The 71,862-nt window shown below is 43.9% G+C and overlaps 4 protein-coding genes across 4 annotated transcripts; 1 reads left to right on the plus strand and 3 right to left on the minus strand.

Annotated features, from left to right (window-relative positions):
* Nucleotides 1–24,135: 24,135 nt before the first annotated feature.
* Nucleotides 24,136–27,084, plus strand: LOC123165373 (protein S-acyltransferase 18). Its single transcript, XM_044583005.1, has 9 exons — nt 24,136–24,349; nt 24,451–24,564; nt 24,666–25,013; nt 25,260–25,328; nt 25,429–25,500; nt 25,636–25,764; nt 25,857–25,937; nt 26,037–26,201; nt 26,379–27,084. Exons 1-9 carry the CDS (start codon nt 24,299–24,301, stop codon nt 26,898–26,900), a joined length of 1,551 nt encoding a protein of 516 aa, XP_044438940.1. The 5' UTR covers nt 24,136–24,298; the 3' UTR covers nt 26,901–27,084.
* A 6,794-nt stretch (nt 27,085–33,878) lies between these two features.
* LOC123166163 (enoyl-[acyl-carrier-protein] reductase [NADH] 1, chloroplastic) lies at nt 33,879–38,422 on the minus strand. The gene is made up of 13 exons (XM_044583934.1): nt 38,231–38,422; nt 37,742–38,011; nt 36,823–36,932; nt 36,685–36,740; nt 36,489–36,573; nt 36,362–36,409; nt 35,886–35,960; nt 35,663–35,774; nt 35,111–35,162; nt 34,973–35,024; nt 34,817–34,874; nt 34,445–34,543; nt 33,879–34,324 (listed from the first exon to the last, which is right to left on the minus strand). The coding sequence occupies exons 2-13, from the start codon at nt 37,986–37,988 to the stop codon at nt 34,188–34,190; spliced, it is 1,131 nt and encodes a 376-aa protein (XP_044439869.1). The 5' UTR covers nt 37,989–38,011; nt 38,231–38,422; the 3' UTR covers nt 33,879–34,187.
* Nucleotides 38,423–41,575: 3,153 nt separating this feature from the next.
* Nucleotides 41,576–43,313, minus strand: LOC123167144 (UDP-glycosyltransferase 75C1-like). Its single transcript, XM_044584976.1, has one exon. The coding sequence runs from the start codon at nt 43,243–43,245 to the stop codon at nt 41,797–41,799; it is 1,449 nt and encodes a 482-aa protein (XP_044440911.1). The 5' UTR covers nt 43,246–43,313; the 3' UTR covers nt 41,576–41,796.
* Nucleotides 43,314–44,250: 937 nt separating this feature from the next.
* On the minus strand, nt 44,251–47,924 carry LOC123165248 (UDP-galactose/UDP-glucose transporter 3). The gene is made up of 7 exons (XM_044582881.1): nt 47,647–47,924; nt 47,446–47,543; nt 47,196–47,332; nt 46,187–46,217; nt 45,482–45,585; nt 45,047–45,168; nt 44,251–44,964 (listed from the first exon to the last, which is right to left on the minus strand). The coding sequence occupies exons 1-7, from the start codon at nt 47,808–47,810 to the stop codon at nt 44,544–44,546; spliced, it is 1,077 nt and encodes a 358-aa protein (XP_044438816.1). The 5' UTR covers nt 47,811–47,924; the 3' UTR covers nt 44,251–44,543.
* Nucleotides 47,925–71,862: the final 23,938 nt, after the last annotated feature.

Genomic DNA, 71,862 nt, shown 5'->3' on the forward strand with positions numbered 1-71,862 from the left:
CCCGGGTCTCTTTCTTATTATATTGCATCTCTTTTATTTACATCGCATCTCGTTTACTATTTTGCAATCTTTACTTTTCAATCTATACAACAAAAATACCAAAAATATTTACTTTACTATCTTTATTAGATCTCACTTTTGCGAGTGACCCTGAAGGGATTGACAACCCCTTTATCGCGTTGGTTGCGAGGTTCTTGATTGTTTGTGCAGGTACTAGGTGACTTGTGCATTGTCTCCTACTGGATTGATACCTTGGTTCTCAAAAGTGAGGTAAATACTTACGCTACTTTGCTGCATCACCCTTTCCTCTTCAAGGAAAAACCAACGCATGCTCAAGAGGTAGCAAGAAGGATTTCTGGCGCCGTTGCCGGGGAGATTTATGCCAAGTCAAGACATACCAAGTACCCATCATAAACTCTTCTACCTCGCATTACATTATTTGCCATTCGCCTCTCATTTTCCTCTCCCCCACTTCTAAAACGATTTTCGAAAACCTTTGCCTTTTCTTCACCCCTTTTCCGTTCGTCTCTTCTCGCTTGCTTCTTGTGTGCTTGTGTGTTGGATTGATTGTTTGTCACGATGGCTCAAGATAATACCAAATTGTGTGACTTTTCCAACACCAACAACAACGATTTTATTAGCACTCCGATTGCTCCTACTACCGATGCTGAATCTTGTGAAATTAATACCGCTTTGTTGAATCTTGTTATGAAAGATCAATTTTCTGGCCTTCCTAGTGAAGATGCCGCTACCCATCTAAACAACTTTGTTGACTTGTGTGGTATGCAAAAGAAGAAAGATGTGGATAATGATATTGTTAAATTCAAGCTATTTCCGTTTTCGCTTGGAGATCATGCTAAAACTTGGTTCTCTTCTTTGCCTAAAAATAGTATTGATTCATGGAATAAGTGCAAAGATGCTTTTATCTCTAAGTATTTTCCTCCCGCTAAGATCATCTCTCTTAGGAACGATATTATGAATTTTAAGCAACTTGATCATGAGCATGTTGCACAAGCTTGGGAGAGGATGAAATTAATGATACGTAATTGCCCTACACATGGTTTGGATGATTATACAAAAAATTATGCCGGATTGAATTTTGCTTCTAGAAATCTTTTAGATTCGGCCGCGGGAGGCACTTTTATGGAAATCACTTTAGGAGAAGCTACTAAACTCCTAGACAATATTATGGTTAATTATTCTCAACGGCACACCGAAAGATCCACTAGTAAAAAGGTTCATGTGATTGAAGAGATTAATGTTTTGAGTGGAAAGATGGATGAGCTTATGAAATTGTTTGCTAATAAAAGTGTTTCTTCTAATCCTAATGATATGCCTTTGTCCACTTTGATTGATAATAATAATTAATCTATGGATGTGAATTTTGTTGGTAGGAACAATTTTGGTAACAACGCGTATAGAGGAAACTTTAATTCTAGGCCGTTTCCTAATAATTCCTCTAATAATTATGGTAATTCCTACAACAACTCTTATGGAAATTTTAATAAGATGCCCCTGATTTTGACACTAGTGTTAAAGAATTTATGAATTCGCAAAAGAATTTCAATGCTTTGATTGAAGAAAAATTGCTTAAGATTGATGAGTTGGCTAGGAACGTGGATAGAATTTCTCTTGATGTTGATTCTTTGAAACTTAGATATATTCCACCTAAGCATGACATCAATGAGTCTCTCAAGGCCATGAGAATTTCCATTGATGAGTGCAAAGAAAGAACCGCTAGGATGCGTGCTAAAAAAGATTGCTTTGTGAAAGCGTGTTCTTCTAGTTTTCATGGTATTAATGATGAAGATCTAAAAGTGATTGATGTGACTCCTATTAAATCTTTGTTTTCCAATATTAATCTTTATAAAGATGGGAATGGAGATGAGTCAACTTTAGTTAAAAGGCGTCCCAATGATTCGGAGTTTTTAGATCTTGATGCAAAAATTAATAAAAGTGGGATTGAAGAGGTCAGAACTTTACATAGCAATGAACCCACTATTTTGGATTTCAAGGAATTTAATTATGATAATTGCTCTTTGATAGATTGTATTTCCTTGTTGCAATCCGTGTTAAATTCTCCTCATGCTTATAATCAAAATAAAGCTTTTACTAAACATATCGTTGATGCTTTAATGCAATCCTATGAAGAAAAGCTTGAACTAGAAGTTTCTATCCCTAGAAAACTTTATAATGAGTGGGAACCTACTATTAAAATTAAGATTAAATATTATGAATGCTATGCTTTATGTGATTAGGGTGCTAGTGTTTCCATGATTCCAAAAACTTTGTGTGATGTGCTAGGTTTCCGTGAATTTGATGATTGTTCTTTAAATTTGCATCTTGCGGATTCCACCATTAAGAAACTTATGGGAAGGATTAATGATGTTCTTATTGTTGCAAATAGGAATTATGTGCCCGTAGATTTCATTGTTCTTGATATAGATTGCAATCCTACATGTCCTATTATTCTTGGTAGACCTCTTCCTAGAACGATTGGTGCAACTATTGACATGAAAGAAGGAAATATTAGATTCCAATTTCCATTAAGGAAAGGCATGGAACACTTTCCTAGGAAGAAAATTAAATTTACTTATGAATCTATTATGAAAGCCACTTATGGATTGCATACCAAAGATGGCAATACCTAGATCTATTCTTGCTTTTATGCCTAGCTAGGGGCGTTAAACGATAGCGCTTGTTGGGAGGCAGCCCAATTTTATTTTTGTTCCTTGCTTTTTGTTCCTATTTAGTAATAAATAATTCATTTAGCCTCTGATAATATGTGGTTTTATGTTTTAATTAGTGTTTGTGCCAAGTAGAACCTTTGGGAAGACTTGGGTGAAGTCTTTGCGATCTTGCTGTAAAAAAACAGAAACTTTTGCGCTCACAAGATTACCTGCCATTTTTTAATGGAGAGTGATTTTAGGTTGATTATTTTTGAATATGATTAATAGACAAATTCCTCACGTCCACCAATTTATTTCAGAATTTTTGGAGTTCCAGAAGTATTCGAACAAGTCAGATTACTACAGACTGTTCTGTTTTTGACAGATTCTGTTTTTCGTGTGTTGTTTGTTTATTTCGATGAAACTATGAGTAGTATCGGGGGGTATGAACCATAGATAAGTTGGAATACAGTAGGTTTGACACCAATATAAATAAAGAATGAGTTCATTGCAGTACCTTGAAGTGGTGGTTTATTTTCTTATACTAACGGAGCTCATGAGATTTTCTGTTGAAGTTTTGTGTTGTGAAGTTTTCAAGTTTTTGGGTAAAGATTTGATGGATTTTGGAATAAGGAGTGGCAAGAGCCTAAGCTTGGGTATGCCCAAGGCACCCCAAGGTAAAATTCAAGGACAACCAAAAGACTAAGGTTGGGGATGCCCCGGAAGGCATCCCCTCTTTCGTCTTCGTCTATCGGTAACTTTACTTGAGGCTAATTTTTATTCACCACATGATATGTGTTTTGCTTGGAGTGATTTGAGTCTTTGCTTTTTATTTACCACAATCATCCTTTCTGTACACACCTTTTGGGAGAGACACGCATGAATCGGAATTTATTAGAATACTCTATGTGCTTCACTTATATCTTTTGAGCTAGATAATTTTGCTCTAGTGCTTCACTTATATCTTTTTAGAGCACGGTGGTGGTTTTATTTTATAGAAATTATTGATCTATCATGCTTCACTTATATTATTTTGAGAGTCTTTTAGAACAGCATGGTAATTTGCTTTGGTTATAAAATTAGTCCTAATATGATGGGCATCCAAGATGGGTATAATAAAAACTTTCATATAAAGTGCATTGAATACTATGAGAAGTTTGATTCCTTATGATTGTTTTGAGATATGAAGATGGTGATATTAGAGTCATGCTAGTTGAGTAGTTGTCAATTTGAGAGATACTTGTGTTAAAGTTTGTGATTCCCGTAGCATGCACGTATGGTGAACCGTTATGTGATGAAGTCAGAGCATGATTTATTTTTTGATTGTCTTCCTTATGAGTGGCGGTCGGGGACGAGCGATGGTCTTTTCCTACCAATCTATCTCCCTAGGAGCATGCGCGTAGTACTTCATTTTGATAACTAATAGATTTTTGCAATAAGTATGTGAGTTCTTTATGACTAATGTTGAGTCCATGGATTATACGCACTCTCACCCTTCCATCATTGCTAGCCTCTCTAGTACCATGCAACTTTCGGCGGTACCATAAACCCACCATTTACCTTCCTCAAAACAGCCACCATACCTACCTATTATGGCATTTCCATAGCCATTCCGACATATATTGCCATGCAACTTTCCACCGTTCTGTTTATTATGACACGCTTCATCATTGTCATATTGCTTTGCATGATCATGTAGTTGACATCGTATTTGTGGCAAAGCCACCTTCATAATTCTTTCATACATGTCACTCTTGATTCATTGCACATCCCGGTACACCGACGGAGGCATTCACGTAGAGTCATATTTTGTTCTAAGTATTGAGTTGTAAGTAAATAAAAGTGTGATGATCATCATTATTAAAGCATTGTCCTAGTGAGGAAAGGATGATGGAGACTATGATTCCCCCACAAGTCGGTATGAGACTCCGGACGAAAAAAAAAAGAGAGAAAAAAGGCCATAAAAAAGGCCCAAATAAAAAATAAAAAAATGAGAGAAAAAGACAGAAGGGGCAATGCTACTATCTTTTTTCCACACTTGTGCTTCAAAGTAGCACCATGATCTTCATGATAGAGAGTCTCCTATGTTGTCACTTTCATATACTAGTGGGAATTTTCATTACTAGAACTTGGCTTGTATATTCCAATGATGGGCTTCGTCAAAATGCCCTAGGTCTTCGTGAGCAAGCGAGTTGGATGCACACCCACTTAGTTTCTTTTTGAGCTTTCAGACACTTATAGCTCTAGTGCATCCGTTGCATGGCAATCCCTACTCACTCACATTGATATCTATTGATGGGCATCTCCATAGCCCGTTGATACGCCTAGTTGATGTGAGACTATCTTCTCCTTTTGTCTTCCCCACAACCACCATTCTATTCCACCTATAGTGTTATGTCCATGGCTCACGCTCATGTATTGCGTGAAGATTGAAAAAGTTTGAGAACATCAAAAGTATGAAACAATTGCTTGGCTTGTCATCGGGGTTGTGCATGATTTAAATATTTTGTGTGATGAAGATAGAGCATAGCCAGACTATATGATTTTGTAGGGATAGCTTTCTTTGGCCATGTTATTTTGAGAAGACATGATTGCTTTATTAGTATGCTTGAAGTATTATTATTTTTATGTAAATATTAAACTTTTGTTTTGAATCTTTCGGATCTGAACATTCATGCCACAATAAAGAAAATTACATTGATAATTATGATAGGTAGCATTCCACATCAAAAATTCTGTTTTTATCATTTACCTACTCGAGGACGAGCAGGAATTAAGCTTGGGGATGCTTGATACGTCTCCAACGTATCTATAATTTTTGATTGTTCCATGCTATTATATTATCTGTTTTGGATGTTTAATGGGCTTTAATATGCTCTTTTATATTATTTTTGGGGGTAACCTATTAACCGGAGGCCCAGTGCCAGTTTCTGTTTTTTTGCCTATTTTTGTGTTTCGCAGAAAAGGAATACCAAACGGAGTCCAAACGGAATGAAACCTTCGCGATGATCTTTCTTGGACCGAAAGCAATCCGGAAGACTTGGAGTTGAAGTCTGGAACGCCATGAGTCGGCCACGAGGCAGGAGGGTGCGCCCAGGGGGGGAGGCGTGCCCCCAACCTCGTGGGCCCCTCATAGCTCCACCGACGTACTTCTTTCGCCTATATATACTCTTATACCCTAGATCGATCAGGGAGAGCCACGAAACCACTTTTCCACCGCTGTAACCTTTTGTACCCATGAGATCCCATCTTGGGGCCTTTTCCGGCGATCTGCCAGAGGGGGAATCGATCACGGAGGGTTCTACATCAACACCATGGCCTCTCCGATGAAGCGTGAGTAGTTTACCACAGACCTTCAGGTGCATAGTTATTAGCTAGATGGCTTCTTCTCTCTCTTTGATTCTCAATACAAAGTTCTCCTCGATGTTCTTGGAGATCTACTCGATGTAATACTCTTTTGCGGTGTGTTTGCCGATATCCGATGAATTGTGGATTTATGAACAAGATTATCTATGAATATTATTTGGTTCCTCTCTGAGTTCTTATATGCATGATTTGATATCTTTGCAAGTCTCTTCGAATTATCGATTTAGTTTGGCCTACTAGATTGATCTTTCTTGCAATGGGAGAAGCGCTTAGCTTTGGGTTCAATCTTGTGGTGTCCTTTCCCAGTGACAGTAGGGACAGCAAGGCACGTATTGTATTGTTGCCATCGAGGATAAAAAGATGGGGTTTATATCATATTGCTTGAGTTTATCCCTCTACGTCATGTCATCTTGCTTAATGCGTTACTCTGTTCTTATGAACTTAATACTCTAGATGCATGCTGGATAGCGGTCGATGCGTGGAGTAATAGTAGTAGATGCAGAATCATTTCGGTCTACTTGACACGGACGTGATGCCTATATTCATGATCATTGCCTTAGATATCTTCATAACTATGCGCTTTTCTATCAGTTGCTCGGTAGTAATTTATTCACCCACCATAATACATGCTATCTTGAGAGAAGCCCCTAGTGAAACCTATGGCCCCCAGGTCTCTTTCTTATTATATTGCATCTCTTTTATTTACATCGCATCTCGTTTACTATTTTGCAATCTTTACTTTTCAATCTATACAACAAAAATACCAAAAATATTTACTTTACTATCTTTATTAGATCTCACTTTTGCGAGTGACCGTGAAGGGATTGACAACCCCTTTATCGCGTTGGTTGCAAGGTTCTTGATTGTTTGTGCAGGTACTAGGTGACTTGTGTGTTGTCTCCTACTGGATTGATACCTTGGTTCTCAAAACTGAGGGAAATACTTACGCTACTTTGTTGCATCACCCTTTCCTCTTCAAGGGAAAACAAACGCATGCTCAAGAGGTAGCAGTGGCCCCACAGACCCTAATTCCGATGCTATAAAATACTATTTTTGGAGAAAAATCAAGGAGAAAGTTTCATCACGTTTCACTATACGGAGCCGCTGCCACCTCCTGTTCTTCATCGGGAGGCCAGGCCTGGAGCCCGTTTGGGGCTCCGGAGAGGGGAATCTTCAGTCTTCATCATCACCAACCCTACTTCATCTCCAATTTCATGATGCTTCCCACCGGGAGTGAGTAATTCCTTCGTAGGCTCGGTGGTCGGTGAGGAGTTGGATGATATTCATTATGTAATAGAGTTAGTTTTGTTAGGGCTTGATCCCTAGTATCCACCATGTGCTAAGATTGATGTTCTTATGACTTTGCCATGCTTAATGCTTGTCACTAGGGCCCGAGTGCCATGATTTTAGATATGAACTGTTTATGTTTTCACCATTATATCTATGTTCTAGATCCGATCTTGCAAGTCATATTCACCTATTATGTGTTATGACCGTAGTTTGAGGAGTTCATGTATTCACTATGTGTTAATGCTTTGTTCCGGTTCTCTATTAAAAGGAGGCCTTAATATCCCTTAGTTTCCTTATGGACCCCACTGCCACGGGAGGGTAGGACAAAAGATGTCATGCAAGTTCTTTCCATAAGCACGTATGACTATTTACGGAATACATGCCTACATTATATTTATGAACTAGAGCTAGTTTTGTATCGCCCTAGGTTATGACTGTTATATGATGAATATCATCCGATGAATATACCAATCCAATGCCTACGAATTTTCCACATATTGCTCCTGCTAAGTTACTACTGTTGTTGCTACTGTTACACTTGCTACAATTATTGCTATCACTGTTATCGTTACTGCCACTACTATCAAAACTATCATATTACTGTGCTACTGATCACTTTGCTGCAGATATTTAATCTCCAGGTGTGGTTGAATTGACAACTCAACTGCTAATACTTAATAATATTCTTTGGCTCCCCTTGTGTCGAGTCTATAAACTTGGGTTGAGTACTCTGCCCTCGAAAACGGTTGCAATCCCCTATACATGTGGGTTATCAAGAGTATTCAACCCAAATTTATTGATTCGACACAAGGGGAGCCAAAGAATATTTATTAGCAGTTGATTTGTAAATTCAACCACACCTAGAGATTAAATATCTGCAGCAAAGTGGTCAGTAGCACAGTAATATGGTAATTTGATAGTGATAACAGTGATAGTAGCAACAATAGTAACAGCAGTAGTGATTGTTTTGTAGCAGTTGTAACAGTAGCAACATTAGTAGTACTTAGCAAGAACAATATGTGAAAAGCTCGTAGGCATTGGATCGGTGATAACGTTGGATAATATTCATCATATAAAAGTCATAACCTAGGGCGACACAGAACTTGCTCCAATTCATCAATGTAATGTAGGCATGTATTCCGTATATAGTCATATGTGCTTATGGAAAAGAACTTGCATGACATCTTTTGTCCTACCCTCCCGTGTGAAAAGACCACGGTGTCGCCTAGAGGGGGGTAAATAGGTGTTTTGAAAACTTCTACGGATTTGGCTTATCCTAATGCGGAAATAAACTAAACGTATACTTTTCAAGCACAAATCCTAAATATACTAGGCTCAACTAAGTGCACCAACAACTTAATGTAAATGAGGTGAGCACAACAAGGATACTAACAAGCACAAGTAAGTTACACAAACTTACTTGAGCAATATCACAAGATATGTAAGTGTATTTTTATGCAATTCACACTAAACACAAGATATATCAATAGTAGCAAGTATGAATTGCGGGATATAAAGTGTAGGCCTAAATAATCTCTTTAATAAATTAGGCAACACAATATAATGAGGACAACAATATGTAGTGAATGCAAGGTCAAGAGACCAAAGTAAACCACAAGTAGTGGCTAGGGTTAGAGATAACCGGAGACAAGGAGACGAGGATGTATCCCGATGTTCACTTCCTTGGAGGGAAGCTAGTCACCGTTAGAGAGGTGGATGTTACCACGAAGGCACACCAACGCCATGAAGGCTAACCATATTCTCCCTTTGAGACAACACCACGAAGGCGTTTCTCAACCACTAGTGGTAGACCTTGAGGCGGCCTCCAAACCTTCACAAACTTTCCGAGGGCAAATCACAAGTTGATTCCTCACCGGAGCACTCCTACCGCCTAGGAGTCTCCAACCTCCAATAGTAAGAAGATCAAGGGGAAATGCTCAAGACTTTCTCAAATCACAAATTCCTTTGGTCACAAGAGGGAGAGGGAGTGGATCTATCACTTGATTGGAAAATATCTCAAGAACTCTCACAAATCTCTACGTGATCTAATATTTAGAGTAGGAGAAGTGAGAGGGAGCCTTTTGTGTTCTAGGGTTCATATGAATGTGTTGCTCAACCCTCTACCGGATTGGTAGAGGGGTATATATAGCAAGACTAGAAAACTAGTCGTTTGTGTGTAAGTGGCTATGTCGGGCCGGACATCTGGGCAAGGGCCGGACATCTAGCGGCTGACAAATGTACACACACGCATGTGAAAAACATAGGCCGGCGTATAGGGCCCGGACATCTGGCCAAAGTTGGGCCCCTAGACATCCGGCCAACTACCGGACATCCGGTGGGCACATTCAACATTTCAGCATAGGTACTAGACTAAGCGAGCCGGATTTCTGGAGGATCCCAGACATCTGGGGCGACCCGGCAGCCCGGACATTCGGCCAAGTCACGGATGTCTGGCCATTAAAAAATAATAGGAACCCCTAACTAAAACATGCACAACGTTTTCATACGGACTCCGATTGATGGTCTTGGGCTCGTTTTGAAGATATGGAAAAGCTCTAGGTCCTCACATAGAGAACCACCCAAGATAAACCAAAATGGAGGGAGCAAAGTGTGCAAAGGTTAGATCATATACTTTGGGGAACCTAGTTGGCTATGGATTTATTTGGTATATAGGATAGGAGTGGAATTGTGTATGGAAGATATTGACTTGAGAAAATCCATCATGAACCCCTTTGATCCCCTCTTAATAGTGCGGGATCCCTATAACTCAATAATCATAAAGAGCTACACTACATAGCTATAGAGAATCCATTCTTGAGTGTATATGATTCTTCGGTGGTCATCACTCCATAACACTAACGCAAAAGGAACTAATACCTTTGACTCGAGCCCTTCACTTGAGCTTGATGTTGATGTTTCTTCTTGGCTCAAGTTAAAGGCAAGACATTGGTGAAATCTTCAAGTAGCTCACCCATACACAATGTGGGAAGATTTGGTTTGTATTCATCTTCACTTGTCCATCATGTGATCATCCACAAGCTTCAAACATGTAATCCTTCAGGGTGGTTATCGTGAACTTGCCCTTATCAACCATAATCATGAACACTTGATGTCATCTTCTCATGGACACTTGGAATCTTTCTCTCGATACGAGCCCATGAGAATAACCTAACCCTCATAAACATAGACAACACATAGCATGGGTTAGTACACAAAGTGCAATTGACAATTCTTATCATACCACAAGATCCTATGTGATGCATCATTTGCCTTATGTGTTGACCATTTGGAGTTCGATTCTTTGATCTTTATCTTTGTCAACCTTTATCTTTACTCCATGCTTAATCTTGATGTCTTGAAGGACATGTTGAATTATTCATTGTGCTTCATTTGTTCAAGACAAGATAACCCATATCTCAATTATCATATGACCACATAAAGTTTATCCATGAATACCATATTGGTCATCATTTTTCTTTTTCATGCTCCATCACAATCTCTTGAGAGGCACACCAAAATATTCACATGAATTACTTGCTTCAAGACATAATCATCCATGACTCAACATATGAGCTCATCATGATCCTATCTTCAAGCCATATGTAGAATTGTTCTCTTTAATCATTCTCTCAAGATCATGATCCATCATGGCTCAACCCATAAGCCTAAGCATGATTCATCACATGGAATTCATCTTGATCATATTTTATTCAATCAATGAGCTCAATCTTGATGCACAACTATATGTATATGGCATTCATTCTGAATCCATTCAATCTCCTTCTTGCATCCGCCAAGGAACAAGCCTTCATATGTAATTTGATGCCATTGTTTCTTCATAGTAATTGTCATTCATTATCAAGACTCAATGCATATATTTGTGTTGATGGATTTCATCCTTCAATTCATCCAGTATTCTTCCTGCATTGCAAATGGAAATTTCCTTCACATGTATATCTCAATGCAAAACATTAGTCCATAAGGATTGGCATTAATTACCAAAACCACACATGGGGACTACATGAACTTTCAGTCTCCCCCATTTTGGTAATTGATGACAATCTCAACAAGAGGGTTTATATATTGAATTTTAACACAAGTATGCAATTTACCCGAGGATAAATTGTATACTTGGGATAGTTTTGATAGCATCAAGTGTCACAAAGATACTTGAGTTTACCACACTCGGTGTACTAACATCGAAACACTACTTAAGTATTTGATGTTAGTAGAACCACAATATATAGAGTAAGCTCCCCCACAATATGTGCATGTGTGAATGAACTTTGAATTTCCTTGCATATATTGGTGGACATACACTAGGTGTAGTTTTCTCTATATATTTATTCATGCAACAAACATATATAACCAGGGTAGATAAGCATGAATGACAAAAAGCACTTAAAATACCTATCTTAAACCCTCTAAAATTCTCCCCCATTAGCAACAAATGCCAAAATGGGAAAAAACTAGAAGCCAATATATTATGACACTGGTCCAGAGACGTGCTATACAAATGGTTTTTACCCCCTTTTCGCGACGGAGTTTTAAACCGTTGCCTAGTGAGTGTGTGCGATAGGGGGGTCCTTCCCACACGACCCAGAAACCGTCGGGGATAGGCCCTCCATCCACACAGGCGGGGGCAAAATGAGCTCGTGTGTGACCGGGCGAGGCATCGAAGCCCAATCATTTCCGTTCGTATGTACATCCCACACAGTGAATCCCCGAAAAATGTTTTCGTTCATATGTATATCACACACAGAGTTTTTGTGTGGAAACGTTTGTGCAAGGTGGCCTAACGCAAATTGTTCTTTGCCGGAAGCCGTGTGTGATTGTTAGTTGATCCAACACGCCTACTTTCTAGAAACCGTGTGGGTTGTTTGAGTTCATCACCCACGGTGTTGTTTGAGTAACCGTCTGCAATAGAAAACACTAATAAGCGGGGCAATTAGCCTATTATTGATAATCCATGTCGTAATCAAATTGACATTTCTTATAAAACACACCAGATATTTCATATCTGTATAACGGCAACCAGGATTTCATAATCGAATTACATCAGATAGCTTCAGCACTCAGTTACACCAAAGAGGGATATAGCTAGCTACGCCATTCCACCAAGTTTCACATGCAACATCGAAAACCTTTAGAAAAGTAGCATCATACACGGTAAATAGACAGATGAATCTCATCTAGGAAACTGCAGAAGCGGAAGGCGGATATTGAGCCTTCAGTGATGTTGAACGTCCTTGCAACTTTAGGCCAGTGGCTATGGATAATTGCCCGCCCAACCTTCGTCCTCTTTAGGAAGACTTCAATATTGTACCGTGGGTGTTGAATGAATACCTTCCTCGCCTCTTGACCATGCAGGTGCTTTGAGAGGTAATCATCGGTGAACTGCTTTGAAAAGTACTGAAAACAAAGATATGCATAAATCGCTGTTATAAATTTTGAAATGGCGCAAGGGGCAAAAACAAGGTAAAAGAGTTAGTACCATCCTATAGTTGACTGATGTATTCTTCATTGTGCAAACAAAGATCTTGTTGTTATTCGTTGCAAGTTTCTTCTTACTAACAAGCTTTCTGAGTTTCTTGACTTGACTGATATTCATGGACATCTCATTTCCCCATATGCAAAATGGCACTACTAGGGAAAACCCTAGTAGTAGCGCTGGTTTTATAGCTACTAGTAGCGCTTGTACAAGCACTACCAGTAAGGCACTACAGCTAACTGGTAGCAGTAGCATTGTTTTTCCAGTGCTACTGCTATACCTAGTTATCAGTAGCGCTGGTTGGAGGAAAGCACTGCTAATAATAGTATGTAGCAGTAGCGTTTCTTCTAATAAGCGCTACTGCTAAATTTTCCTGTATTTTTGGAAATGCAGCTTATTATCGCTGTATTTGTATAGGTTTTATATATAGTACTTTCATCATATGATTTTATGACCATGATTAGTTATTATATATAACAGTGGGTGAAATGAACGTGGAATAGATTGAAGTGGAGGCAACATGTGGTGCATGTAGAAAGTACTACTAATCCAAACTTGATCTAGTTTGGATTAGTAGTACTTTTGATGTGCACCACATGTTGCCTCCACTTGAATCTAATCCATGTTCATTTCACCCACTAATATATATAATAACTCATCATGCTCATATAACAACTTAGCATCATGCATCATCATAATAATAAATAACTCATCATTGGTATCATAATAACAAGTCCTAGTCATCATCATCATACAACTTCTACTCGTTATCATAATAGCAAGTCATACTCATCATCATCATAGTCATCTAACCAACCCTACTTAATTGTTCTTAGCACATGATCATGAGTATTATCTAGGACCTAACTACCCTGACTCTCCATTATGGAGAATGGAGACTACCCTGTCTCCAATTCTTGCGCTTCGCACAATGTTGGTTCCAAGTAGCTCCCTACGATTGTCCATACATTTTTTCCATGCTTTGATTGTCATGTCTTCATTGGTTTTAGAAATCCGGTATGAACAGTAGTGAAGCCTAGGCAAACATGGTCGTAAGCTAATAACATCAAGGTGACCTTTCGGAAGCATGAGATGAGGCACACAATCCTTCGGGATTTTCTGTTGAAAAACATAGTAATAACGTCGTAGTTAGCAATGTAGTTTAGCTTTAGAAGAATTTATGCAAAAGATGCGCGGATGTCATAATAGTAAAAAAATCTTACCATGCCATCTCCATAGATTTTACCGTAGTTCAACACGTGCACTAGTGGCACGTATTGAACATAATGTGCAGGAGTATGATAATTGATATTGTAATTCTCAACATCAACAATAAATGAGATAAGATGATCTTTCTCCTAATAAGTTGATTCTGCGCCATCGGTGTAGTAGGTTCTGTCTACCATCTTCCGTACATTCTTTGAAGAATGAAAATAAGCTATAAATTGAAATAAGATGTCAACTATTTTGAAATAAACAATATAAATTACTTAATAACTATGTTTGAGAAACTCACATAGCGGTAGAATTGGAAGCGTATCAACAAGGACCCAAATGTCCATATTATCTTCGTCGATGTCAGGATCACCAAGATCCAAGGTGACAAGCATACCCTCATAAAATTATACATCTTGCAAAGTGCTTCCCAATTCGGGCAACCAAAATGGGATACGCTCTCAGAATTGTATAGATTTACAGCAAAATCCATACCATGATGGGTCCTTAGGTGAACTATCTTTGTTTCCATACTTTCATTATCTTCAAAATCCATCCTCTCCAAGACATAGCGTCTTGCATGGCATGGGATAAGCTAGTCGAATTGTAAAAGACGAAAATTACACGTTGAAGAAGCAGAAGTCATGCTTAATTACGAAAAAACACTTGTCATCATTGCGTACTGTTCAACATCGAAGGTCTCCTGGAGCTTAATGCTAAAGCTCCGACCTTCTACCAGGTGAGGCCTGTCGAACAGACCCGGGTCGTCGCCGCACCAGTCTCACTCCGGGAGACTTTCGTCGTCTGACGACGACATCGACGACATTTCCTATGTTCATAATTCAAAGATTAAACTTGTACAATTAAATATATGTACTACAAAAACTAAATTAGATCATTATTATTCATCACGGGTTGACTATCGGTATGTCGAGTCTTTTCTTTAAAACTCTCAGCTCACATGGTGTATACATTCGACCGCTGGTGATGGTCGCTCCTCCTTTTGTTCCCTCACTGATTATTCATCCTCTCATATATGGTGGAGACTCTCCCTCACTGATTCCTCTCTGACATTTGCGACTGTCGGTGATGGTCGTTACTCCTCCTTCCCCTAGTGCATAACAAAGGTCTAGCACAAGGAGAAGAAGGAGAAACGACCCCCACGATAACAGTCGGGATTCTTCGTCCTCATATATGGTGGACACACTCTCTCACTGATTTTTTGACCGTCGGTGATGGTCATTACTCCTCCTTCCCCTAGTGCATAAAAAAGGTCTAGCACAAGGAGAAGAAGGAGAAACGACCCCCACGACAACAGTCAGGATTCTTCTTCTCTCATATATGGTGCAGACTTTCTCCCTCACTCATTTGTTGACTGTCGTGTATGGAGCCTTGACAGACTTAAAGTCAACCCGAAATTTCATTTAATTATCTTTCTACAAAATCCGGGCGACTCGATATTTCCTACATATTCTAGCACAAGTCATGCCAAAATTCATGGAAAAATCCGGCATGACCTTTGCTAAAAAGGACATATATCGGGCGCCTGAAATTTGCCGGAATGGAAATAACACTCCGGCAAAACATAGGCCGCACTATGAGGTGTTCCCTGCAAACATAGGCCACTCATGTAGCTACTACTCTACTACAACTATCAAAACATCTACATCATCATCGACATGGGGATAGCGCTCTTTATCACCTCGAGGTCGGAGGTGGTCGGTGATGGGGACTACGGCAGGGATGATGCAGGGGCTCCTTGATTTCTGCAAAAACAAAATATAAACAAAAATATTATTATCCTCATCTTAGGACTTAGTCAAACCCTATGTCTAAAACATCCTACTTCTAGCCCTACCATTTACTAAAAATACCTTGTTCTAACCCTAAAAATTGAAAAGACCTATATACATTTATTAAAAATACCCTCGTTCTCGCCCTAACATCTGTCCATCCATCCATCTATCTATATATCCTCATAAATCCTAGAAAAATGCCCTGGTTTTTAACTACTGTCTACTTCTTGAATCATAGAAAACTGCCCTAATTTCACATAACTTAGAAAAATTCCTATTCTATTCAAAAGACCTACATTTACTTATTTTTTTCAATTCTATTCAGAAAACCTACATTTACTAAAATAATCTCATATAGCATAATATATTTCTGTACCTAAAAATTTCTATTACTAAATTCTTTTACTCAAAAATTTTGTACCTAAATTTTTATATAAATAGAGGAGGGCAGTGGGAGGAGTGAGGGCTTCGGGCGGCTGGGGAAGGGAGGAGAGAGGAGGGCAGTGGGAGGAGGGAGCAGGGAGCAGGGCGGCGGTCGGATAAGGGAGGAGGGAGGAGCGAGGGCCACCAGCGCGAGGAGGGAGGAGAGAGGAGGGTCGTGGGAGGAGGGAGAGGGGACGGCGGCGAGAGGAGGAGGGAGGGAGGGAGGCAGATACCTTGGGGGCGACGGCGGCGACGCGGGCGACGACGGCGACGGCGCGCGGCGGAGTGGGTAAGTGAGAGTGTGAGGGGGAGAGTGAGAACGCGCGTGGACCGGGGTGTGGATAAGGTATTCGTATTAGTAGCGCTGGTCCGCAACCACCGCTACTGCTAAGATCCATAGCAGTAGCGCTTTAATATAACAAGCGCCACTGCTATGATCATTAGCAGTACCGTTTTTGTGGAACCAGCGCTACTACTAAGGCTATGATCATTAGCATGTCAAAAAAGCATCAAATTAAAAAAAACATTGGTCATCATTGATCTTTTTGTGTAGAATCTAAATTGTCTGTATCTTCACCGGTTTAGGAACCGGCAAAGATTCATATTGCCACGGATCCTACACATAGAGTACAATGAAGACCAAGTGGTTGTGGTAGTTTGAGAAGCACCATATTTAAGGTGGTAAACGTTCTGTTCGCGGAGCGAGGTGGGACTAAACTTTGGTCTTAGGAGGGGGCTGAATTTAGCAGTAGCGCTGGTTAGAGGAAAGCGCTATTGCTATGTACAATAGCAGTTGCACTTTTTACATATGAGAGCTGCTAGTATACCTAGCCTGCCTGCAACGGTCTAGCAATTATAGTAGTAGCGTGTTTTATAACTACAGCGCTACTGCTATATGCATAGTAGCAGCGCTCTTTCTGCCCAAGCGCTACTGCTATTTAGCAGCAACGCTTCCTTATAAAAAGTGCTACTGGTGAGCTCCTGTGTATAAGCATTTACCTAGTAGTGTGGGTCGAATAGTTGGTATAAGCCTCTAACAGCAGGACCTACATGTGCAAGACCGAATTGTAAGAAACATAATTATTAGAATGATTCCTGCAACTGCACAATAATGTGCTATTAGAGGAAGGACCATGCATGAGCACACCTCGATGGTAAACCGTAGTGTCTCCCATTGTTTCCCTGCAAGGCTGCAACGCATATAAGGAAGATCTTGATCAGGTTAACTGAGAGTTGCCATACTATCAGTAGAATATGTATTGAGTACGGCCAAATTCGATTTATTTCTCACATGCATAACAATACAAAATTGTACCCACAACAAATGAAAATCAAATTGCAGAATTGAACCAACTAGTTAAATGGACAGCAAATGAACCAAAATAGTTAGCTGAGCACGATATTGCAGAATAGAAACATGTACTAGAAGATAAGATAGTTAACGAAACAAAGAATGCTTGAGAATAGTACTACGAAATATAGCAATTGTTGGACCAAACTGTTAACTGAACATTACATTTTAGAATATCATATTGCATATTAACATTACAGAGGACAAATCACTAGAAGGCACTAGCGGTGGCCTCGAGAAAACAGCACGAACTATATTTTAAACTAGACAAACGCGTGGCGGTGTCGACAGTGGCCTCGAAGATGAGGTGCTCCTCCAAGATCTGGCGGTCGGCACGCATGGTAGCCATAGCGACCTCGTCCATGCGTGCGGCCGTGATTTGCTTCTCCGCTGCCAGATGCTACTGAGCTCCACATTATATTGCGTGCAAAATGGTTGTGGGCGGCGCTTAATTGGAGGACGGGGCCAGTGATTTCGGCGGAAGGTGTCGCGCCGTCGGTCGGGGAATGTGGGACGGGGAAGGAGGAGGATGGTGTGGGTGGGGTGTGGATTACCTGACCATATCGACGAGGCCGCGCAGCAAGAAGAAGGGTCGGCGGTAAGGAGGCGGCGCTGCAAGAAGAAGGGTCGCCGACAAGGAGGCGGCGCTGCAAGAAGAAGGGTCGCCGGCGAGGAGGCGGCGCTACAAGAAGAAGGGTCGTCGGCGAGGAGGCGGCACTGCAAGAAGAAGAGTCGCCGACTGTAGACAACGAAGCTTCCTATGTAAGCCAAACAAGACGGTGCGCCAAGATATTTTAGATTGCATCCCACATGATTCTTGCTAGTAAACTGTTTGTGGTATACCTGATTTTTTTCATTATGTTTTAAAAGATAAAATGTTACAGAGGATGGTGTTTGAATTGCTAGAACATTTATCTACAGTGAACATGCAACTACATGAGTGTCGTGTTAAAATTTGGAATTAATTGAGTTTCTAGGCATTTAATGTGCATAATTCAAATTTGAACTACATGCATATGCTCCAGTGCACCAAAGTTTGTTGAAAAATCACATATGTGTCTTTGGGTGAATTTATAGGTCCCATGCAAGAATGGGTATGAAATTTAAACATTTGGGTGTCGTGGCTCGGCTGGAAACATTGAAAAACTTGGTTTTTAAATTCCTGTAAATCCCAAACTCACCTGAAAATCATGAAACTTGGCATGGTGTCAATTCATGGCACCAGCATGCTGTGGTAAAAAATTGGCCGAATTGGGACAAGTTTTGGCATAAGCTTCTTGCAAATTGTAGCTTCTCTGAAGAAGGCTTGTGGTTTCGAGAGGGAACGTGTCACCTTTGTGTGCGAAATGACATACGCTGCCCCCCTCCTTGATTTTTTTTACAAAGCAAACATAGAACTATATGAGTGTCGTGTTTAAATTTGGAATTATTCCAAGTTCGTTTGGCCCTTTTTACGCATTAATTGAGTTTCTGGGCATTTAATGTGAATAATTTGAATTTGAACTACAAGCACATGCTCTAGTGCATCAAGGTTCGTTGAAAAATTGCATGTGTGTCCTTGGGTGAATTTCTAGGTCCCATGCAAGAAATGGGAATGAAATTCAAATATCTAGGCGTCGTGGCTCGACCGATAACATTGAGAAACTTGGTTTTTTAAATTCCTGTAAATTCAAAAATCACCTAAAAATTATGAAACTTGGCATGGTGTCATTTCATGACACCAACATGTCGTGGTAAAAAAAATGGCCGAATTTGGACAAGTTTTGATATAAGCTTCTTGCAAACTGGAGCTTCTCTCAAGAAGACTCGTGGTTCTCGAGGGGGAACGTGTCACCTTTGTGTGTGAAACGATATACGCTGCCTCCCCCCCCTTGATTTTTTACAGAGGCAACATAGAACCATATGAGTGACGTATTAAAATTTAGAATTATTCCGGGTTCGTTTGGCCTTTTTATACATAAATTGAGTTTCTGGGCATTTAATGTGCATAATTCAAATTTGAACTACAAGCACATGCTCCAGTGCACCAAAGTTGGTTGAAAAATCACATGTGTGTACTTGGGTGAATTTCTAGGTCCCATGCAAGAAATGGGAATGAAATTCAAACATCTGGGCGTCGTGGCTCGACCGAAAATATTGAGAAACTTGGTTTTTTAATTCCTGTAAATCTAAAACATGCATGAAAATCACAAAACTTGGCATGGTGTCATGACATGGCACCAACATGTTGTGGTAAATTTTTTTGGCCGAATTGGGACAAGCTTTGGTATAAGCTTCTTGCAAACCGGGGCTTCTCTCAAGAAGGCGCGTGGTTCCGAGAGGGCACGTGTCACCTCCGTGTGCGAAACGACATACACTGCTTTCTCCCGCCTTGATTTTTTTACACAGGCTGCTTAGACCAAATAGGAGCTTCGTGCTAAATTTTGGAATTATTCCGAGTTCGTTTGACCTTTTTTATACATTAATTTAATTTACAGGCATTTAATGTGCATAATTTAAATTTGAACTACAAGTGCATGCTCCAGTGCGCCAAAGGTAGTTGAAAAATCATTTATGTGTACATGGGCGAATTTCTAGGTCCCATGCAAGAAGTAGGAATGTAATTCAAACTTCTGGGCGTCTTGGCTCGGCCGGAAACATCGAGAAACTTGGTTTTAAAATTCCTTTAAATCCAAAACTCGCCTGAAAATCATGAAACTTGGCATGGTGTCATGCCATGGCACCAACATGTTATGGTAAAATTTATTTCCGATTTGCGAAGGCGCACACATTAACAATCAACAAACTCATTTTGGAACAAGTGATGTCACGTTACAAATCGGAAACACAAGTATTATTGAAACCGTGGGCGTTCTACTTACCATTTATGTGCCGCCACGCGTCCCTTTTTTTTATTGGCTAGGAGGTGCCATGCGGGGTAGCTATTTGAGTACGGGAGGCGTGCGATCAGACGCCTGCGCGTGCTCATCAGGAGGAGAGCCCTTTGACCTATATCCGCCACCCACCTCCCTCCCAACGTCTCCATTAATGGAGCCTGAGCCCCTGTTTCATGGCGTGGCTATGTCTCACTCGACTAAGATTTAAGAGAGAAAAAAGAAAATCTGAAAAGAAAGTTTTGCACGGATCTTGATGTAAGATCCGACGGACCTATATGGCATCGACTACGACTTATAGCAAGACTGATGAATATAAGGACGATGACAGTGGATAATAATTTTCTTACATATTTAGGAAGATAATTAAAAAAGCCACATGCCTCAATGCCCGAAATACACAAGGGCAAAATAAGAAGGAAGACAACAATCTGGCTTGTTGATCTCTACTTTCTTGATGTGTTGCTGCATTATGCAGGAACTAGTCTCTGCCGCGAGCGGCGATGAGCTCTTTCGTGTCCTTAAGACGCTGCTTGAGAGCATCCATGGATTCCTCCACCAACCTTTGGCGCTCGATGCGGAGCCTGGCATTCTCGTCCATAGGTTTCTTGACGATGACCCCGGTCCTCTGCAACAAGGTAGTGGTCTCCTCATGTTGCTTCGTCATTCTGGCGATCTTCGCCCTCAGCAGGTCGCGCTCGGTGCGGAGCTTCGCCTTGTCCTCCCCTAGTCCCCGGATGACGCTGGTAGCATTTTCAAATGAGGCATTCATCTCGTCCTACTGCTTCATCTAGTCGGAGATCCGACCCATCAGGTCATCGAGCATAGTGCGCATGCGCCTGTGAGAGTCCTCGCCTACCCGCGACACATTTTTTCCCAGGCCGTCGCGGCGCAGGAGGACATCTCTGCTGCATTCACGGTGCGATGGGATATTCTTTGCTGCTTCTGCGGCGCCGCCGGACCAGTCTGCTGCATTGACAGCGCGGTGAGACCTCTGTGCTGCTTCGGCGGTGCGGCGGGACCTCTGTGCTGCTACGGCCGCGCGCGGGACATGTCGGCTGCTTTCGCGTGAGGCGAGACATCTCTCGTGCTTCTGCTTCCATGCTCGCCTCTCCCTGGTAGTAATCTCTCGACCCAAAACTCGCGCTGGCCATGGCAGACGCAAGGGAACGACGATGAATGATTTGTTTGTGTTTGTGGATGAGGAGTTGAGGAGGAATGTGCAGTCATCTTGGAGTAGTAGTATTTATAATCGGGTACTAATACGCTCCTAAGTGGGAAACCGTTTAGGTTTTGATCGGTGTGAACAGGTTTCCAATTAAATATAGTGTGGTAGTAATTTGGAATGTGACGGGACGCAGGCTAAAATTTTATTGACGGTTCTATAATTTCTAAGTGCAGGACTATTCCCGGACGGCGTAACGTGGGCACGCTTTCTCCGCCGTGTACATGGCATTTGCACCATAGGGTCCACCGTAATAGGCAATGTCAGCACACGTCTTGTTCCAACAACTATGCGCGCTCGTTATTACCATCGCGCACACTTCTTTTAATTAGAATGTGTGCCCGTCTAGCGCACACACGTTGATCTGTCTAATTGTTTCTGTTTATTGTGACTAATCGCAAACAGTTCATCTGTGTGAAGTGTATGCCATCAATCACAGACACGTTGATCTGGCTGACCGTTTCTATTGTGTTGCCTAATCGCAAATAGTTCATCCGTCTGAAGCGTATGCCCTCAATTGCACACACCTTCATCCGGTTGCCCGTTTGTTCCGCCTCATCACAAACAGTTAATCCGACTGAATTGTATGACGTATATCGCACACGCCTTCATTTGGCTGCCCATTTCTGTTCTTCTTCCACATCGCAAACAGTTCATTGAACTGAACCGTATGCCCCACATCACACACGCAACTAAAATCTGAACCGTGTTTTATGTATCCGCCATCGCAAACGTTTTGCATCTTTTTGACAGTTTTTTTACATCACCGTTTGCGATTAATGCATCGCACACAGTTTCATCGAAGGATCTCTGATTGTAGTGTCACGTTAGCAGCATCCTGCAGTAGTGTGAGTTCCTCCTTAATGTGTGTGTATTACAAGATGTGAGTGAAAATTAAATGCACATATTCAATGATGAAAATTTGAGGAGCTCGGGATCTATAGAATGCACAAAGATATTATGATACGAAAATAAGCATTCTACATGTGAGAAAAACTTTTCAAAAAGATCCAAAGAACATATTGTGGACAAGATATAATATGAATACCCAATTTGATTATCATCATAAGAATGTGTCCAAAATACATACAAAATACATGAGTGCGCAAGATTATATGCAAAACATACAAGCACTCATGCCACAACATCTTATCGAAACCACCATAAGAATAAAAGGAAACAATAAAGTGGCCGGCAAGGAATAAATGATATCAAGAAAATATATGAACTTTCACATGTATAAAATTTCTAAGAGGCCAATAATAAACATGATATGTATCCACAAAGAACCTTGCATACACAAAAGACTCAATTGATAAGAACTTGATATCCACAAGTGAATCCATCATTATACAACTGTGATCCTAGCATAAGAGCAACGCACATGACACAAAGCACATGGCACAAATTGATCTCATTTGCGTAACAATGAATTACAAAGTTAAATAGCAAATACCACAAGCAAATAGAGTGTTTTTGTAATTTTATCAAAATTACACATGAGAGAACAATTGAGGAATTGATATGCAATAAATTGCTTAATTGTCATATTTTGGGATAAGTGAATCATGAATCTAATTTTATATATCTCCACTATATGTTTCTTCTCAAATGTCCCACAATTGCAATAAAGTGACTTTTTAAGAACACGCAAGAAGCACAACTTTTAACAAGTACTAATCATGCCATGATGCAACCTGCACAAGATTGATCCCATTTCTATATACATGCATGAAGTAAATACTTATTACCGAGATAACATTGGTATGAAGTCGTAGATCAATAAAATATCCAAGATTGGTTCTAATTTTCTCATCGTGCCACCACCTTCATGAATAAACCAAGCACCAAATGCTTCTCAAATGTACTTAAAACAATTTAAGTACAATGTGCACCGAGCAGGATTTCCATATCCGAGTGATCACCATAATAACGAGCGTTGTGTATTAGTGCAACTTCAACGCGGTTCACCATAATGAACACACCAAGCTCCAGCTGAAATTGTGGTTCTCACACCACAAAGTTATGTTTTGTAAGCGTAATGCAAACTCTGTAGCGGATGAACTTGTTAAGCTTGGTCTGTGATGTAAACCACTCTCTGCAGTGGGAGTCGGATGTACCAGCCAGTGTGGCTGATCGTGCTCTGGGCGATTTGTCTGGGCACCAGTAATATATAAAGCTATGCTTTGACCCTAAAAAAAATGAACACACCAAATGTTCAAGGCCAACTCGGATATACCTTCGGCCGGGACACCTGGGCCTTGGGGAATACCGTCTCGTTTCGGACTACTGGGCCTTGGGCTGCGAACGAAACACGCTCTAAAAGCAATTCTCTGTCTCCGGAAGTTGTCAGTCCGGCCCAGACAACCGCCCCGGCGATTCGAAATTCGAAACAGGAGGAGGAAAGGAAAGCCGTTGCTGCGGGCGGCGGCCCTGCCCCACCCGTCAGAAAGAGCTCACACACAAGCCGCCTCCTCCTTTCTCTAGTACCACGCCCGCCGCTTGACCTGACCTGACCAGAGAGCAGAGCAGCGCGCTCGGATCGAATCGAACCCAATCGAATCTGTTGGCTGGGCGCGGCGGAGAAACCTCGACGGCCATGGCCTGGCCCCGGCGGCACGGCTGGCAGCTTCCCCTCCACCCGCTCCAGGTCTGTCCGTCGCCCTCTCTTCATCTTCCCCCCTCTTCGCCGCTTTGAGCGCCACCATCTGACCTTGCGCCTTTCCCGGATTGATGGCCGGTTGACTGCAGCTCGTGGGCGCGGGGGTGTTTGCCGTCCTCGTCACGGCGTTCTACGTCGTCCTCGGGCCCTACCTCGGCAGCACCGTCGCCGGCAACACCCTCCTCGCGCTCTTCTCCCTCTCGGTAAACCAGCGACCTCCCTCTCCCTCTCCGCCCAAACGCGGCTTTGCTCGTGCCTCCTCGCGTTCCCTTGCGCTGACGGCATCGGCCCTGGCTGACGACAGGCCGCCGCCACCGCGGCTCTCTACGTGCGCTGCACCGCAGTCGACCCCTCCGACCGGACCCACGCCAAGAAGGTGAAGAGGCAGCGCAATCTCGCCAGGGGCGGCGGGGGGAGGCTGCCGAGGCTGCGCTACGGGTACATCCTGTGGCGGTACGCGGCGCGGCTGCTCAAGAGGATCGAGGTCCGCGTCATGAACCGCTGGGTGCGGAGGAGCTACCTCGAGCAGTGGAACTCCAGCGTCCAGCTCGACCCCATGCTCCCCTTTGCCTTCACCAGCCTCGAGGACATCGTCTCGCCGCACGCCACCGACGACCAGGACATCTCATACTGCCCAATCTGCGACTGCGAGGTCTCCGCTTGCATCCATCTCCCTCTCCTCTCTAGTTTACTGAACACCTGTGTTTCAAAGAAACCAAGAAATGCGGCTTATTTGGATATTTCTGGAGCAATTTATTTCTATGTGGATAGTTTAATTTCCCAACATAGGATGTCTTATAAATGGACCGAATTCATATGCTGCTAGTGAAGTACAACAAATGAATTATATCTGTGGCAACTGTTGAACAAACAAGAACTTACGAAGCTTAAACTACAGGTGAAATTGCGCAGCAAGCACTGCAAAACTTGTGACCGGTGTGTTGATGGATTTGATCACCACTGCAGGGTAACCACCGTAACTATGCATAGCTCAATTCCAAATCTCTAGCTCTGCTCTTCATCTCTTGGGAAGCCAAGTGACTGATTATTTACTTTCTTCAATGCAGTGGCTCAACAATTGCATAGGGAGAAGGAACTATGCAGCATTTATCATGCTAATGCTCTTTGTTTTGCTGATGGTGGGTGCTAACTCTCGAAAAATTTGCCATTTTTCTGTGAAATTCCACTGATCTTTAAATGTCCAACATTCCATGCTGCTTTTAGTTTGACCAGTTCTATTTGGTATATTCCAAATTTCCAATGTACTTTATCAGCTTGTTATTGAGGGGGGAACAGCGGCTGCGGTTTTTATTCGCTGCTTCATCGATAGCAAAGGGTTGAAAACAGAAATGGAGCACAGGCTTCACGTAAGGCTACCTAAAGGAGCTCACGCAGCATTATCTGTAAGTTATGACGAATAATATGCCTGATGACAGACTTCATTGTTGTATTTTACTTGTGAAGCTCACACTTTTCTCTTTAATTTTCGCCACAGATGGTATTTGTCATCTTCACTTTGTACAGTACTGCAGCATTGGGTCAGCTCTTCTTTTTCCATGTTCTGCTCATTAGAAAGGTTTGCATTTTGCCAAACCCATACTTATGTTACCAGTGTGTGAAGCTCGGAAATATGCTCACATTTTTGGAAACCTCATTTGTGTATTTTTCACTACAGGGAATGAGGACATATGATTACATCCTTGCTATGCGAGAAGCTGCACAAGCATATGATCCTTTTGATGACTCTGATTTTTCCTCGGACGAGAGCATTGACTTCGACTCTCCAGAAAGGCCATCGTTCTTGTCAAGGATCTTATGCAGAAAAGATGAAGTGAATGAGGTCAGAAGGGATAAATTGCTTCCCTAGTACTCCCTCTGTCCCGAAATAAGTGTCTCAACTTTGTACTAACTTTAGTACAAAGTTGTACTAAAGTTGAGACACTTATTTTGGGACAGAGTGAGTATAATTTACTGTCGAGTAACTTCATAGATAACAAAACAATTTTGAACATGATAGAGTACCCGAAAGCTGTCGATTAGGATCGATGAGAAGGAGGCCAATGATGCAACAAGAAGGAAGGATGACGTCTCGATCAACCCATGGACGTTGATCACTATGAACAAGGACAAAGCAATGGCAGCCGCTGAGCGCGCTCGTGAGCGAATCAGGCAGAAGTTGCCATCCACGGCCATCTCCCCGATGAAACCATTGCCATTGGAGACAAAGAGAGGTCCTTTGAACCAGGAGAGAAGATCCATCATGACAGGGAAGGAGAACCAGGAGAGAAGAACCAGCATGACAGGGAAGGAGATCGTGCCTGTCCTCACAAAGAGCTGGCTGTCAGGATCACCAACTGCAAGGTTGTCGAGCCCAAGAAGACGGTTCTCAGGGTCATCGTCACCCAAACCTCAGAGGTGCAGGGCCAACTTCGACTCGAGACTAACAGAGGTGTCAAGAGAGCTTGATGCCCACGTCTCGAAGCAGGTCATGTGCCCTGTTGTCATGACGGGCGCCGAAGATGAAGGTTCTTCATCATAACTTATGATGTTGTTCAGCCCACAAAATTCATTCAATTTTTTGTTACTTAAATCTATGTGTTATTGTGTGCTGTGCTTTCTTAGCCCATGCACTTCTTCACTGCTGTATACATAGTTGTATGTTGCTCTCTTGTACTACATCCCCCTGAACATTTAGTACAGCAATGCCATGATTATTCATCTCAGGGCCATCAAGTTTCCCAATCATGGTCAATTTGTCATCTCCATAGCTGTTATGGTGTCACCTTTTTTTGTTGTTGCCAATTCTTCACTTTTGTGTAGTTGTGATGTTAGTACTTGTCTTTTACAGTAGGGATCAATGAATGTGAATCGTCCATCTGATGAGTCGATTCCAAGGGGGCAAGGGCCAGAGCTGCGAAATGAATGAGTGTGCGGTTTGTATGACACATATTTTGAAGGAGAAGCAAGAATAAGTGCTATGGTTATTGACTACAAAACGAAATAAGCTCCCTGTCTTGCAAGAGCAATGACATCACCTGTTCATTGCTCCCTGTCATCACCTGTTCATTGCTAGATCATATTCCCAACTTTTTAGATTAGCCTGAGTAATTGGTCTATTTTACTTGGAAAATTCTCCTTCTAAATGTTACCCCCTTCTATCCAAAATCAGTGTCGTGGTTTTTGTTTAAATTTAAACTAAAACCAAGACACTTATTTGGGATCGGAGGGAGTATTATTTTAGGATGTTTGCTTGCATAATGATGATAGAAATGATTGTATTGCAGTACAGATTGTTGATGAGGCACAGTGGGATGATATTGCTATTTTTATAGCTGTGGTGTGATCTTTGTTAACATGACCTACATTTTATATCATAATTCCTAGCTTAGTGCGTCATGGTTTTTGCTACCATAACTCTGCTTTTACCAAGCTGGTGTGATCTTTGTTCCGTTTTAGGGCTTGTTGTTTTGGGCAATTTGGCTAGTTCCAAGCAAAAGGAAATCGGTAGCACCGGTAAGATGTGGGACAGTGTTGAAACAAGCCCCCTCTTGCAACAGATTTACAACTATGGCTAGTTTATTTGTTGCAAGAGGGGGCTTGTAAATCTCTGTTTCAAGCCTCAACTGGAACAGAAATCACCTAAACAGTTCCAAGCAAAAGGAAATCGGTAGCACCGGTGAGATGTGGGACAGTGTTACAACTATCAAATATTTTTCATCACTTCACCAGTTGAGGCTTGAAAACAGAGATTTCACAGTGCAGGCTAGGGCTAGATGTAGGTCGTCCCATTCTGATTTGCTTTGCAAGCCCAGTATCTCAGATAATTTGTTTTGAACCAACGAAAAGTTTGATAAATGAACTTCTCAAACTGCATAATGCATGCTTGACTATTTGTATTTATCACTGTTGTCTAAGAAGTAACTCTGCAGAACTTTGTATGCAGTGAAAACTACTACCTACCAAAAGGTCTTATATTTTGGAACGGAGATAGTACAATGTGTTGCTAGCATGAAAAGGAGAATCTGATTTACGTAAGAAAAGTTAATCTGGTAAGTTCCCTTGAGATGTTCCTTAGTTTGCCTGCATGGCTTGTCCATTTTTTACATCCGGATCAATTGTGTGAATCTTGCATCGCAGCATAAGCACGTGGAAAGGTTTACACAGAAGATTCTTTTCAGAAACAGTACTCGAGTTGTAGCAAAGGCACCAAATCACTATTACACTTGGCAGATTTGTTTTACAGAACATTGTGGTGTCTGCAACATTATGCTCCATTGGACTGCAACAGACATTACATCAGTTCTCATGTTGCTAATAGTACTTCAGGCAATCTGCCGTGTATCATTTTCCATTTTGCACAATTAAGGATAGCCTCTGCCCCGGACTAATTTGGCTAGGGCTGTTCCCTGGACCATAGCAAAAAGGTGCGACAACCTAGGGTTCATCTCAAAATAAGGGTCTAGTGTATCTACATACACTGAAATGAGGGTAGCTTAGATGATTAGGTTCTTTGTGGTGGAACCAACCTACCAGAGTTCAAATCCTAGACTTGGCACTAGTGGTTGCATTTTTTTGGATTTATTTTAGGCCTTCCGGCCATGTGCCTTTAGGCATTTGTGGGGAGGTGCTCATAGGGGTAGGGTGTGTGTGTAGGTTGCGCCGTTATGTGAGCATTTGTGTTTGTATTGTGTCAAAAAAAAAGCAATATATCTACATACATAAACACATTATAATATTATTTAAAATATATTTTGCGAAATATAACACCAACACTAATAAAAATGACTTTGTTGATGGATACCTGCCTACGCTAGGATTGAATAGTCCTAAAGTCACAAAGAATTGTTGTTTTGGACACTGACATAGTGTCCATGACACAATTTTGACCGCAAGTTTGTACTGCATTATATTTGTAAAATCTAAAAAATATATAGTATGGCAAGCGTACCTTTCTAGATAGTATACCAATATTTATATTCTTATTATGTACAATCTAAATTATCGTAAAAGGATTATTGATCAAAGGTAAATAATTTTACTGTGCATATTATAGGACAATGCCTATTTATGTGTGGAGGTGAACAGTAGAACTCTGTTTTAGAGCCCGTTGTTTTGTAGAAACGGATTCCTAGTCCTATATAGGATTGATTCACATCCTTCACATTTCATAGGAACAAAAACAATAGCTCAGATCTTTTTAGATCCTAACAGCCATCCAATCATTCGGCTTGGTTAAACCAAAGTCCATGGATGACTCAAAATGTTTGGCTTGGTTAAACCAAAGGGTTGATCTCTTTCGACGGCTCACGGCAAGGGGGGGGTATGCCCGTAGTAATGATGTTTGGGTGATAATGGCAAACAAACAAATTGGGGGTACTTGCCCTTTGACACAAACTTTAGGACTAATCAATTCTTTGTAAAGTTAGGATTATGCGGCTTGGCATATCTCCCCACCTTATGTTACGGAAGGGGGCTTTGGCCCCCTCCCCCTCACAACACCACAAAATGCTTCTTCAATAGTTGTTTATGTTGGGAGTACGCGTATCTTGTAATCACTATTGATCCTATAATCACATACATATGGTGTACCTTTTTTTGGCGAAATCACATACATATGGTGTACTAATACCTTATTTTCTGAAAGTTATATTTTTTATGTTTATGCCTTTATGATGACTTTCTTGCTATGCAGTATATACACCTGTGAAAATGGTCATCCTAGATATCCTAAGTAACATCATTGGGATAGAAAGGCATGGTGCAACCTTTCTACCTAAAAGCCTATAAAATTACAACAACTTACTCTGTACTTGCAATGGCATATGCATGGCAGAGATAATACTGAAATGGCACATCGTCACAAGCATTTTTGAGTTAAGAATCCCACAGCACAACCCTCCCACTAATGATCACAAGACCAAAAATGTTCACTTGTCAAGATATTATGCGTACTTGGTAAGATCTATTCCAGAATTACTTCCATATGAGTACAGATGGTGCAAGAGCATATAAAATGTTGCCACAGAGCATTCCATGAATCTTTTGGTCGATACTGCTACCAATGGCGGAGCTATGTGCATGCCAAAGGGCAGCCCCAACCTTGGAAGAAATACTAAGAAATTTTGTTTTGGAGGATTTTTTTTTATTGAACATCCTCATCTAACTTGACCATTGGCTGAAAGGGCATCCACAACGCGTAGGTGATGGCATTGTTAGAAGAAAACTCGAAAAGTGACACTATTAAGGAGAGCTAAGTATGTGCAACGAGTCGAACAAGCATGCTGATTAAATCGATAGTCCGCAAAACATGTTGGACCATTTTTAAAGAGCTCTGGTCTGAACTAATTCTACAACCTTCACAGACAACTGTAGACCATGAGAAGAAGAATGATGGCTTAGGGCCCAACTCAAACAAGGTCTCAATACATCTACACACATAAGTACACTACTGGAAAAAATGACTTTTTTATGAATCCCTTACTATGCCAACCATGAATACCGGGGGGGGGGGGGGGGGGGGGGGGGGGAGGAGGGCTCTGGTCCTCCCCCCGCCCCGTCCCCGACACCACACTATGTTATTTCAATAGTCGTTTTCTTTGGAGGTCCTCCCCCCGCCCCGTCCCCGACACCACACTATGTTAATTCAATAGTCGTTTTCTTTGGAGTACATGAATCTTATAATGAACGTTTATATCCTATAATCACATATACATATACAATGGTGTATTAAGACCTTATTTGCTACCGAAAATTACATTTTCCCAATGTTTATGCTTTTATTATGACTTTCATGGTATATAATACATATACCCGTGCAGGTGCTCATTTTTCTCTATATAGTCGTTGGCCCGTTGTATCCAGTTTGCACTAGGGTCTCCAAAATGCTAGTGTCGTACTTTGCAAATGTATAATACACATCTTAAATACATCTTGTACATCACTATGCTCCCTAAGTTTTAAGGCCTCACAATCAATTGAAGTTGCTGATTTTGCATTGTGTCTCAATTTTTACCGGGTCTTCACGCTGGATGGTATGGAGGGATTTGCCACTTGGTGAGCCTCTTGGTAAGCGATTGGGGTGCGTGGGCCAAGATTGTCGGTGGGGAAGTGCTTCAGTTTGTTGCCAGCAAAACAAAGAACATATCGACGAGCGCGTGTGGCCTTTCTCGGTTGTCTTTCTATTCCCCATTCTTTTATATATTTAGCTACATGTATTTTCTACATGGCATGTGTTTGATAAAATGCAGACATGTGACGCGGCTGATCGAGCGCTCCTAATTCACCCGTTCAAGTTGCTTCCTACGAATTGTAGGCGATTCACATGCCAATCACTTGATTAAATCTTATATTTGGTTTCTGTTGTTGTGGGTATGCTTGCATCTGTCCCACTTAATTTATCAATATCACGCTTTCCTATTTATTCTGCTTGCACTTCATGTGATTCTATGGATGTCCGTTTGTCTTTCTTTCTTTCCTTCCATCTAACAAAGCATGTTGTTTCAATTAATTTGGAGGTTTTTCACCTTTGGTAAGGTAATAAAACCAGTCAGATTTCCCTGATAAAGGCTTAGTCAGGGTTTCTTGGTGTTATTTGTTCAAATAGTTGCTTGCAACTGATAATTTAAGCTTGGAAATCTTGTTAAGTCATTTCATTTCTGTTACCAAGATTTCATATCCTAATTCTTATCTGAACTTTGAAGGCCACAAACTAGGTGTTGTTGTAGGTCAGCAAGTGCAGGACCAAAGAAGAACAAGATTATTTTATATGTGTTGGTTATGCCCATAGTTTTCTTCACTTGTGCAACTAAGCGTTGCCCATGTGAAGGTGCGAGGGAGGAGCCGGTGTAGCGGAGAGCGCGACATGCTTCTAGTACAAGTACTCCCTCCATTTTTATTTACTCTGCATATTAGAGTTGACTGAAGTCAAATTTCGTAAAGTTTGACCAAGTTCATAGAAAAAATATAAACATTTACCATAATAAATCTATATGATGTGAAAGTACATTCAATATTAAATCTATTGATATTGATTTGTTATTGTATATGTTCATATTTTTGTTTATAAACTTTGTCAAAGTTTACAAAGCTTGACTTTGATCAAACCTAATACACGGACTAAATAAAAACGGATGAAGTACTATGTGCAGACTAAGGTGTTTTCTTGTGATATGTCTGGTAAAATCATGTGCTACTAAGTAAAAGATAGTAGCATAAGATCAACAATTCATGTTGATACCATCAACAAAGAAAGTTTTAAGAGGAGGCTTACGGCATATGGATTAGATGGTAATAATTGTTTGCGGTGTTAACCCAAATGGGCAAATAAGTAATGTCAATTATGTCAAATTTGAACTAAATAACGGGGAGCACACAAAAATTACAATCAATCCAAGCAGGGTATTAGAGTTCTAGACAACTTCTTTAGACCTCAAAACATGTTTAAATATTTCAATCCCACAACTACTGCTAGACTTTAGTTTTTGCCGCCGCTAGCGGTGGCACCACAGTAGTGGTATGGATGTATGGTTTGCTACTAACACCAATAGTGTTCGTGGGAAAGGAATTTTTGGGGACACAGAGAGGGGATGGTCGACTTAAATTAAATGGGCTCCGTGTACTCTTACGTGTCATCGGGGTGACAGATAAAACACTCACATACACCATAAGGCCTCCACCTAGCCACGTCAGATCAAAATCATGTTTTCATTGAGATTGATTGCTAACGAGGACTAGTTGCCTGGCATTGGCAGTTTGATTTAGGGTGAGGATCACAATAAATTAATAGAGAAAAAAATCTACACTACAACAATAGTTGAGAGATGAATATGCAATTATCTCTTAGTGCAATGATGGGTATTTGTTGCATACGTAGAATGTTTTATTGCATATACATGCTTGAAACCTAACAATGTTTTATGCGTGCTTTTTAATGGACCACGGAGAAAACATTGCAACGAAGTTGCGTACACACGTAAAATATTGCAAGTGGAATTTTCATGTTGCAACAATTGGATGCTCTAAATTTTACAGATAAGTGGGATCAGACGTCCTGGGAGACGGCCGGTCGGGCAAGAGGAGCACCCGATCGAGTCCTCTAGCCCGGCGCCTAGCATTGCCCAAATGAACCTCCCATTCGATTGCAGTGTATAGATTGGTACTCCCTCCGTTCACTTTTGTAAGTCGTTTCAGACAACTCAAAATAGGTTATTTTGCACATTGTCTGGAATGTCTTCAAGGTCTTATAAAAGTGAACAGATGGAGTAGTATATCTTATTCTCTTTCTTTTTCTTATGTTCCTGGACCACAAAATTGTTACGAACTTACATTGCTCAATTTATCCAAAGGACAGCAATAACATGGCCATTTCTCTAACCCAGTCAGCATTGGCCTCTGATCTAACCCCATCAGTACAAGTACAAAAGAGAGTTCAAGAGAGCGTGATTGGTGATTCTGTGCTTGTGCAGGGTTAATCCTGTCTCATCCATACCGCGCAAACATCTCGTATAGTACGATCCCAACCATCCAACTATACCTGCTTTATTTCTTGAACACAATTTCTGATGTATATATATAACACAGTTTGTCGAGGCACCAACCAGCCACACTGAACATAGTATCAGCAACAACAACATTTGAGATAACATTAGAAATGGGCCAGAGAGGAGGTACTGGACTGCTTAAAAGGTCATTTTCAACAGCCACCCCCTTCTCTTTTTTCTCCTGCCCTCAGCTCTTAGCAAGAGCCTCTTACAGTGCTATCTAACTAAGCTCCTTATTCAACAATCAAGCCGCGGTGAAACGGGAAAAATAGGTCCGCCTACTAGAATCACAACAACGAAGATACTGTGGGGCTGTCAACCGCAAGACCCATGGTGTTCAGTCCGTTGTCAACGTAAACAGTCGATCCAGTGATGGCGGAAGCCAAAGGAGACACCAGGAATGCTGCTGTGTTCCCGACTTCATCTGTTCAACATGCCAACATTCTTATAAGATATCATTTCTTAGAAAAAAGTTGCATGTCTTTGCGAAAATAAAACAAGGGAAGGAGTCGGTGAGTTATATGTAGACAAAAATCATTTTAACCTGCCAGAAGCTCCTTCTGCAATGGTGCATTGACATAAGAGTACTCGATCATCTTCTCAATGAATCCAATTGCCTTGGCTGCTCTGCTTCCCAGAGGACCTACATATGCATCCAAGAAATCACAATGAAGCAAATTTGATACACTTCCAAGTGCTGCCAAACTGTTTAACAGCTAAACAAAGCAGATTACCATGGACGAGTAATGTAACTATGACATGTTTAAATGACTTGAGCAAACATCCAAGAAAATAGTGATTGATTTCTTAGAACTAAATTGTACAAAATGCAATTTAAGTGCGCTCGTTTATTATGCTAGGTTTCCTCCAAGATAAGTTAGCTGTCAGAAACCGTGTTTCTTCTGAAAAAGGATACCTGCAGATATGGTGTTAACTCGGATTTTGCCTTTGCGTCCAGCTTCAAAAGCAAGTACCTACATAAATTTGGAGAAAAGTCAAAAATAGTATTAATCATGCAAAACAAAGACCTCATGTTCAAAAATGTGCTTTAGTATTGTAGAGATAATCCTACTTTTGTATCACTCTCAAGAGCTGCTTTAGCTGAGCTCATGCCACCGCCATATCTATAAGAAAAAAACTATCAAATTAATAACAAGCAAAAATAGCTTGAAAAATAGCTTATCTCCATAGACCTTCAAGAAATATTTACCCAGGGATTGTCCTTTCAGATGCAATGTATGTTAGCGAGATACTAGCACCCCCTGCAAAATATTTTAACCCATGAAGCAGTGAAAATATAATGGCTACGAGGTTCTGTGAAAATATAATGGCTACGAGGTTCTGTCCAAGAACACATTATTTTATTAAGCTGGGCAGAGTTAATAAATGGTGAAAGAACTTTTCAGTACTGATGTCCACTTAGAAGTTCCATGCAAATGTGACATGTTATAAGAGCCAAACAACATCTCCACCATGATTCACATGCAAACTAAAGCTAAGATGAGACAGCATGCAGTAAAAGAAGGTTTGATCCTAGAAAAGTGGATTTTATGCCAACATCTCATGTGGACTATAAGTTGTATCACAGAGGTTGGCACTTGCATTGAGATTCATGCTAGAAGGTAGATCCAAATTTGAAACAAAAATAAAGCATGAAAAGGTCTCAAATTAAATCGAGCAATAGTGGATTTGGCCAGGGAAAAATACAGTATGAAAGATAATTATATGAATACTAGCATAGTACTGAAGGGATGTGCATTACCTGGATTCATGATAGGAAGGAAGTGCTTAAGTAAAGAAACAAAGGAGTAACTGGATGCCGAAATTGCAGCAAGATACCCACTTCTTGAGGTTTCCAGCAAAGGTTTTGTAACCTTCAAGCATAAAGTAAGTGATTTTTCAGTGAAGGTGCTACAAAAATATTGAGTACGATGTCATGCACGTGCGTGTGCAAACATAAACGTAAAAAAATACGGAGAGGCTACCTCAGGACCATTAGCAAGAGAATGCACAAGAATGTCAATGCTGCCATATTCCTTCTTAACTAATTCGGCAGCTTCCTGTCAAATGAGCAGATTCATATATTAGTCCAACTCAAGCTGTTGCAGAACAGATCGTATTTGTTAAATTGGAAGAGGCGCCAGAAGTGGAACATGCTTTGCAATGAGGCCCAAAGGGCTAATATATATTGCTACAAGGATGACCCTAACTAGCACTAAAAGTACCACTTATACGTTACTACCGTTACCACCTCAAATTCAAGGCACATGCAACCGCGTTGAGTTTGGAAGGGGTAAAGTTTATGTGATATAGTGGAGATGGTTATAATTGTGTCCCTTGTAATCCTAACATGCACTCATTGTTACACGGCTAACCTTAACAATATTGTGCATGATGTTGTTTTGAAGCAAATTCAAAAATTAGGTACTCATATATGATGGAGATGGTTTCATAGACATACCTTCACAGTCCAATTTGACGATCCTGCATACCTTTTGTTTGTTTTGACCTAACATAGTGAAATACAATGTTCATCAGAAAGCCATATTGAAAAACAAACAAGGACATACACAAAAATAGAGCATTACATCTTCAGGAACATCCTCCGGGGAATCATAGACAGCATCCAGTGGGTAAACTTTAACAATCTCCATAAGAGATCCATCAGGCAGCCTGTACCAACAACAAATTAGTCAACTGTAAAATGATAAGTGTTTAGAAATATGTGGTGCACCGACTAAAACTAGAAATAACTATCCAGACTTCCAGAGCTACAGTACAGACTTTCGTGATTCGTCAAATTTTCCGCGCCTCAGGCTTGTCTCAAATATGTTAAGTGCCTGTCAAAGGTACAATTATCCATGAGACAATTCATCAACAAAAGCTTCCAGAATGATGGACACAAGGGTCAGATCAACATACAGGCACCCATGTACCAACAAGAATTTCAGCACCAGCTGCGGCAAGAGCCTTCGCAATTGCCCAGCCATAGCCGTTATCATCAGCAACCCCAGCAATAAATGCCCTTTTCCCTGAAAGATCACAGCATGATGAGAAAAAAATGTAGTAATGAGAAGGCTTTATGCTATCTATCAAATCCAGTTTTCTGAATAATGAGTTACACACTTTCTTAGTTTTTTTAGTGCGAGAACATGAGCACCATCGCATCTTCGCAATCTCAAAACAGTAATATAAACGAACCTCCTCTAAACCTATTTACGTAATTTTCATAATGTCAGCAATCATGCAAATAAAACTACATGAGGTTACTGATTAGTAGGTACAATGAAACTTCCATGGTTTTTTTGATAAATTTTGAAGTACCCTGGGTAGTAAGCTGAATGCCAACTTTCAGGTAATGTGATTTAGAGCAACATGGTTTCTTTTTTACCATTTTGGCAAACAAGCGATAAAATACAATCCCCAGGAAACCCACTTTTCAGTTGTTGCTGATAAGAGAAATTGTAGTTTTTCAGGAATCAGGATTATAACGAATTAATCTCAATAGAAGGTTCAAAATATATCATGTGCACAACTAAGCCGCTAAACTCCAAAGTAAGCGAATACCATTCCCTATGCGTCATAAACTTATAATGAATCAAGGATGGAATTTTAGCAATCAGTTGAAGTAGTATGCATGAACCTGACCGTGTTAGAAAATAGAGCGGCATGTACTAAAAGGTGAATGACTAGTATACTAGTACACTAAATCTGTATGAATATCTCACGATCCAAGAAAACCGAAACAGAATTACAACAAGATGTGACGTCAAATTACATAATTTCTTTACATGCATAGAAGTACCAGAACATAATTGCCACCATTCCCGACACTGCTCACCTCTAAGATCGATGGGCAGCCCAGAAGAGCTACCTTCTCCTGACACCGCTCTTACGGCGACAGGGCTGCTCCTGGAAGAACCGAGAGACCTGGAGCAGGAGATTCTGGGACAGCTTGCAAAGCTACTAGCGCCGAGCGCCAGGTCGATCCGTGAGACGGCCGCCCTCGAGGCGAGCATGCTCTGAGAGGCCGAGACGCAGGGGCGTGCGGCCAGCATCTGCGCGCCGGCAGTTGCACAAGGGGCCATCGTCCGTGCTAGCAGCTACGAGCCTGTTCAGTCAGAACACCACAAATTCATCACAGCAAGAAATGATCTCACGACAAGGATAAAGGCATGGCCAGAATCAGCGACGCCGGCCGGAAACGGCAGCCCAGCTCGCAGCCCGTGCCCGGAGGATCTCGTCGGGCGAAACCAGCCGGCAAACGGCGCAGCAACAGGCGGGGTTCCGTGGATCGGGAGCGGAGGTGAAGTAGGACGCGATGGCTTACCTCGGGAGAAGGCGGAATGCGTGAGGGGGGGATCTGATGGGGGAGCACAGGGGATGCGCGTTCCGTTGGTGAGCGCAGCAAGGTGGCGGCGATTCTGGAGCGGCGGGGAGAGCAGGTGGGGAGAGTAATAGGGAGGGGACGAGGGGGTTTTCGATGAGACCGAGGGGGAGAAGCGGGTTCGTTTGGCCGGACCGCCGGAGTAGCTGAGCAACCGAGGGAGCCCTCTGCTCGGTTTTTTTTAACACCTCTAACACTTTATTGATTTTTTTTTGTGATGGTAACACTTTATTGATACTGGTAAAGACAATTACTGGTACACTGATTTGTACCAATATCCAAGAAAATACAAAGTAACTCTTAGGACTAAGAATTAAAATGAAATCTCTTGTAAACACCTTCGCGGTATCAATCGGGGCTCAAAAAACACTTCAAAGACTTTGGTAAAGAGGCTGCAATTAGACTGAGCAACGATTTTGTCACTTTTTCACCCGCACGAACATTAACAATAATGTTTTTTGAAAGCGTCTTGAGTCGCCCATCTAAAAAGATGGGAAGCCTTGATCGATGAACGTACTTGGCCGGGGATGAACCCCTGAAAATGCAGGTCGTCGAATCACTATATTTTCACCATGGTGTCAATAAAAGTTTCACCTCCACAAAGAACCAAACCAACAAAAAAAGCTTGACACAACAATATAAACTCATCAGATCTAAATAATCGAATCTGTGAGGACAGAAAACTCTCTAACCTCATGGCACTGCCAAAAGAACGAGAGGAAGTTTATTCTCACAAAAAAATGATGATCACTAGGTTCTGACGAAGAACATAGATGTCTTGAAGATCCGAGGTCCCCCACCTCTCAGCGCCAAGATGGCAGTTGAAGACGAGGGGACCAAAATTTCTTAGATGGCGACGACGATGGCGACACGAGAAACACTAGCTAGGCGTCAACCGGGAGATAAACAGTTAACGGGAGCTGTCTGCTCGTTTTCCCTTTTTCTGTTCTCCGAGCTTTTGTCAGCACAATTAAGCGATGACAAGTCAGCATCTTCTTCCTCCCCGGGTCTAGCCCTGTGGCTCACACAGAGAACTTCCACTGCAAACACACACACACACACACACATACAGCTCCACAAAGAAACAAACACTCATTGCTCTAAAAAACACACACACTCAAAATAGAAAAGTGAAAAAACTATAAAAAAAACTAAATATATTAGCCAAACAGCAGTACAGACACCCTAGGAAATAAAAAAGATTGCATCAAAACCCTTGGGCCCGACCATCTTCTTTCTCCCGAACGGGTCGATGGTGTGCCGCCGCAAACCTCTCTATTGCCAAAGCCGGGTTTTCATTGTTGACCGTGGATGAAAAGTCATCAAGGCCACAATCCTATCGAACCAATGCTCGGATAAGAAATTGTCGCTGGCAGAAGAGCCACATATCCAAAAGTCAAGCCTCTATTATTTCTCACATGCTTCACGTTGGCACCAGAGACCACACCAACGTGAAGGAGACGAGATTGAAGACCCACCTGCAAAGCAAAGACGCCAATGTTAGGTCGACAAATCCTATAAGCCATGACCTCATTGTAAACGATATCGTCAAAATGGGAAGAGCTCGAGGGGACCTTGTTCACCATACCAATGTCGCCGCCACCACCAAGGGCGCGCCAACATGAAACCCTAACCTAGCCTATCCACGAGCCAACATCAAGGCATCGACATTACCCACCACTTACACCGCCAAAGAGGTAGGTGGGGAGGGGCTCGCGGGATCAGCGCCAACGGTGGGCGGGTGGGGAACGAAGGCTCTCTTCCTTATCGCCTTTAGGGGGTGGAAGAGAGGAAAAAAACTAACTTTATAACTAAAAGAATACAATTTGTACTAATAAGTTGAAACTATGATGAATATATTGTTTAGTATACTAGTGTTGAAACTAAAAGAGAGAAAATATACTAACATGAAAAAATGTCACATCAAGGCATTATCTCTTAGCTATATGAAGTTTGTGTGTGTGGGGTGTGGGGTTCATACATGACAATGTTATTTGCTAAGATATTTCATCATTGCACATATCCCCATGTCCGCACCTCTATGTGGGACATATGTTGTTGCTATATTCGAGCATCTCCAACCAGACCCCCAAATCAAACACATATGTTCGGATGGACAACTCAGACAAAAAAAATCTCTTCAACAGAGGCCCACAAATCATCCTCGCATGCTCGGGTTGTTTGCAAACCGCCAAACCCAATCCATATCTGAAGAGAAAAACGGGCGTGTTCAAACAACCCGCCATGTCGGACCCAGCTCATCCCGTACCACTTTCTCTCTTTCTTTTTCCTGACTTCCCTTTCTTTCTTTTCATCCCTCAATCATATGCATTTGTCTAGACAATTTGAGGATCTGGGGACAAATAGAGGGTGAATTTTGCATGCACATACACACATGCGTTACTTCCTCCTCCACAAGAAAAGACCCCAGGCTCTCCTCCTCCCCCATCGGCGCCACTGCCAGTCCGCCCATCTCCGATGCCTTTGGACAATGGAGGTGCGGAGGACCTCCCCAACCCTTCTGCGCCGGCGGGAGCGACCCTGCTCTCATTAGATGTCCCTCGGTAGGAATAATGCCTCCCATGTTTGATCCATGTCCCGTTGATGCGTCTACCATCGTTGGATCTTGCGGGATCCGGTCAGTGTTGGTCTCCGATCGTCTGTTTGGATCAGGTCTTCGCTCGTCTTTGTTTGGATGTTTACAGGTTTGATCCTTTCAATCTACGACTCTCTTCATCGATTATGATTGCCGCTCTAGTGTGCTGGTCCTGTGGGTCATTGCTAGGTGGTTCATGAACCTGGTTGTAATTTTTGTTACCTCTGATGCTCTTTATACTGCCATAATTGATTATGAATAAATCGAAAGTTTCTCCCGTAGAAAAAATGATAATCATAATCAGCGGACGTTCGTCGCGAGCGATGGAAATTGCCAATATTTTGATAGCAAGGTTAGTTGCCGTGAGGACGGCAAATATGACAATTTAAGTTTGCAAGCACGACAATTTTCTGATGGAAAACAAAACTGCAGTGAACTTGCCATGCTCGCTAACTGAAACTGCCATGTTCGGTGAACACAAATTACATCAAAATCGTTCACAAATGTCATCCCTTACAGTGAACTTTTGCTGGTCTTGGGGTCAAAAAAAAAAAAAGTTACATGCATGGACAACTGGTGTTTTCCAAGCATGTCCGCGAAACACTGTCGGGACAAGTCCGTGAACATATGAGAGGTCAGATTAGCCCAGACCATGCTCTTACCCCTGCAAGAAAACAATTATGAGAGCAAGATGAATTGCCATTTGGTTTAAATAAGTGTTCAGGACATCATTTTTGTCCAGGAAATCTGCACATGCCAGCAGATCGATGATTACTACTAGCTCCCCTAAACAAACATGTAAACCATACTACTAGTACAAGTGTCATCAATCGTGACGCCATGCCGCCATTGGTGTGATGCAGACCAAATTACTCTCGACGCGCCCAATGCGCAGATCGAAAGGAGACACGGCTTACGTCACGTGCTCTCCTCGTGCATCGTTCACGTCAGAGCACAGCTCCGACGCGAACGCACGTAAGTTACTCTCCGACGTCCCGCCGCCGACGATCGCTTGCTCGGCCCGCCACCTCCAGAGGTCCGCCTGAGCCCGGATCCCCAACGCGGCCTCCCCGTCGCCCATGACCGTCTCCACGCACCGCTGCAGCTCGCCTCGGTCCACCGCGCCCTCGCCGTCCGCCCGGGCGCGCACGCCGACGCCCATGCGCGCCTCCACCAGCCACGCCACCGTCGGCTGGTCCGTCCACTGCGGCACGGCCACCATCGGCACGCCGCTCGTGACGCTCTCCAGCGTCGAGTTCCACCCGCAGTGCTTCACGAAGCAGCCCACCGCCGGGTGCGACAGCACCTTCACCTGGTCGCACCATTCCATCACCACCCCTTGCGCGCGCACTCCGTCGTCGTCGCCGCCGTTCAAGGTCGCGCATTCACCGGCGCCCTTGCGTGCCACCCACAGGTACGGCCGGCCGGTCGCCTCCAGGCCGCGCCTCGTCTCCTCCTCCTGCCGCTTGCTCATTGAAAGGATGCTCCCGAATGAGACGTACACCACGGACCGTGCCGGCTTCGTGTCCAGCCACTCCATGCACCCCTTCCCGTCGTCGCGCCGGAACAGGTCCGTGCTCGATGGAGATGCCTCGTCCGGCACCACCGGCCCGACGGCGACGAGCTCGAACTGCGCGACTGCGCGGAGCGCGCTGGGCTCCAGCGCGTCGAAAGTGTTGACGAGCACCTTGGGCTTGTACTCGTCGAGCACCAAGAAGAGATCGCGCATCATGTCCAGCAGCAGGTAGTGCGGGTGCTCCGGCGAGGTGATACACACGATCGACGGGAGTGCGCTGGACCTGAGAGGCGGTAGTCCCGGCAGCTCGATGGCGGCGTCGGGGTCAGCATCGTTGGCGCAGGAAGCGATGAGAGCTTCGTGGCCGTGGAAGTAGTGGTAGTACACGGCGAACACGGCGGCCGGCTGGATCCAGTAGAGCGCCGCGGGGATCCCGTGCACGCGCGCGACGTGGGGTGCCCACCCCACGAGGAAGGCATAGACCATGCGCGTCACGGGGCGGCCCCGCGCGGCGAGGCCGGCGACGACGGCGGAGAGCGTCTCGCGCCCCACGGCGCGCGCGCGCTCCTTGTAGGTGGCCATGCCGTGCACCTCGGGCCTGAACCCCTCGTCGAAGCCGTCGGAGTAGGGGGCGTACAGCACGCCGGCGTCGTCGACGGTCTCTTCGTCGGGGGTCGCTAGGGAGGGGAACATGAGCCGGTGGCCTCCAACGGCGGTGGAGAAAGTGACGCGCGCGCCCGGCATCGACGCCATCACTCGGGCGGCGAGGCGGCGCGCCGGGTTGATGTGGCCCTGCATCGGCGTGGTGACGAACAGGAAGTGCGGTGTAGCTGAGGATCTTTCCATTGAGCTAAGTTTTTGGGAAGAGACGGCGTGGTTCTCTGGAGATATAGATCCGAGAGTGGAGGGAAGTCGACGAAGTCTCCACGTCTCCGCAAGGCACGAGCACAGCATGAGCTCAGGGCATCTCCAACGCGGTGTCGCAAAACGAACTCACTGTCCGTGAACAGGTCGGCCATCTAAAAACATCTCCGATAAATCATGTAAAATACATCATTAAATTGGCCTTCGAGTAAATTATACATCACCAAAAATGTTTATTTACATCATAAAAGCCTCCAACCCCATAAAATGATGTAAATAGGCAATGGGACACTAGCGCTCCGATAGGTGATGTATAATTTGTAATGACTAGATCATTTCAAACATACCAAGCTCATTTCAATCTAACATAGTTCATACTACAAACTAGATCATATCAATACTACTTCACCATCGCCCCAGACATAAAACTACTCGTCAGACGCCGTATCGCTCACGAACTAGGCTCAGAATGAGTCTAAGTCAGGGTCCTCAGAGTTGTGGAGCTCCTCCTCCTTCTCCTCCTCCTCGTTGGTCTCGATGGGGATCACTGTCGAGGGGCCGAGGGGCCGGCCTCGTCATCCTTCTTCACCTTCTTCTTCTTCTTTTTGAGGTCATGCTTTCAATAGAACTTCAACTCGTTCTAAACCTATCGAGGATTCTCCCACGCTAACCTCGCTATCGCCACTTCATCACTCTCACCGGGAGCAATGTTGATCGCCGACTTCTTCTCTTCAATCAGCCGTATGCTAAAAAACTCTACATTTGTCTTTTTGTGTAGCTCTCATTTTAACGTATTTCGATATGAAAATTTACACATGTAAATTATGTCTCCGTATATGTGTTCTTTTTCAGAATTTTTTAAAGCATACATGTTTGAATTTTGAAGGTTCAAATCAAGGCCTCCTGTCCCCGTTTGGCATTTTCGACTCAGTACCAATATGCAGATTTGACAACATATTTGTACGTGTTAGTGAAACATCATAAAACTATTTTTCATGACAAATAATGACATGATTTTTTTGTTAATTACTCAGCAAGATGGACAAAGTTTGAGTACATGAGTTATCGTATTGCTCATGATGCAACTCCCCTGAGTAGAATAGACTACCCAGCGGTTTTTAAATAGCTAATTAGCGATTACCATACATGTCACACATTTCTGTAAATGTAAATCTCTTTCCTATCATTTCAACGGGCTACATTAATGATATCCCGGATATCTCCACAACAAATGCGTGCAATGAAAGCTACAAATCAAAATGTGCTTATAAGAATTGAGTTCATTCCTTGTGATCCCTGCCCTTCTTTCTCTTCCATTTGAGATATATTTGGAGAGAGAGGCCAGAAAAGACCATCACGACACTTCCCCATTGCTCCATGGATAGTGGGTTACCACTGATAACTGATGAGATGACGATGCTCATGAACTTGCGGGTGGTGGTGATGGTAGTGTTAGTAAGAGAGCCGAATCGGCTGATGGTTAGGAAGATGAAATTCTGACCCACAGCGCCACATAGGCAGAACATGAGAATGTCCCAGGCTACCTCTGGGTTCTCGCGGCAAAAACTCACCGCCTCAAAACCGTTTGCATATGGCCAATTACTGAACAGTAATGGCGCCACAAACATAATTACAGTATTGTATATGGTTCCCCAGAGGTTCATGCCAAGCATTATATCCCAAGGGTTAGTCTTGGGGTACCTGCAATAATACGATATTACTTTCCATTCAGAAAATATATATCACAATTTTGCTTTGAAGTGGAACTGATAGATATCTTTACCTGGACTTTATCAAATCTTGGGTCGAATTAGTGTAGCCATCAAAAGCTAAGTTGAGGAAGCACAATCCGTAGCCAAGAGGAGCATTAGGGTTAGCAAGCTTCTTGATAGTCTTCGAGCTTGTCTGATTCAGTAAAAACAAACAAAAACTTCAGAAGTGACTTTAAGTATAATCATTTTGATGTGTCTTTTCTCAGGGTCTACATAAAAGCTAGCTAAGCAGAGGTTTAGTTATAATGATTTTGATCATTTGATGTGTCTTGTAGTCCATACTTAATCAGAAAAAAGAACCATATGGAATATGACATAAGTTATCTTTTCTAGGTTTAAAACTATAGATCGGCAAAAGATTTTAATGCGTTCAGAGGCCTCATCAAAGGCATGCAAAGCTCATTGCTGGTTTGTTGATTAATATATGAAAATGAAGAATTCCTTACCTTCAACAATGCAAAGGATGACACGCCCCCGGCAACAAGGAAGGTGCAAAAGTACTCTGGAAGTGTATACTTAACACCATAGAGTAGAGTTCCCATCAACATAACTGTGCATAATGAATCAACAGTTAGAAAGACCAGTACAAAGTTGTCCAGGCTGAGAAGCATGAAAGGTTAACGTTACTCAAAACACCTAGCACAGATTGCTCAGTAACAGTTACTTATGTGACACCAACTATACATGCTTGAGATTGGAAATGTAAACAATGCACGTAAGGGTTTCCAGTTGTGCAGGGCGTACTGATAGCTGAAACAATAACATGCTGGCAAAATGGAATAAAATGCTCCTTATGATACAAAATGCCCCACTCCGCACATGCTTGATTGAAAAACGGAACTGAAGTTCCAAAAGTTTCAGTAGTGTACAGAGATTTGTCTGCGAGTCTACTTTAGTCATTTCGGACAATTTCATGAAGAACAATAACATCCTAGTTCGTTTATCGGTGGTTGCATATACTTGACAGTTAGTGGGCATAACAATAAAATGCAGTTTTTAGAAATTCGTAAAATGGTGTACTTTACTTTACTCAGTAAATGATGAGGTGAACTGGCGTACCAATCACAACACAACTCATTATATGCAGCATTCATACGAAAAAAAGTGTAAATAAAAACTGCATTGTATGCATAAATATATGCAAAACTCACCTGGAATCATCTTAGAAGATTTTGCCAAAACCTGTTACAGAAAGAAAATAGTTCAAATCCTTGATTTCCAGTAGTGTTGGGCGTCATTAAAGAAAAACATATTTCATCCATTTGAAACACATCTTTGCTATTTAACTAAATGATCAAATTCCAATTCCGCACAAGGTTTGAGATATGATAATATGAAGCAGACGTGTTACCACTTTTCTAATAGTTATGGATGAATTAGTTTAATGTCATGCACTCTCGCGTATAGGATTAAACATAGATTGGAAAGTATCAGTATACTCAAGATTGCTCCCTCCATCCATTTCTCTGACAAGTATTTCCGGACAGAGGGAGTACATAAATGTGATATCCAGTGGCAACTAAGTATCCCATTTAGGTTGGTAAGCCCATAGTGCTGCCTTAAGAACTCCAATCACCCATTGGCCAATTTCTTAGCACAGTTAACTAACTCATGACTAGAACATTCCAGTAGTGTTGGGCATCATTAAAGAAAAACAATATTTCATCCATTTGAAACACATCTTTGCTATTTAACTAAATGATCAATTTCCAATTCCGCACAAGGTTTGAGATATGATCATATGAAGCAGACGTGTTACCACTTTTCTAATAGTTATGGATGAATTAGTTTAATGTCATGCACTCTCGCGTATAGGATTAAACATAGATTGAAAAGTATCAGTATACTCAAGATTGTTCCCTCCGTCCATTTCTCCGACAAGTATTTCTGGACAGAGGGAGTACATAAATGTGATATCCAGTGGCAACTAAGTATCCCATTTAGGTTGGTAAGCCCATAGTGCTGCCTTAAGAACTCCAATCACCCATTGGCCAATTTCTTAGCACAGTTAACTAACTCAAGACTAGAACATTCCTACTCCATAACCACCACTTACTACATTAACGATTAACCCAATCAACACCTAATTGCAAATGCAACATCCGCACAGAATACTGCACACCGAAGAAGCTGAGACGGCAAGAGCAGCTGGATCCAAACCTGAGCCGGGTAGCTGATGTACTTGAGCGCCTCGATCCCCATGGTCGGGCCGATGGTGTTGGTGATGCTGACGCCCCAGTACTTGAGAAGCGGCGCCCGCCCGGCAGGGCTGCTACCGCCCGACCACAGCTTGATCACTGCAGGAACCGACCAAAGTCACGACCCCTTCACACGCAATCGCCATCCAAGAGCAGCGAAACCACGGCCGCATTCGGCGAGAAATGCAAAAGCGCAGCTCGAGGGTGCTCACTTATGAAGGACCAGACGAAGCAGACGACGTTCTGCGCGAAGTTGAGGAACGCGAGGTGGTCGAACCGCCGCTCCTCCGGCCCGAATCGCTTCGTCGATCTGAGTCGAGGGGAAAAAGCAGAGAACCCGGCGAACTCAGCCATGTTTCTCTCTGTCGCGAGCCAACACCATTGGGGATGAGGGGAAGACAGAGGGTGCTTACAGCGTCTCCTGGAGGATCCCCTGGGTGATGTAGGACGACCAGATCCCGGCGACGCAGAAGGCGAGCACGGCCACGCGCGAAGCCAGGCTGCCGCCGCCGCCGTCGACGCGGGGAGGGCCTCGGACCCCGCCTCCGCGGCCCTGGCCCTTGCGCGCGGACACCATGGCGCGTTCGTTTGTGCGGTTGTGTTCGCCGGCGAGGGGGATCGGTCGCAGGCTCCCGGGGGTCAGAGGAGGCGAGTGTTATAGCAGTTGGGCGTAACCGCGGAAAAGGAGAGCGCGCGTCAGAGGAGTGACGTGGCGTGGCGTGGTTGGCCGGGAGGTGCCAGCGGGGACGCCGCATTGGCTGGGTTGGCGTGGAAGGACCGGTCCGAGTCTCCGAGGCTCCATGCGGCTGAGCTCAACTCTTCTCGACTTTTCTTCAGATCGCAGTTTTTTTTTTGAGGGATCTTAACCCAAACGAGGACACACAGAGATGACTGACCAAAGCTGCGTAAACACAATTCGAAAAAGAACAGAAGAGGCTGCGTAAACACGACGCGGACAAATCTACTGATTTTTTAGCGTAAACACGACGCCGACAAATCTAATGTTTTTCAGACTCCATTTTCAAGGATTTGGTAATAGGTAGTGCTGATTATAAAACCGACATTTTTCTTAAACACAGTACAAACATAAACTTTTAAGGACGTACATGTACGCTCACACATTTAAATGTAGACGTACTCCCTCCGTAAAAAAATATGAGAGTGTTTAGATAACTATAAAATAGTAATCTAAACACTTTTATATTTCTTTACAGGGTAATGCTACTGGGCAGAATCCAAATTTCAACAAGTGTTCCATCCTGCTCGGTGAGCATGTCCATTGTCTGTTAAGGAGGAAGTTCAGAACCTGCTGAATGTGTCTAGCTTGTTTTCTGAGGAGAAGCAATTGGGCTTCTGTCGTGGAATTGTCACGGCAAATGTCCTAGCAGAAGGATTTAGTCGTGGAGCGATTGCAATTAGGTTAGCTTAAAGGGGTTAATCGGGACAAATGACACACAGAGTTTATACTGGTTTGGCCTCTTGCGGTGAAGGTAAAGGCCTAATCCAGTTTGAGGTGGTATTGTTTGAGTTTCGATTATCAGGGAGCGAATACGCTTGACCTAGTTCTCGATCTGTTGTTTCTTGCCCTAAACTGCCGTCGGGTCGTCCCTTTATACACAGGTAGACGTCCGGCGGCTCACGGAGTCCCGGACGGCTCATACACAACGTGTCCGGCTCGGTGACTAACTACGCTTGCCTTACAAAACAAATCATACACATATGGCGGTTCATCCTCCTGGGCCTCTAATCGCCTCTGGGTCTTGGACCGTCAACGGGCTTGTATGATCCGCCATTTTCATTGATAAGCCGCCAGTGGTATGACCCGGCACTCCTGGGCGGTTCATACCCAGTAGTCATATCCCCAACATTAGGCCCCAGGTTGATTTGAACTTGTTCATGTCAATCTTCAATAGCTGTCATGTCAAAATCTTGCACCACTTGTTTGATAAACCGTGTTGTAACCCGCCATGACGTCAGCTCACCGAATTTTCTTAAACCGCCATGACGTCACTTCGCACTAATTTCACACGCAGTCCACAATATCTTAATTGATCCTTATCTTAATAATCATCTCAAAAATCAAGGCATCCATATAGCCACATGATGGTTTCAGTCTCCTCGATTCCCGTGCATGCCTTGTATCCACCCCTTTATAAATAGGGACAGGGGTCTTTATCATTTTCCCCTCGCTTCCTCGTCTTCGTCTTCCTTCTTCGCACAGCCGCACCTGCGCTCGAGCTCTGACGCCGCGACCTCCGACTGCCGCACCAGCTCAGGCTGCTGCATCGACCTGATTCGACCAGAGAACTCCGGTGCATCACCGCTGCTCCTCATCTCCTGTAAGTGCACCTATCTTTTCACCTCAGATCTGCGTTAGGGTTTGGACAGTTCATCGGCATTCTTGTCGTTCTTCTTTGTTTCCCTCAACTCCAATAGCTTTTACTCTGGATAGGTCATTAACCTTGCGTGGAAGTAGTTTTTAGCATTCATTTTTATCATCAGAGTAGCATCTCTCCATAGAAGATCTCATCGGCACATCCACACTTTTCCACTGCCGCCACCTTAGGCTAGAATTTTACTGCTTTTCTGAACCGTGGTAGATCCAAAATTATTGCTCCAACTTGCGAAATCTGTTTATCCAATACTTAGTAAAATTTGAAGTACCATAACTACCACGACGGCTTATACTGTAAACTGTGATCCACCATATGCTTCATAACTTGCATAACCCAGCACTGCTTCTCCGGTTTAACCATGCTTTCCTCCTTATAATTTGATTCTGCAAAATACATCTTGACTTTTAAGCTCTGTCCGTCTTAACAGCAGAATCCTTAATCCGGTAGGTACCATTAGTCCCCATTTAAGCCGCCAGTACTTCAAAGGTGGCTTAATCTGTTAACTGTTTATAGCATTTTATCTTTGAATCAATGGTCCGATTTAATAGCATGATCTTAAGCCGGTAATGTTTCTTTCTCTTAGGCCTTTGTTTCTCATGATGGTCAAGACTGTCACCGCCTGCAACTGGGTCGTTCCCGGGGTCACCGAGGAAGACTTGAAAGAATATGTTCAGACTGGCATCTTAGCCAAAAAGAAGTCATCCATTGGAGGGTTCCGGGTAATGAAACTCGCCTTGAGCCCAAAGATGGTGAGGTAGTGATTTTTATGGATCATATGGACCGGAGCTTCAGCCCTCCTGGCTCAAGATTCTTCTGAGATGTGCTGCACTTCTTCAAGCTTCATCCACAAGATATCGGACCAAACTCTGTCTCAAACATCTGCAACTTCCAAGTTTTCTGTGAGGTGTACCTTCAACAGGAGCCCACCGTAGAATTATTCAGGGAGTTCTACTACTTGAACCGGCATAACGAATTCACAGATGGACCTAGCCTGGAGCTAGGTAGCCTATCTATACAGCGCCGGAAAGAAGCCATCTTCCCAGCTGCCAATCTTCCCAGTCACCCCAAAGACTGGAACCAGACTTGGTTTTATTGCCAAGATACTTCGCCAGAAGGAGAAAATCCCCTGCCGGGTTACCGCGCCAGCCGGCTTAGTAGCAGACACCATCTTCCGGACCCTATCAGCACAACAGAACGGAAGAAATATGTGTCGGTTTTCGCAAAGATCCGGGCTCTGATGGCCAACGGCTTGACCGGAATTGATCTAGTTCTCTGCTGGGTCGCCTGGAGAGTCTTGCCTCTAAGCATCCGGCCCGGTTTAATGTGTGAGTATACCGGCGAGCTAACAGATCCTCAGCGCCACTGTCAAACTGAAATGACTGAGGAAGACATCAATAATATGACAAAGACCCTGCTGAATGAGAGTTTGGAAGATTGCAGTAAAGTCGGATTGAATCCTTTCTGCGTTCTGAATAAACCGCCGACTGTAAGTTTTAAATCAAGCTCATCATTGACTCATAATTTTTATTTGCACTACCTGTTCATACTCATTCGATGTTTACAGGCCGACTCACCCTTCTGGACCAAGAAGTTGCCACAGAAGCCAAAGAAAACCCGGACAAAGAATAAGGCTACCAAAAGGCCTGCTAAGAAGAAGCCCAATACTGCTGAATTATTCAATTTGGATGATAAAGATGATGATGATGAGTCGGAGGTAGAACTTGACTCTCTCGGCTCATTTTTTATACATCTTATTGACAATGACTATTATCAGGATGATGCGGAGGCCAGCTATGCAGATGACAAAGAGGTAATTACTCTTTCCTCCAGCTCAGACCCTCTGCCAACACAGAAAACCCGATAAGCAAGCCGGAAAGTAAGATTTTCTCACCCTTTAGCTCACTTGGATCCGAAATTTATTTTGAAGAAACAGCAACATGAAGCTCGCCGCACAACCCGGAACAACGGCGGTGGAATTTTATCCTCCGGCTTACCGAACACCCCAGCACCTCGCAAACGTCGACCGGAGGTTTTAAATATTCTGACTTATTTTATCCCAAGGCGGGTCTTTTCCGTCAACCTCATAAACCGTCTGATTCAAACTATCAGGGAACATCTCATTCCTCCTCCGGTGACTCAACTGGAACTCAAATTACAACCTTCAAAACCGTGCCTGGGTAAGGGTGTATTCCATGGGTGTATTCCATCACTTGAAACTTCATGCCTGACTGATATGTTAACATATGTGTATTTCTTATTCGCAGTGGCCAGGACAAAACCAGCAAAAAGGCGAAACTGAACAAGCCGACTGATGGTTCCAACCCTTCTGAGCCGGAAAATCAACAGCCAGAATCCTCTCATCCAATTGCTGAAGCCACCATTGACGACCCACCACCAGAAGAGCACGACGTCACCATGCACCAAATAGATGTTGAGCCGGTCATCTCTAAATCGCCAAGTCCCATCAGGCCCGCTGAAGAAAAAACTGACGATGTCATCATCACCGGGCTTGGTTATACAGCGCCGGGTAACACTACTGCCTTATCCAAGCACAGCGCCAAAGAAGAATTTTCTGCTGCTGATAAAGGCAAATGGAAAGTAGACTTGGAAAGCTATGCTCAGTTCAGCGCCCAAGAGATCCATTCCGGTTACTTGAACTGTCTGTATACCAGCCGTGACTTTGAAGCCGGCTTGGTCAACTTAATGAAGGAGAGTTATGAGGTAATCCAACAAAATCCTCCCCATAAATATATCTCTATCAGCCGCCATGTCTATAGAATATGATAGAATTGAATATACTGGAGACTTTTCAATAGTCACAAATAGATGAACATCATCACTAGTAGCCCCCAAGGTCCGGCTTAAACTATCAAGTTAAGCTGGGACTTCAATTAACAGTGATCAACTTTGCATCTGTAGCCCCCAAGGGACGGTTTAATCAGTATGAATAAACCGGGACTTATCATCATGGTGGAAATCAATATCCCAACATGTAATCTTTAGAAACCGGATCATATTAATTTGCCCGGGTCATCAGATAAGTTTTTCTTTGAAAAGAGCAAATAGGCATTAGCCCCCAAGTGCCAAGGAAAATACTTGTATTGTGCTTGGGACTCCAAAAATAATCATACTCATAATACCTTCCATGTTTGTTCATGTCGCAGGCTGAACTAACTGAGAAAGATTCACAGATCAATGATCTGAGGGTCAATATTAAAACTCAGCAATCTGAGATGTCCAAGGCCAAGTCAGAACTGAAGACTGCACTGGAAAACATTGAACAATTGAAATAGGGCTTCAGTGCTGATAAAACTGGCTGGGAGACTGAAAAAGTAGCTCTACTAAAGAGAGCAGAAGCTGCTGAGGCAGCTCTTAAACCGGTGACTGACGAGCTGTCCGGTTTAAGGTATCAGATCAATAGTATGTCATCAGCCATCTTCGGTAAGTAGTAAACAATAAATCTTCACCCCAACAAGCATATCATAATCATCTGCCGGTTTACCAAGAACTTTACTGATACAGGCTCCCGGAGCGTCATGTTGGGCTCAGACATGCGCATCGAGCTTAAGGCTGTCTACACTCTCATAGAACAGCTATACACTGGCGCTCAACGAACCATTGCGGCTGCTATGCATAAGAAACATCCGCCCACCCTTATCAAGGAAACATTGGAGAGGCTATCAGTGATGCCCCAAAGGATCGACGAGTTAAAGCAAGCATCTGTCAGAGCGAGCGCTTTGATTGCTTTAAGCCGGGCAAAGGCGTGGCAGGCCGATCTTGATCCAGAAGACTTGGCCAATGGTTGTCCAAGTGTAAAGGAAGACGGGCCTCCCTTCAGTGCTGATGACTTTGCAGAAATAGCAAGAGCAATACATCCATTAGCAAGCAAACCGGCTGAAGAGACCAATCTATCCCAATACCAGGCGGCTTATGATGCCGAAAATAAGAAGATAAAGGCGTCGGTTCATCAAGAGGTGGATCTCATCCCACCAACGCGTAAGCACACCTTCGCTCCAGACATTGATCCATCCAACCTTATTGATGACGAGGCTGTGTTTCGAGCTTTGACCAGTATCAACTAGTCTACACCTGACTTCCAGCCAATGGATAATCAAGGAGCTGAAGAAGAAGAAGAAGCGCAAGATGATCCAGAGGCTTCAATCCGCCAAGACTCAGAAGAACTGATCCGCTGGCCGGTTCATAACTGGCATCACCAAGCATTGCTTGAAAAACACTTATTCATTTGGGTCCACAGAGCCATGTAATAGGCTAGTTAAACACTGATTTGCCGTGCCATCATGCACGTTTTGTTTGCATAACACTGTTGATCCGTCATGTGAAGATCTGCCACTTATGCTCATGATATAATCAATTATGCAGGTCAGATTTATCATTTTTCCTGCACACAAATAGATCACAAGTGCCCTGGCGGTTTACCCCAGGGCGGGTCACAATACCCCGTATAGAACCAGTGGTGACTAAATAGTCCATAACCAGGGCCGGTTTGTCAAAACCTCAGATAATCATAACAACAATAAATATCATACCTGTGATATTTATGCACATTGTCGGCTTAGCATGCCAGTAAGGTTTACAAGTCAAATATTGAGAGCCCAACGCCCTGTTCAATTGATTCATATTGCCGGCTCATAATGCCATATGCAGCAAGGGGTAACATCCCAAAACTTAGAGCCAGTACTCCAAGCACACAAAATCATTATATGTTGGCGACTTAAAGTCCAAAGCCAGGCCGGGTTAATCAACTCCGGATAGATTCATATATGAGCCATAAGGCAACATAGCCCTCATCGGTTTTCAACCATGTGTTAACATGTCACAAGAGATGAACCTCAAAAAATGTTCAAATCAAATATAAAAAAACAAGGTTTTCATAGGCTGCCAGCCTCAAAGTCAAGTGATGTTCAAGGGCCGCACAACCGCTGAGTTAAACCTTCATTCAAACCTTGTAAGCCGGGCCTCACATGACCAATCGTCATTTTAAGTTTGACAAGTTCAGGGTCTTTATAAGATTGACTGTCAAGAGTACGGCGAGTCATTCCAGGATTACCTGGGCAGAGTGGCAGACTTACAAAGGCAGGTTAACCCGGATTTTTCAATGAGTACACCTGGCGTCCAAGCCTATTACAAGGGTCATCAAAGCTTTGTTCATGAACAAAGAGCCCCCAAATAATGTTTTATTCCAGGCGTACAAGCCGGATCAGCAGGGTAGTCATAGCTATACTCATTGAGCAGGAAGCCCCCAAGTATTTTGTAATCATGGCGTGCAAGTCGGATCAAGAGGGTAATCATAGCTATGCTCGATGAGCAGGAAGCCCCCAAGTGATCACATGAAGTAACAATAAAGACTCATATTCTCAGAAATGAAACGACAGAGGCCCTGAATTCAGGGATGCCCGCTTTATTATATTCATCATAATATATACATTGACAAAGTATGTACATCACAAGAACCGGTGGCTCAGGTGTAATAAGGCCGCAGATGAGCAATATTCCACGACCGGCGGGTTTCCTCCTCCGACGTGCGTGAGTCCTTGTGGTATCGAACACCGATAAGGTAGTATGACCCATTGTTCAGATTTTTGCTGGCCACAAAAGGTCCTTCCCAAGGTAGGGATAATTTGTGCATATCAGTTTGATCCTAGATAAGCCAGAGCACCAAATCGCCTTCTTGAAAGGTCATGGTTTTAACCTGGCGGCTATGATAACGGCGCAGATCTTGCTGGTAAATCGCCGAACGAGCCGCCGCCAGGTCACGCTCCTCATCCAACAGGTCAATAGCATCCTGACGTGCTTTTTCATTATCAGCTTCAACACAAGCCGCCACACGGGGCGAATCGTGACGGATGTCACTAGGGAGAACTGCCTCTGCTTCGTAAACCATGAAGAAAGGCGTGTAACCCGTAGATCTGTTGGGGGTGGTATTGATGCTCCATAACACTGAGGGTAATTCCTCCACCCAACAACCTGGCGTCCTCTGCAAAGGGACCATAAGCCGGGGCTTGATGCCTCTCAAAATTTCTTGATTGGCTCTCTCAGCTTGACCATTGGACTGGGGGTGAGCCACTGATGATACATCAAGTCGAATATGCTCTCATTGACAAAACTTTTTCATAGCACCTTTGGACAGATTAGTGCCATTATCAGTTATAATAATGCTGTGGGAAAAACCAAAACGAAAAATCACCTTTTTGATGAATTGAACCGCTGTCGCCGCATCACACTTACTAACCGGCTCTGCTTCAACCCACTTTGTAAATTTGTCAACCGCCACCAAAAGGTGAGTCTTTTTATCCTTGGACCTTTTGAAAGGTCCAACCATATCAAGCCCCCAAACTGCAAATGGCCAAGAAATTGGAATCATCTTCAATTCTTGAGCCGGCACGTGAGCTCGTCTTGAGAATTTCTGACAACCATCACATTTACTGACCAAATCCTCTGCATCAGCATGAGTCGTCAGCCAATAAAATCCATGATGAAAAGCCTTGGCCACGAGAGATTTAGAGCCGGCATGATGACCACAATCCCCTTCATGAATCTCACGCAGAATCTCACGACCCTCATCAGGAGAAACACAACGTTGAAACACCCCCGTGACACTGCAACGGTGCAACTCTCCATTGACAATAGTCATTGACTTAGACCGCCGGATTATCTGCCTGGCCAAAGTTTCATCTTCAGGTAACTCGCCCCAGGTCATATAAGCCAAATATGGAACTGTCCAATCAGGAATAGCATGAAGAGCCGCCACCAGCTGTGCCTCCGGGCCAGGAATAGCAAGATCTTCCTATGTAGGCAATTTGACTAAAGGATTATGCAGAATATCAAGGAAAACATTGGGTGGCACCGGCTTACGCTGGGACCCCAACCGGCTTAAAGCATCAGCCGCCTCGTTTATCCTTCGATCAACATGCTCTACTTGATAGCCCTTGAAGTGACCAGCAATAGCATCCACCTCTCGGCGATAAGCTGCCATGAGTGTTGATTAAAACCACCTTGATTGCCTTGGCCATGGAAACCGGAATTTGAACTGCCACCATCATAACCAGGACCGTGAGAGCTGGATCCTGAACCGCCGTTCGGTCCATGATTGTTCTGGAAAAAATTGGAATTTCTATACTCCTTCATAATGAAGCAATCCTTCCAGAGGTGAGTGGCCGGCTTTTCATGCGTACCATGCTTTGGGCAGGGCTGATTCATCATCGCCTCAAGGTTGAATTTTGGCCCTCCAAACCGAGGGGGCGGCTTTCCCTTGCGGCGCTGATTATTATTCTGCATATTGGTGTTAGCCACAAAATCCAAGTTGCCATCAGCCTTGCGCTTACCATTGCCACCTTGACCTGGCGGGTTATGCTGCTGCCCTTTCGTATTGCTGCTCTTCTTTCCCTTACCCGGTTTCTCATCATCATACTCGGGGTCCTTGGTACTATCAGAGTTGGCATACTTGATGAAAGCCGCCATTAGCTCCCCCATGTCGTTGCAGTGGCGTTTAAGCTGCCCCAGCTTCTGCTTCAAAGGGAGGAAACATCAATTCTTCTTCAACATCAGAACTACTGAGCCGACGTTGATACTGTCCGATGAGTGTATAATAGCTGAGATCCGGCGCACCCAATGGGTTGTTGACTCGCCTTCACCTTGGACACAAGAATCCAAATCTAGGATTGACATAGGCTGCTTGCATATGTCTTTAAAGTTCTGGATAAAACGGGCTTTTAACTCTGCCCATGACCTAATGGAGTTAGCGGGTAGCCCTTTCAACCAAGTACCAGCCGGCCCATCCAACATCATGGTGAAGTACTTAGCACATGCAGCATCACTAACATCCAACATCTCCATGGCCATCTCATAACTCTCAATCCAAGCCTCAGGGGGCTGATCTGCTGTGTAATTAGGCACCTTACGAGGACCCTTAAAATCCTTAGGTAAACGCTCGTTACATAGAGCTGGCACTAAACACGACACACCCAAGGTTCTAGAGGTCACACCTGCCTCCACCGAAGCTGATGGATAAACCGGAGATTGCTGTTGAGCCACTAACCGAGCTGCCAGTTTAGCCTCCCAGCGCGCTCTGCCCTGATCCACCAAGGTCTGAGCATCAACACCACCGCGCGCCGGGTCATTCCCACGAGGTTGGTTACGACACTGTTCACTGCTCGAAACGGCCGGTGAGTCAATATGCCGGCTATAACTCCGGCTTGGCTGTGGCGTTGAGTGAATCCGCTCGCGGCTATAAGAATAAGCCGCCTGTTGAGCCACAGCTATCTGATGAAGCTCTCTGGCCCTCCGTGTCTCTATCGTTGTTGGGGACTCAACTTCAACTGGTAGAGCCGCCAATCGCGTTGCCGCAACAATCATATTATCCAAAGGGTTAGAATAATGACGCGGCGGTGTCAGAACGTGCTGAGGCGGAGTAGTATTCAAACAAGGCGGATCCATCGCACGCTGCTGAATCGACGCTCCGGTCCCAGGCACCTCAACTGCCCGGTTCACCACCGGCGGGTCACTGGTCCCTGCCCCAGGCGTGTTGAAGAGGTTCCTCGCGTCATAAAACAGGGGCAAATGACTCTGGTGCCTCCTTCTCATGATCTCGTTCGAAGCGTTTTGATCCAAGGTGAGCCGGAAAGAATCTGCCTGAATTCGTTGTGCCTGGGCGTCCAAAGTAGCTCGTTCCGTAGCCATCCTAGCGTTCTCGGCTGCCAACTCTTCCTTGGCTTGAGCTATCTCATCTCGCAGCTTCGCCACATCAACCTTATGTTGTTCCTGAGTGTCCGGGGTTACCTCCACCCCCATTAAAGTCGCCAAAGCTTCCAACAATTTTGTGAGAACTTGAGCCGGCGGGCGCGCAGAGCCGCTAGCACCAGCCCCCGCTGCAACCGTTGAGCTGGAGGTCATAGCCGCGACGGTTGTTGAACCAAGCACCGGCTGTGTACCGGCCATGAAGGTCGCGACCCTGTTCGGCGGCTCATAGGGGTCCGGAATACTGTCGCCATCGGAACAACCCCCAAGCCGGCCGTCTTGCAGTTGATACATTGAATTGGTCTCACTGATGGACGACTCACCATCAGAGTAGATGGTCGTGTCACCGCCAGACACAAATCCTTCCTCAAGTTCCGCCCCATGGATAAAACCAACGAAGGCATGCTTCATGGCGGGTTGAACCCGGGCGGGTCGTGCACGCTGAGCCATCTCGATGATGTCGGTGCAGGTGTCCGGTTCAGGGCCCGGTTCTCCGATCTTGTCGATTGAGCCGGCCTCGGGGCCCCATCCTGCGTCGTCGATGTAGAGCTTGCCGCGATGACTCTTGCTCATCCGGCCCATGGCGTATCCCTTGATCCCTTCGAAGCTGCCCTTTAAGAACTTGAAACCACCGTGCGCCAGCCCCATGGTGGGCGCTAACTGTCGTGGAATTGTCACGGCAGATGTCCTAGCGGAAGGACTTAGTCGTGGAGCCATCACAATTAGGTTAGCTTAAAGGGGTTAATCGCGACAAAGGACATAGAGAGTTTATACTACTGGAATCAGCTTCTTTGCCGTCCGCCATGGCGGACGGCAAAGGCATGGATGACGGACGGCAAACGTCTTTGCCGTCCGCCAGCAGACGGCAAACTGTCCGTCTGAACACGTGCCAGCAAAGGATTTTGCCGTCCGCCATCCTAGGCCAGCAGACGGCAAAGACAACGGACGGTAGTGCGGTGGCGTGAGAGCCGTTAGGGGGTTAACGACGCTCTTTGCCGTCCGCTGACAGACGGCAAAGAGCTCAGCTAGGCAGTGCTGGGAAGCTGCCACGTGGCCAGCTATGCCGTCCGCTGGCAGACGGCAAAGTGATTTGAATCTTTGCCGTCCGCTGGCAGATGGCAAATTGACCAAATAGGCAGCCAGTGTTCCCAGGTTTTACAGGTAGCTGCCACGTGTCTTCTTTGCCGTCTGCTAGCGGACGGCAAAGAGGCTACATATCCCCTGTTTTTATTTGAATCCATTTAATTTCACAAGAATTCACACACAGATATAAATATATTTTTTTCACATGCACAGCAGACATCTGATGTATCCAACACATAGCTCCATCCATGACAACATACATACATAATAAGAAATAGAGTTCCATCCATACATATTACAGTAACATCACAATGTTCATCCAACACATTGTTCCATGCATCCATATAACAAGTTCCACATTTTTCATCGATACAAAAAAAGAAAAGAAAAGGGAAACAAGCACTGCATCCATGCAAGCTTCCATATAGTGAATTAAATCTGCAAAATGGGAAACAAGAAAGTTAGAAGAAGAAGACTAGAATCAGGAAGAAGAAAATGAAGAAGAAGAAGAAGAAGTAAGCATACTTAGGTAAAATGGAGCTAACCTAGCTAATTGTGCCATTTTTGAGTGAACTAAGCATATTATGCCATTTTTATATAACTTAGAGCTAACTTCATTTTGGAGAAACGAAGAAAACTAGAAGAAGAAGAAGACTAGAAGAAGAACTTCTTCTTCTTCTTCTTTTTCTTCTTCTTCTTTTCTTCCTATTCCTTCTTTTCTTCCTCTTCCTGGATTTTCTTCATCTTATTATGTCATTTGTGGACTAAATAGGCTAAATTATGTCATAAATGGACTAAATAGGCTAAATAAGAAGAAAAATGCCATTTTTGAGCTTACCTAGCTAATTATGCCATTTTTGACCTAACTAAGCATATTATGAGATATAACTTAGAGCTTACTTCATTTTGGAGAAGAAGAAGAAAACTAGAAGAAGAAGAAGACTAGAAGAAGAAGAAGACTAGAAGAAGAAGAAGAAGAAGGAGAACTTCTTCTTCTTCTTCTTCTTCTTTTCTTCCTATTCCTTCTTTTCTTCCTCTTCCTTGATTTTCTTCATCTTATTGTGTCATTTGTGGACTAAATAGGCTAAATTATGTCATAAATGGACCAAATAGGCTAAATAAGAAGAAAAATGCCATTTTTGAGCTTACCAAGCTAATTATGCCATTTTTGACCTAACTAAGCATATTATGCCATTTTTTATATAACTTAGAGCTAACTTCATTTTGGAGAAGAAGAAGAAAACTAGAAGAAGAAGAAGAAGAAGAAGAAGAAGGAGAAGGAGAAGAAGAAGAAGAAGAAGAAGAAGAAGGAGAAGCGTCTTCTTCTTCTCCTTCTTCTTCTTCTTCTTCTTCTTCTTCTTTTCTTCCTATTCCTTCTTTCCTTCCTCTTCCTTGATTTTCTTCATATTATTATGTCATTTGTGGACTAAATAGGCTAAATTATGTCATAAATGGACTAAACACGCTAATTAAGAAGAAAAATATCGTTATCACAGAGGTGTAGGAATGGTCGGGGCTGCGCCAGTGCTAGACGGAGGTGAAGGACCGGTCGGGGTTCTGGCATTGGCACTAGGAGTGGTCGATGCTTGTAGGGAGCCATGCTGCACCAAAGATCATTTCCCATAATGTCTCGTTAGCAAGTTCGCAAACTGAAATGTGAATAGTAGTAAGCAATGACCATTCAAATCAAACTCACCGTGGTCGCCGGAGCAATCTGGGGCATCGGCGGAGGGGCCTGTCCGTTTTTCTCGCACAAGCTCTGCACATTTGGTTCTCACGAGTCAGTCATATTAGATAGTAATGCGAACATTACGTGCATGATTGGGCTAATATGCACGAGAAACATACCACGATGAGCTCGTATAGGGCCCGGTTAGCGCTGTCGTTCCGGTTCCTCTCCTCCTCCAACAGCTTAGCCGTCCTCTCCTCCATCTCCCTCTCCGCCGCCTCCCTTTTTGCCTCCTCCACAAGCTCCTTTGTCTTCAATCTCTCTTTCTCAACAATAGCCTGCAACACACCACTCCTCGTTAGCATTATAATCATCGACGGACGCACACACAATGTAATGGAGGAAAGGTGAGAGAGTCCGTATAACTAACCGCCATGGCGATCTCCGCGGGCCGTGCACGAGGCGTTATCTCAGGATCAGAGCTTCTCAGGCGCTTCTTGATCTGCGGGAGAGTCTTAGGACAACGTATCAGTCCATCACCAATGGCTAGAGAGCCATGGGACCTCCCGCCACCAGATATCATCACCAGCTCTGTATCAAAAGGATCCTGGCTCGGGTTAAAGTCCTCCCCTTTCCTCGCCTTCCCCTCGTGTCTGTACTTCACAAGCTTGTGGTGGGAGGTCTTGTTGGTGAAGCTCTCTGGATCATCTAGGTCAGACTCCGTGAATGGCTTGGCCTTCTTGTACGGGGCCATATGGGCCATGCCATAGAGGTCGAACAGACCTGGCACAGGCTTCTTGTGGTGGTGCGCCTGAGAGAGAGGAACAAAATATTAGTTAAGGGCTCAAGCTAGCATGAAGAATGATATTGCTATGTAAATAGGTCATTTTGGAGCTAAGAAAGGTTATTATGTCATTTTCGAGGAAAATAAGCTAAGTTTAGGTCATTTTCGAGGTAACCAAGATTATTATGCCATTTTTGACCAAAGTATGCTAATTATGTCATTATTGAGCTATCCAAGGTTATTATGTCATTTTAGAGCTAACTATAGCATATTAAGTCATTTTATAGAGCTATCTAAGGTTATTATGTCATTTTAGAGCTAAATATGTCATAAATGAACTATCCAAGGTAGTTATGCCATTTTTAACTAACTAAGCATATTAATTAAGTCATTTTGGAAGGGATAAATGCTAGCATGAAGAATGAATTGCATGAATCATGTAGCAAACCACATACCCAGTTATCCCCGTACTCAAACAGGTTGGAGCTCCCTTGATGGTGTGGCACACTTTCCATTTGGTCGTGCTTATCCTTGGCCCTTTGGTGTTCGACTTTCCATTGGGCAGAGCACCACGCATCCACCAACGCCTCCCAACAGTCCATCTTATCCACACACCATCTCGGGGGCACCTAAGTGAGTCAAGAGAAATTTCAGCGCTACGCCTACGAATCAAATCAAGAAAACTAAGTTCAAGGCCTTAAGATTAGGTAATTACCTGCATGTACTTCTCCTTACTCAGAAACTTGCCGCGACACTTCTGCTTGCCCCTCCTAATACCCTTCGAGGCGTAGTAGTCTCGAACGGCCTGCACCCGAGCCTCGTGCCTTAAGTTCTGAAGTAGGCGCTTGCACTCGTTTTCGACAACCATACACGCGGCCTCCTGCTCTCCCTCTGAAACCCTGTAGAAGGTCTGCAATCAAACAAGGCAACACTGATTAGTACAATCACTAGGTAGTGTTGATTTTTAATTCCGTAAAGGAGAAATTACCCAAAACCGACGGAACACAATGCCGGCCACCGTCTCGCACAAGACACCGTCGACCCTCTCCTCCGGCGGGGCCGGGGCAACCGAGTACAGCTCCCAGGTCAGTGCTAGCTGTGGAACCTGACCCTCACCGGGCAACGTGACCCACCCAGGGAAGTGCTGCCGGCAAAGCACACCAAGGACCTGGTTGGGCCTACGGGAACCATGGGGGCGTACCCAGCCCCTGCAGTATGACAAGGCCAACGCATTAGACATTAATTTGAAGGAACATGAAGGCAAAAGGTTAAAAATAGTAAATGCACTTACTTCAACCCTTTAGGCGCAATCAACCACCTCTGGTCGGGGGTCGTTGGCACGGGCGGGAGCTTTGTACAACCACGCTTGTAGACCTTCTTGCCCTTCTCAACCAGCTCGTCGTCACTGTAGCTATCTTCTGAAAGGTGTCCTCGCTACCATCCTTCGAGCCACTAGCCTCCGGAGTCTCGTGGGCCGAAGACCCCGTGGCCGGAGTCTTCTGGGACGAAGACCCCGTGACCGGAGTCTTCTGGGATGAAGACCCCATGACCGGAGTCTTCTGAGATAAAGACTCTGGGACCAGACTCACGTGGGGCGAAGGATCGGCGACCCGAGTCGTGGGGGGAAGGATCAGCGACCGGAGGCTCATGGACCGGAGTCCAAGACGGGTCCACGTCAGACGGAGCACTCCTGTGGTCAGGTGAATCAGCTGAGGGTGGTGGCGAGGAAGGCGTAACAGCCTTCCTACCTCTCCCGCTGCCACGTCCACCTCTAGCAGGCTTCTTCGTCCTCCCCCGACCTCTCCCAGCCGAAGAAGAAGCGCCCGCCGCAGTTGTCTGCATACTGTCTAGCAGCGCTCTCCGGAGGGGCTGGGCTGGAATAATGGAACCACCCCTCCCAGTAGCGCTCGCAGGAGGATCGGGGGGCTCTGGACCCTTGCCCACCATGCTGTCAACACCTGCAATGACAAAAAGTAAACGAAATTAGTACAAAATAAAAATTTGGATACCTGACATGAACATAATAATATGTATATAATTTAAGTGTATCATAATCATGACCATAATAAAAATACACCCGATCAACACAAATATATATATGGGGTCGGGGTGTGGTGTCAGGGTGTCGGGGCGTCGTGTCGGGGTCGGGGTGTCAGGGTCGGGGTGTGGTTTCAGGGTGTCGGGGGTTGGGGTAAGGGTGGGTGTGGTGTCAGGGTGTCGGTGGTCGGGGTGTCAGGTGTCGGGGTGTCAGTGGTCGGGGTCGGGGTGTGGTGTCAGGGTGTCGGGGTCGGGGTGTCGTGCCGGGGTGTCGTGTCGGGGTCGGGGTGTCAGGGTGTCGGGCTCGGGGTCGGGGTCGGGGTGTGGTGTCAGGGTGTCGGTTGGTCCGGGGTCGGGGTCGGGGTGTGGTGTCAGGGTGTCGGGGGTCGGGGTCGGGGTGTCGTGCCGAGGTGTCGTGGTGTTGATCGGGTGTTGGGGGTCGGGGTCTCTTTTTTCCTTTTCTTCTTCTCTTCTTCTTCTTCTTCTCCTCCTCTCCTCTTTGTTCCTCTTCTTCTTCTTCTTCTTCTTCTTCTTCTTCTCCTCCTCCTCTCCTCTTTCTTCTTCTTCTTCTTCTTCTTCTTCTTCTTCTTCTTCTTCTTCTTCTTCTTCTTCTTCTTCTTCTTCTTCTTCTTCTTCTTCTTCTTCTTTCTCCTCCTCCTCCTCCTCCTCCTCCTCCTCCTCCTCCTCTTCTTCTTCTTCTTCTTCTTCTTCTTCTTCTTCTCCTTTTTCCTCTTCTTCTTCTTTTCTTCTTTCTTCTTCTCCCTCCTCCTGTTCCTCCCTCCTCCTTCTACTTCTTCTAAACTAAAACTAAAACTAATCTAAAATAAACTAAACTAAAATAAACTAAACTAAAATAAACTAAAACTAATCTAAAATAAACTAAACTAAAACTATAACTAAAACATAAACTAAACTAAAAGAAACAAAAAGAAACTAATTAAACAAAAAAGGGGGAGGAGCTCACCTGGTGGAGGGGGAGGCCGGACGGCTGCGGCGGCCGCTGGAGGAGGCGGTGACCCGGTGGAGGGGGAGGCTGGACGACCGCGGCGGGACGGGGTGGGGACGGTGACGGGCGGGGATGGCCGCGGCGCGGCTGCCCGACGTGGAAGAGGCAGCGGGGCCGCGGTGGAGGTCGGGGAGGGGTGCATGGCGGCGGGGCGGCCGGCTACGCCGGACGGGGTCGGCGGCGGTGGCGCGTGCCGGTGGGGGTGGGGGATGGCGACAGAGGGGAGGGGGCAGGGGGGCGGGGCGACGTGGAAGGGGCGGCGGGGGTGCGGTGGAGTCGGGGGCGCAGGGGAGGGGTGCGGGGCGGCCGGCCACGGCAGACAGGGTCGGCGGCGGCGGCGCGGGTGTGGGTGGGGAGGAATGAGAGAGTGGAGAGAAGAGAGGGGGGCGGGACGGTCGTTAACGTACCCGCCTCTTTGCCGTCAGCCAACGATCGGCAAAGTTTCTTTGACGGAAAAGAGGTGGGGCCGGTGGGCTTGAGTTGGTTAAATAATAACTGGACCCACCCACCTCTTTGCCGTCTGCTAGCAGACGACAAAGATTCTTTGCCGTCAGCCAGCGGACGGCAAAGAACTGGCTGATGGCAAAGACTTTGTTTGCCATCAGCCACATCTTTGCCGTCCGTTTTCTTGTGGCTGACGGCAAAGACCTTCTTTGCTGTCAGCAAGCGGACGACAAAGAAGTGGCAGACGGCAAAGAAGTGGATTCCAATAGTGATAAAGGCCTAATCCAGTTTGAGGTGGTATTGCTTGGGTTTTGATTACCAGGGAGCGAATACGCTTGACCTAGTTCTCGATCTGTTGTTTCTTGCCCTAAACCGCCGCCGGGTCATCCCTTTATATACACAGGTAGACGCCCGGCGGCTCACAGAGTCCCGACCAGCTCATACACAACGTGTCCGTCTCGATGACTAACTACGCTTGCCTTAAAAAACAAGTCATACACATATGGCGGTTCATCCTCTTGGGCCTCAAGTCGCCTCTGGGTCTTGGGCCGTTAACGGGCTTGTATGATCCGCCATCTTCATTGATAAGCTGCCAGTGGTATGACCCGGCCCCTCCTGGGAGGTTCATACCCAGTAGTCATATCCCCAACAGCTTCCCTACACCAGATGGCCGCATGTCCAAGGGCAAGTTCCAAAACCTCCAGATGAGCTTAACCAAACGTCTTATTCAGTGGGGAGATGGCCACCTAGCACAACTAGGAAGGGAAACACTCATCAAGTCAGTGGCTCAAGCTTTGCCAACTTACATAATGGGGGTGTTTAAGTTGCCGTTCTTGGCCTGTGATGAGCTCACAAAGATGGTGAGGAGTTTTTATTGGGGTTTGGCTAATGGGAAGAGGAAAGTACATTGGCGGGCATGGGATGATTTGATGCAGCCAAAAGATAGGGGAGGGGTTGGCTTTCGAGATTTTTGACTCTTCAACCAAGCACTCTTAGCTCGGCAAGCATGGAGATTAGTCTCCAAACCTGACAGTTTGTGTGCACAAGTGTTAAAAGCTAGGTATTACCCGGATGGCAAACTAGAAGATACTGTTTTTTACCAGGAATGCATCGCCTTCATGGCAAGGTGTCTGCTATGGGCTAGAATTATTGAAGAAAGGCCTTATTTGGAGAGTTGGCAACGGGAGTAGCATCCATGTTTGGCGAGATAACTGGATCCCTAGGCCGTTTTCTTATAAGCCTATCACGTTGTAGGGAACATGTCGTATACGGTACGTCTCTCAGCTTCTGAACGAGAACGGGTCCTAGAATTATGAGCTACAACAGTACTTCATGCTAGGAAACGTTGCTGAGATCATGAAAATTCGAGCTTCCCTTCGTCTTGTGGGCCTGGAGCTTATGGTATTTATTTTTCTGTTAAGAGTGCTTACCAATTGGCTTTTGATGAAGTGCATAGAAATTCGGCTACTGGTTCGAGTACTCGACCTGATGGTAACCGCTCCTGCTGGAAGTTAATATGGTCTTGTGAGGTTCCACCATTTGTCCGAAATTTTGCCTCGAAATTAGCTACCAATGCGCTACCTACATGGCAGAAGAAGTTCATTAGAGGACTGGAGCTGAATAATCTTTGTCCAAGTTTCTCTTATGAACTTGAGGATAATTTCCACCCGCTGTGTCGCTGCCCTCAATCGTGTATTCTATGGGATACGATGTCGGATGTGTGGCATTTGTCGAATCTTTCGTCAATACAAAACACTAGGAGAGAGTGGATGTTGCACGTCCTCGAGCCACTACCAACTACTGAGTGATCCATGGTGTTGTTTACCTTGTGGTGTGCCTGCTATATCCGCAATGAGGTGGTCCATCATAAACCGACACCACCCATGGAAGCATCTAAACTTTTTCTTGTCAGCTACTTGTATTCGATCATTGGTTTGAAGCTGGACTTGTCATCGGATACATTAAAAGGAAAACAGATTCTTACATATGATAGTGAACTACTATAGCCACATGTGATAAATACCAGTTCATCCACCTGATACATGGCGTCCTCCTTGCTTTGGATGGGTTAAACTTAATACTGATGGCTCTTTCCTTGATGATGGTTCTGCTGGAGCGGGTGCGGTGCTTAGGAACGACATGGGAAACATCATTTTCTCGGTGTGTAGACAATTGTTCTCGAGCAGAGATGCTCTTGAAGCAGTGTTGTGTGCATGCATGGGAGGACTCTCCTTTTCTTTGTAAAGAAGTGATCTCCCAATATCCATTGAGATGGACTCAATTGTGGTAGTGAAGCTTGTTCAGGCTAATGAGGTGGATAGATCAGTTTACTCTCTGTTAGTTACATAAATTAGACATCTTTTGAGTCTCCATGAATCTTGTATTACTCATATTTCTCGTTCCCAAAATAGGGTTAGCGACAGTTTAGCAAAATTTGCTCGCACCTAAGGAAGAACCATGACATGGCTAGGTTCGGGTCCTGAGGGAACTGTCCAGCTAGTTGCTGATGATTGCAAGTATTTGAGTTGAGTAATATAAGTTCTCACCTGCAAAAAAATCGACAACTTTCATTCAATTCCCACAAAAAATCAATTAACGAGAATACAATCATTCTTCAAGCAACCGGCTAGGAAATTAGGGATACAATCAATTCAAATGCATCGTCTCCTATTGCTACTAGCTCCTGAAGCACATAGGTGTACCAACTCGTTGGCATCTCTACCAACATGATTAAGCTCAAAGTTTTCAAAGCCTTACTCATATCATTTATTTCATGGAGAATGCTAGCCATTTCATATCTTCCTTATCTTTGAGCCGAGTGGACTGAGCACCACCAACCACATGCTTCATATTTGACTGACCATTATACCATGTTCTTTGATGGTTCCAAGATGTTAGCTGGTTTAGGAGCTGGCTTAGTCCTCATTTCTCCTAAAGGCGATTGACTCGACTATGTTCCAAATTCACTTTGCCACCTCCAATAAAAAGCCGAGTATGAAGCTCTCTTATATGGATTGTGCATGGCCATATCACTCAGTATTCAGAATTCAGGCCCCTCGATGAGGGGAGAGAAGTGAGCGATCAAACAGGGCCTCCAAAATCGAGGGGCACCATCGATAAAAAACCAGTAGATGATAGCTTGGTTCATTGTCTCGTGTCATCAAAATTTGATAATAAAACCAGTACAAGAAAGGGGAAACCTACGTGTTCCTGCTAATTGATGGCTAGATGGAGCACAAAAGGTCAATCGTGAAAGGCGAGAACAATCAGATCAAGGCCCAATGGCCCGATCGGAGGCGCTGGAGGCTAGGAGCCAGTACATGACACATATCAATCGATCCCACCGTCAGTCATTGCAGCCGAACTGGCGTCTGGGCGAATACGGCGAGGCCCTAGCAGCCGAGCTCGTGCTGGTGCAGTTGCCAGTAGTTGCCTCCAATGATCTGATCCGATCTCATTTGCTGTTTGTCTTGCTACTGATCGTGTTTTAATCTGCAAGAGCAAGGTTCTTTTCAGTTTATTTCTTGTATTTGAAGATTTGGTCATCTCCAATCCTGATTGTTACCATATGAATAATTTGTTAGGTTTTCTTCCTGAATCTTCATCATGTCTACTAGAATTATTATTTGAGGGAATGTCTACTAGAATTAGGAGGCATGATTCTGGTGGTGCAAAACACAAGAAGAAACGAAGGTGGGAAGTTGAGATAGAAATCTCTAACGGGTACCCTTGATAGATATATTATGAGATGCACTCAACTTGATTCTGAAAATAAAATAGACTTGAAATTATATAATAAAGTGAGATTGTGCTTAGGCATACTAATTCTTCTGTTATATGAATTGTTCGAAATGTTGGGCCCTTTTTTGGTTTTCGCCTTGGGCCCCGAATTTCTCGAGACGACCCTGTCAGCATTTGATTTTTTATGGAGATTATGACCTCGTTGTCAACCAAGTGATGAAAGAATGGGATACTCGTAGCTCAGCAATGACAACATATTGTAATACAGTCAGGAAACTTGAGAAGCACTTTGAGCGATTATAATTGCATTATATAGCTGAAGGAAATATGCCCTAGAGGCAATAATAAAGTTGTTATTTATATTTCCTTATATCATGATAAATGTTTATTATTCATGCTAGAATTGTATTAACCGGAAACTTAGTACATGTGTGAATACATAAACAAACAGAGTGTCCCTAGTATGCCTCTACTAGACTAGCACGTTAATCAAAGATGGTTAAGTTTCCTAACCATAGACATGTGTTGTCATTTGATGAAAGGGATCACATCATTAAGGGTATGATGTGATGGACAAGACCCATCCGTTAGCTTGGCATAATTGATCCTTTAGTTTTACTGCTATTGCTTTCATCATGACTTATACATGTTCCTCTGACTATGAGATTATGCAACTCCCGAACCGGAGGAACACCTTGTGTGCTATCAAATGTCACAACATAACTGGGTGATTATAAAGATGCTCTACAGGTGTCTCTGATGGTGTTTGTTGAGTTGGCATAGATCGAGATTAGGATTTGTCACTCCGTGTATCGGAGAGGTATCTCTGGGCCCTCTCGGTAATGATCATCACTATAAGCCTTGCAAGCAATGTGACTAATGAGTTAGTTACGGGATGATGCATTACGGAACGAGTAAAGAGACTTGCCGGTAACGAGATTGAACTAGGTATGATGATACCGACGATCGAATCTCGGGCAAGTAACATACCGATGACAAAGGGAACAACGTATGTTGTTATGCGGTTTGACCGATAAAGATCTTCGTAGAATATGTAGGAGCCAATATGAGCATCCAGGTTCCGCTATTGGTTCACTCTATCTGACATACATCACATATGGCTACATACTCAGCAATATCCTTCTTCATACCGGTCCACCAGAAACGCTCCTTCAAATCCGAATACATCTTGGTGTTTCCGGGGTGAATCGAGTATGGCGAGTCATGAGCCTCCTGAAGTATTAACCTCCTGATCTCTTGGTCATTTGGCACATATATACGATCCTCAAACCATAAAGTTTCGTGCTCATCCTCACAAAAACCTTTGACTTTTCCTTTGCTCATCTTCTCTTTTATCTCCACAATCTCCTTGTTAGTCTTCTGAGCTTCTCGAATCTTTCCCAACAATGTGGACTGAACCTCTAATGATGCAACAAAACCTCTCGGAACTATCTCCAAACGAAGTTCCCTGAGACCGTCGGCTAACTCCTAAGGTAATCCTCCGGTTATGAGAGTATTAACATAACTCTTGCGGCTCAACGCATCTGCTACAACATTGGCCTTCCCTAGGAGATAGTGTAGCTTCATATCATAATCTTTTATAAGCTCCAACCATCTCCTTTGCCTGAGATTCAACTCCTTCTGCGTGAAAGTGTACTTCAAGCTCTTATGATCCGTGTATACATCACAACGGTTTCCAATGAGAAAATGTCTCCAGGTCTTGAGCGCATGCACTACGGCTGCTAACTCCAAATCATGAGTGGCATAATTCAACTCATGAGGTCGAAGCTGACGTGAGGCATATGAAACAACTCTTCTGTCTGGCATAAGCACTCCTCCAAGTCCTTGGCGAGAAGCGTCGCAATACACTTGGAAATCCTTGCGTATGTCCAGAAGAATTAGCACTAGGGCTGTAACCAAACGTTTCTTCAACTCCTGAAAACTAGCCTCGCATTCTTTGGTCCACTTGAACTTGGTGTCCTTCTTCAATAACTCCGTAATGGGCTTCGCAATCTTGGAAAAATTCTCAATGAATCTCCGGTAGTATCCCGCGAGTCCAAGAAACTGCGTATCTCTCCAACTAAGGTGGGTGCCAACCACTCTCTGACAGACTGAACCTTAGTTCGGTCTACTGCTATACCTTCTCCAGATATAACATGTCCGAGAAAACCAACTTCTTTCAACCAAAACTCACATTTGCTGAACTTGGCATATAGCTGATGTTCCCTGAGCTTCTCAAGAACTAAGCGCAAATGCTCCTTATGTTCATCTTCATTCTTCGAATATACCAGTATATCAGCAATGAACACCACAACAAACTTATCTAAGAACTCCATGAACACCTTATTCATCATACTCATGATATAGGCAGGGGCGTTAGTCAATCCAAAAGACATAACGGTGTACTCATATAGCCCGTACCTTGTAGTAAAAGCTGTCTTGGGTATATCCTGTTCTCGGATCTTTAGCTGGTGTTATCCTGATCGAAGATCGATCTTGGAGAACACTTTAGCTCCTTGCAACTGGTCAAACAAATCATTGATCATCGGTAGGGGGTACTTGTTCTTGATCGTCACCTCATTCAATGCATGATAATCAACAACCATTGTCAAAGATCCATCCTGCTTCTCAACTAAGAGTACTGGGGCTCCTCACGGTGATGAAGTCGGTCGAATGTAACCTTTCTCCAATAACTCCTTAATCTGCTTCTTAATT

The sequence above is a fragment of the Triticum aestivum genome, chromosome 7D, assembly GCF_018294505.1.
Source record: "Triticum aestivum cultivar Chinese Spring chromosome 7D, IWGSC CS RefSeq v2.1, whole genome shotgun sequence".
In the NCBI taxonomy this organism is placed as follows: domain Eukaryota; kingdom Viridiplantae; phylum Streptophyta; class Magnoliopsida; order Poales; family Poaceae; genus Triticum; species Triticum aestivum.

Excerpts from the sequence above, each read along its gene's own strand:
- LOC123167144 (XM_044584976.1), bottom strand. The coding sequence starts at position 43,245 with ATGGAAAGATCCTCAGCTACACCGCACTTCCTGTTCGTCACCACGCCG.
- LOC123166163 (XM_044583934.1), bottom strand. The coding sequence starts at position 37,988 with ATGGCCCCTTGTGCAACTGCCGGCGCGCAGATGCTGGCCGCACGCCCC. Across the intron at positions 35,961-36,361 it reads CGTCAAATTGGACTGTGAAG|GAAGCTGCCGAATTAGTTAA; the intron begins GTATGTCTATGA and ends CTCATTTGACAG. Across the intron at positions 35,775-35,885 it reads CTCTTGCTAATGGTCCTGAG|GTTACAAAACCTTTGCTGGA; the intron begins GTAGCCTCTCCG and ends TTATGCTTGAAG.
- LOC123165248 (XM_044582881.1), bottom strand. The coding sequence starts at position 47,810 with ATGGTGTCCGCGCGCAAGGGCCAGGGCCGCGGAGGCGGGGTCCGAGGC. Across the intron at positions 46,218-47,195 it reads ACATCAGCTACCCGGCTCAG|GTTTTGGCAAAATCTTCTAA; the intron begins GTTTGGATCCAG and ends TTTCTGTAACAG. Across the intron at positions 45,586-46,186 it reads ATCTTCTAAGATGATTCCAG|TTATGTTGATGGGAACTCTA; the intron begins GTGAGTTTTGCA and ends CATTATGCACAG.
- LOC123165373 (XM_044583005.1), top strand. The coding sequence starts at position 24,299 with ATGGCCTGGCCCCGGCGGCACGGCTGGCAGCTTCCCCTCCACCCGCTC. Across the intron at positions 24,565-24,665 it reads TCGCGCTCTTCTCCCTCTCG|GCCGCCGCCACCGCGGCTCT; the intron begins GTAAACCAGCGA and ends GGCTGACGACAG. Across the intron at positions 25,938-26,036 it reads ATGTTCTGCTCATTAGAAAG|GGAATGAGGACATATGATTA; the intron begins GTTTGCATTTTG and ends TTTTCACTACAG.